The sequence below is a fragment of the Pinus tabuliformis genome, chromosome 1_2 (assembly GCF_031772625.1).
Source record: "Pinus tabuliformis cultivar Carrire ecotype Pingquan chromosome 1_2, CPIR1, whole genome shotgun sequence".
NCBI classification, from domain to species: Eukaryota; Viridiplantae; Streptophyta; class Pinopsida; order Pinales; family Pinaceae; genus Pinus; species Pinus tabuliformis.
In genome coordinates, this window is record NC_142298.1 from 817,311,938 (window position 1) to 817,381,227 (window position 69,290).

Below are 69,290 nucleotides of genomic sequence, written 5' to 3' on the forward strand. Positions count from 1 at the left end.
TGGCGTTCTCCCCCCAGTTGGACCCACATTTCTGGATTAGCTCCTGAAATTGGTGTAGATCCAGATTCCACAATTGGACTTAATGGTGGTGTACTTCCAACTGCTCTCTTCATTGTGCTTCCTCTATGAACATACATGTACATACGTTATTCAGTTTCCCAATAGACCACAATTTTGCAACCTAGGCTCTGATACCACCTGTCACATGCTCCACAACTACAATAAAAAAAGACACAATCACATAATTTTATAGCCCCATTATTAAGTTAATTTCTTTGCAAATTTTATGTTAAATTTCCAAATTGTTCGAACTTATGACTTGGGTGTGAACATGATTACTTGTTATAATAATCCAACATCCCTAATGTATGTAATAAGTTATAAAATATACCAAGGAATTTCAATATAATGTCTCGTTCAGAGGTAGGCATACATTTTAATATAATGTCTCTTTCTGGGCCCGGATCTGTGGTTGTGGTACTGCCAAGTGTCACCAGATCGACGGATGAGATGTGGGTGTGTTGCCAGGGATTGACAGATCCACGATTGAGATGTGGGGCTCTCGTGTCGCCAAGTGTTGCCAGATCATGGCCCATATATGTGGTTGTCGTGCTGCCAAATGTCACCTGATCCACAAAACAGATCTGCCGTCGTGGCGCTGCCAAGCGTCACCATATCCTCGACCGCTGTAACCACTGTACAGGTATTTAAACTTAAAACCTTATTGGCTTATCCGCTCACAAGCTTATCAGTTTATATGCGTATCTGCCCATAAGTTTATACTCAGATGGGTTTATCGGCTAATAACTAGATAAGTTTATTGGTTTATAAGCATCAAAGCTTATAATATTATAAGTCCTGAAGGCTATCTTTCTATAAGCACCTGGCCGTATCAGCGTATAAGTCCAAGAGATTATCAGCCTATAATAACTTATTAATTTATAAGTGTTTCGGCTTATGAGTTTATAAGCAGATGTCCTTATAGTCTTATAACCTGATAAGCTTAAAGTTTATAAGCAGTAAGCTTATCAAATTATAAGACCAAGAGCTTATCAATTTATAAACACCTATGCTTATAATATTATAAGCCAAAAGCCTTACTAGTTTATAAGCTTATCATCTTATAAGCCGTGAGCCTATCAATTTATAATCAGACGAACTTATCCATTTATACGCATATTGGCTTATCAATATATAATCAGAGTAACGTCTCCGTTTATAAGTGGATAAGTTATCAATTTATAATCAGATGTACTTATCTGTTTGTAATCAGATCTACTTATCCGTTTATACGCTGATAACTTAGCATTTATAATCCGACATACTTATCCATTTATAAATAGTAAACTTATAATTTTATAAGCCCCTGTTCTTATTAGTTAAAAAGCTATCAGGTAATAAGCAGAAAGGCTTATTAATTTTTAATCGGATATACTTATCAGTTTATAGCGTATTAAATTATAAGCCTATAAATCCATTGGCAAATATCCTCTTCTGTTATCGGCTTATCTGCTTAAGCACACAAAGCATGTCTGACTGAAGCGCTGCGGCGGGAGACAGCGACCGAAGCCCAAATATTTCACCCTTTGTCTACCCATTGCAGTCACCAAGATCTGCGGCTGTGGAGTTGCCACATGTCATCGAGATCAAGGGTTGTGGAAATGCCACGTGTCGGTGACATCTGCGGCTATGGCGCTATCAAGTGTCTCCGAGATCAAGGGCTGAGGAGCTGCCACGTGTTGAAGTGATCTACGGCTGTGGTGCTGCCAGGTTTCGCTGAGATCTGCCGCTGTGGTGCTACCAGGTGTCATTAGATCCACGGCAGAGATGTAGGGTTGTGTTGCTGCTAGGTGTCACAAGATCCATGGCCTAGATGTATGGCGCTGCCAGGTGTCACAAGATCCACGGTTGAGATCTACGGCTCTGGTGCTGCCAAGTGTGGCAAGATCTGGCCCTGTTATCCATGTAATCTGTCGTTCAAACAAAGAGCGGAGCATTATGGACTATTAGGTATTCTGCAGAAGCAACTATAGGGAGTATGGGCAGGTGACCAGGTAACAGTGAAGTAAGGAGCAAGCAAAGGATACCAGTGCGGAGGGACGCGAAGTCGGTAGATGGGATGAGTGTTTGTTTCGATTAAAAATGACCTCAATCACTCTCGGCAGTCTCAAGATCTTTATGGGAAGGGACCTTTCGCTCTCACAAGATGTTGTTGACCAAATTCTGGACGACTTGTGCCCAGAAATCGTACATTCTTGCCATCTACCTGTTATTTAACTCGCCAATTTATATACGCTTTGGACGGTCCAGTGCACTATGTGATTTATTTGCGCCTTTGTAGTGCTTTTTCTGCGGCAAGACTAACAGGTTTTCCAATCGGAGTAACAATAGAAATTGATAAGTAAACCATTAGTGCTTCTTTGTATTGTTTGTGTGGTGATTGCTTTTTCAGTGAGGTATTTGTTGAAATTGGTTGAAAAAGACAAATAGATTCCCTTTGTTTGAGGCAGAGTAGATGGCGATTTCATAATTGGGAATTCAAAAGGATCATTGAATGCGAAATCGCCAATTATCTGGTATTAGTTACAGGTAATGGTAAACTCAATTCATTTCTGGACACCGGCAATTGTGGTCCAACGTTGAAGACGTAAATATCAGATGTTAAATTGTGATGGTATCTGTGTTTATTATGGCTCTGTGTTTAGTTAGATAATTGAAAATCTTTGTTTCAGCCAATTTAATGTGTTTAATATACTAAATACATGAGTTGGATCTATGTCCTGTGTAAGATCTGGGCCCTTTTTTTGGGAATGGATGGAAAACAATTGCGGAAGTGTAGCATATAATCCAGTTGGGATTCATGCCAATGAAATCGTCATTGTAATGTGAATCGTATTCTTAATTTTTAAATTAGTTTGATTTCAAAAAGGAATTGCGCTTCAAAATATGTGTAGTTTTCCCTTCATAAACTTGATGTCCATTGCCCAGATTTTTAGTCAATGGAAATTCAAATTCATTGAAGATAGGTTGAAACATATCCAGGGAAAGTCATGAAAAGAGGAGAGATACCGAGTGGATTTTATTTTATTTTAGATTATTTGATTTACCATTATAAATTTGCTTTATATAAATGAGTGAAACCATTCATTCTGATGTTTATGAATTGTGGAAAGAATCAAGCATGAGTTGGAACGTGAATGCACCAGATTGGCCATGCAAGGAAAGTGTAAGTGATACCAGGCTGAAAATGGTGCCATCAAAATATTATTTTTTAAATTATTAAGTATATGTAATATAAAAAATTTACAATGTGTAAATATTATTTGATATTTATGGTATATGATTAAGAAAGTATATTTGTAAGAAAAATAGATAGAAAATTCTTTTACAATTTCATATTTTTATTTTTATTATTAAGCAGATCAAGATTTTTCTTATATGGCTTTAAGATGTTATGGGCAATCATGCACTGTAATGAGAGCTTTGATTGTGTTGGTAGCAAGGTGAATGCAAAGTATTTTCATGGTTCATTTATGTTCCTTGAAAGGCCATCACTGCTTGATGGTCACATTGATGTTAAGATGGAATATCATGATGAGAAGTGAGTTTTCCAAACTTATAACCAATACTAATAGCTCACAAGAAATTATGCTAGTGGAGTGGGTGAACAATTCAACTCATTAATAATCAATTTCAAACCTCAATTTGGTAACTAGTAATGGATGGCAACGATCCTAGTACAACCAACTCAGTGTTAAACAATTTCAAACCTCAATTTGGGATGAACAATTCAACTCATTATTAATCAATTTCAAACCTCAATTTGGTAACTAGTAGTGGATGGCAACAATCCTAGTACAACCAACTCACTGTTAAACAATTTCAAACCTCAATTTGGGAACTAGTAGTAGATGGCGACAATCCTAGTACTTGAGCTTTTTAATTTGTTGGATTTGTTTGTTGTAGCCTATGTTTTAAGATGATTGGTCTATTGGTGATTTAGTTTCTCTGGTTAAAATAGTCAAGGTTCAAATTAAATTAAACTAAATTAAAATTAAAGTGCCAACATAATTCATCTCTAAATATCTTAATTTTATGTATTTTATTATAGTGATTTGGATTTATTTTTTTAATTGGAATGAGAATTTCACTAAATTAAAATTAAAGTGCCAACATAATTCATCTCTAAATATCTTAATTTTATGTATTTTATTATAGTGATTTGGATTTATTTTTTTAATTGGAATGAGAATTTTAGGGGAATCCATAACTTTGAAATATCAGTTGCCACTATTACACCCAGATACAACTATTTCATAAATGGTTTTTGGAGAGTTCACCAACCCACTAGAGCAGATTTGACTATAGTGATTGTGAAAGTCGTGAAGTCATGTTAGAAATTACAAGGTCACATTGCAAAAGCCAAAAATGAAATATCCCTCATCAATGTTTTACTTCACCTTTATTACCTAAACCCAATTACCGTCTCCCTTTCAAAAAAACATTAATATGTAAAATTATTTTTTTACTTAATAGAAAGAAAAATCACAATGATGTCTTAGTATGTGAAATTCCTTTTTAATTCTTTTTTTACTTAATAAAAGGCAAAATCACAATGATCTCTTAGTATGTGAAATTCCTTTTTAATTCTTTTTTTACTTAATAAAAGGCAAAATCACAATGATCTCTTAGTACTTTTGCTAACATTTTGATCTTTGCAATACATATAATTGATTTTTTTAACTTACTAAATAGAGAAATCTTGTAACATAATGAGATGTTTATACTTTGGTCAAGATCTTGATATTTGCAATAAATATAGTTGAAACAATATCTAATTGATTATAAATCTGATGAATTAATGTAAATGAAAGTTTATTTATATTTCATTTTATATGTTAATTAATTCATAGTGATTAAAAAAAGAGAGTTCATTTATATATCTTGAATTAATGTAAATGAAAGTTTATTTATATTTCATTCCATATGTTAATTAATTCATAGTGATTAAGAAAAGAGGTTTTTTTATATTCCATAAGTTAATTAATTCATAATGGAAAGTTAGCTTATATTTCTTTTTATATTCCATATGTTAATTAATTTTTAGTGATTAAAACACAAAAAGTTCATTTATATTTTTTTATATTTCGTTTGTTAATTAATTAATTTATAATGATTTACAAAGAAAAAAAATGGAAAATTTATTAAAATTGATAGAGATTTTGGAAAAAAAATAATTTATGATTTATAAAAATAAGACTTCTATAATCTATTCATAAGTTTATTAAAATGCAACATATTTTTAAGAACAACACACTACCTTAATTTATTTTATGTATTCGAAAGTTTTTCTATCTACCACTACCATTAAGAGAGGGTAAAATTAATGTATTCGAAAGTTTTTCTATCTACCACTACCATTAAGAGAGGGTAAAATTAATGTATTCGAAAGTTTCTCTATCTACCACTACCATTAAGAGACTAAAATATCAAGATAAAAGATACCATTGAGAGGGAAACTCCTATTTCCACCACTATAGGAAAGTTAATGCACCCTGACATGCAAGGGGAATAGTGGATGCCTTGCTGCTAACATGCCAAAGTCAATTTTGGCAGAAATATAGCAGCAAGGCATCCACTATTCCCCTTGCAGGTCAGGGTGCATTAACTTTCCTATAGAGGTGGAAATAGGAATTTCCCCATTGAGAGAAGGTAAAATATTAAGAAACTAAATAACTACATGCATATTGCTTTTTAAAATTATCTTTAAAATATATTTGTCTTATTTTTGAATGAACTAAGCATGCGTATTGCTTTCTAGGATTATTTTAATAAAATTATCTTTCATATTTCCATAAATGGAGTATTTTTATCTTATATTTTAATAAAAGAAGCATATAATATCTTTAAAACCACCCAATGACCATAACCATAGATGCTCAAATTGGAAAAGAATAAAATCTCATTAAAAAAAATGAAATAATACTGATGACGTGTGTAAACCAATGCTACCTAGACTGGATAAATCTTCTGCAAAGTACTTTGACATGTAATCCGCAAAGAATACACAGATTATTTACACGGATATTTACAAACGCCGTAGTCTTTAACGCGACTTTTTGAAAGCTTTTCCGGCGAAAATCCGGCAATAATTTATTGAAATCGAAGTTTGATAACTAGTTTCTGCACAATGAAACCGTCCAAGGGGTTTTTCAGGGTGCTGAATCCGAATATGCAGTTAAAAAACCATTTTAACTGCAACAAATCATGATTTCATCTCAATTTCTTCCGCCGGATTCCGTCACCGGAATCTCAAAAAGTCGCATTATAGACAACTCCTTTACAAACAAAAACCATTTTCAAATAAAAAATCAACAATAAAAACCATTTTCAAATAAAAAATCAACAATAATATGTGTATGCATATATAGATATAGAATCACAGAAATAATATGTCATGCACAGAGATACACGAACCAAAAGAGTATGAGTGATAGATATTTAATTTTTTTGAATGATAGATATTTAAGAATCCTCTTCAAGGGTGGGGATTGCACTGAGATCTGCAACCTTCAGTATCATAGAGCTTCCACAGAGATTGCATTGAACTCTGCAGGATTTAGGGCACGTCTCAATATATCCAACTCGACTACCCAACTCCATTACCAGTTCTCTGGATTACCCAACTCCATTACCAGTTCTCAGAGTCTTAAGACTAAATGCTTTATAATATATTTATAATATTGATAGTCTGGACCATTCAAATTCCACCCACAGAGATTGCATTGAACTCTGCAGGATTTGGGGCACGTCTCAATATATCCAACTTGACTACCCAACTCCATTACCAGTTCTCTGGATTACCCAACTCCATTACCAGTTCTCAGAGTTTTAAGACTAAATGTTTTATAATATTGATAGTCTGGACAATTCAAATTCCATCCAACTGTTGTATATGCATTGCTGAATTAAATTACATCCAATTACTGACTGCAGTATATACATTAAAATATCTTACAGAGTGTTAAAATATATACATTCTTGAACTGAATTAAATTATTTCCCATGCCTGTAATTATTCAGGGGAGTTGTGTCCAACCACAGACTCCCACTCGGCGCCCCGGGCCCGCGAGAGGACGATCGGCTGGTCATCCAGGAAGAGAGAGAGCTCATCGTGGGCATCGTCCCACGTGGCAACCTTGTTGGCGCCCAGGTAGAGCTTGTGGGAATCGAACTGCATACCGATGGACTGCACCCAGGTGAATCGCGCTTCAGACCCTCTTTCTTGCTCTTGCCAATGAAATGCCCATTGATATGTAAATTGGTCTCAGAGACAAGGCAGAAATCCCGGTCCTTCTTGCCATGAAAGAACAAGATAATGCCGTCCCCGTCAAGGGAGCAGAGCATTTTTCATTGTAAAGGCTCATTGTAGAGGCAGAAAAGGAGGAAACGGTTCGAATGCTTCCAAACAGCATCATTTGCAACCTGACTGGCTTCCTCATACAAAACCTGGAATATGATCCCTTTCTATAGGAATAACATCCCAAAATGTTTAAAGCTCTTTAGGAAGAGGAGAAACCTCCTGGTCTACAGTTGAAAGTCCGATTTGTATTAAACCATGAATCCCAATTGAAAAAATTGTCCAATTATACATATTCTAATATGATTTATAAACCATGTCTAGCAATATGCAGTCTGTGTACACTCTTTTCAGGGCCAATGACATTCCTAACCTTTGCATCAGCAGAAAAACCCTACAAGAACTTCACTGGAACTCAACCTTAAAGACCTAGCAGATGCAGGAGAGCTAATATCAAAAGTGCCAACTTCTAGTTTGCTGAAAAAGCTATAACAATACCAGCAGTGATTGTTGAAATATTCTGAACACCATCTTCCACTATACTACGCACTGTCGCAGCATCTGTTGATAATCTTGCACCTATTGCACAAATTTGGAGTTTGGATAATCACCAATAGGATATATCTAACGTCTGCCCAAGGCGAATACAAATTTAGTGTTTACTCTTTGGAGTGTTTTTCCTCCCATTAACAAAACGGTAAAAGGTTTGTCATCAATCAAACCATCACTATCATCAAACCATCCAATCTCCTGGTAAACAATCTGTTAAATTGTTGAATTTAAGTTTCTGTGATCCATGGTAAACAATCTGTTAAATAACTTCATCACCAATATGAAATTGGTTGATATGGAAACAAGCAATGGAATCTACACTTGGAATAACAAAAGAGGGGGCCATACCCAAATAGCCTCAAAATTGGACAGATTCATTGTTTCAGAGGAACTTCTTCTCATGGGAAACAACATTACTGCGCACATACTGCGTTTTGGAGGTTCAGATCACTGGCCTATCCAATTGGAAGCTTCTTTTTTTGTAAACCAAGGAACTCCCCCTTCAGATTTGAGAATGCTTGGCTCACACACTCAGATTTCCTCACAAACATTGAAAAATGGTGGAAGGAAGAGCTTCAAGGTACAAAGATGTTCCTTCTACACTGCAGGCTCAAACACATTAAAGGCAGACTCAAAGAGTGGAACAAAAAGGAATTTGGTAATATCTTCAAAGCTAAAGGAGATGTGGAAAAGAAACTAAAGGAAATAAACCATATTCTTATCACAGAAGGTTACACAGATGAAAGGAAAGGGATGATAGAGTCACTCCAGCAAGAATGGGATAACAAATATCTTCAAGAGGAAATATTCTGGAGACAGAAATCCAGAGTTCAATGGATTAAAGAAGGGGAGAGAAACACCAAATTCTTTCACAGATCCACCATAACTCACAGAAACACCAATATAATTGTGAAACTTAAAGATCAACATGGAATAGAAAGAAACACTCATGAAGAGATGGAGAAGGTTCTAGTCCAGCATTTTCAGAAAATTGCTGAGGAAACCTTGGAAGAAAGAACCCAGTTTACCGAAAAATTTGCTCAGTACATTCCTAAATTGGTTACTAGAGAAGACAATTACAATCTCAACAGACCAGTTACAGAGGAAGAAATTGAGGAAGTCGTTAAAGAGACGAGGTAGTGGAAAACTCTCGATGTTTTAAGACAGTCTTAAAGGCGTTTAATGAATTGTTCATAGCCTTAAACCCCAAATAGGAAAAGGCCACCTCTCCAGACAGATTTAGACCTATAGCACTATGCAATGTGGTATACAAAATAATATCCAAAGTAATTGCTAACCATCTCAAACCACTCCTCCCAACCCTAATGTCAAAGGAGCAAACAAACTATGTGGAAGGGAGACAAATTCTAGATAACATAATTCAAGCACATGAAATGGTTCATTCACTCAACACTAATAAATAGGCAGGAATGATTATGCAGCTGGAAATAGCAAAGGCCTATGACAAACTGAGCTGGTCGTACATAACAACAATATTAAAAGCCTATGGCTTTGATTACAACTGGATTAAATGGGTTATGGCACTAGTCACCACCGCCAGTTGTTCAATTCTTCTCAATGGCTTTCCCTCTGAAACCTTCAAGCCTTCTAGAGGTCTTAGGCAAGGAGATCCTCTTTCTCCCTTCCTTTTCATTCTAATGATGGAAGGGTTAGGGAGAGAAATCAAAGCTGCTAAGGAGGAAGGGAGAATTTAGGGTCTGAGACTCACTCAAGGTGGGGACACAGTGACACATCAGCAATTTGTGGCAGTGTCATGGATTGTTGATCTTTGTCTCCTTCTTCTTTCTTCTTTTGACTATGTATAGAAATTATTGATTACATTCATAATATTTGGCTCTACATAATAAATACCCTCCAACATCATTGAAAGATTCTCATCAAATCTTATCAAAGAAGATACAATATGTCAACGATCAATCATTTATATAAAAAATGATGGTCCTTACAATAATGCATAACACATCAATATAAATAACCATACTTATAATGTTATTTAAAATGTTGGATGTAATTTCTTCACACAATGGTGTAGATTCTTCATATGTTCCATACTTGACCTTTGAGAGACTATATCTAACATTTTCATGTGACTTGGGAAATTTCACAAGAACATAAATAGCGTTTGTATTCGACACCAAACATGTCTCGTACTTTGCCTATCACCTCATATGGTTTACCAAAGTTAATCATACCACATTATAGATAGATATGTGTACTATCATCAGATTCAACATCTTTAACATGTCCTGTAAATTTTGTATTATTTATTTCTCGTGAATTATTCTATTTAAAAATAATATTTGGTGTACTTGATGGGCCAGTTGTTTGACTTTTACGTTGTTTTTCAGTACGGGTATGTTCAACAGTATTCACAGCACATCCACCTAGAATTTTAGATGATGAAATTGTTTTCCTTGTTCCAAACATATTCACAGAGACCTTTTCTGATGTCATCTTCCTAAATATATACATATATATATATGTTAATTAAAAACGCTATAATTGTTATTTAAAAAAATATAAATTTAAAAATAAGTTAAATTATTTGTAAATTTTAAAAATGGTTTAAAATTTACATATATAGATTTATAAAAAAATTATTATATAAAATATTTATATATAAGTTTAAAATTATTAAAATAAATGTTATATATATATATATATATATATATATATATATATTATTAAAGAATCTTTAAAAAAATATTATTATATATAAAATATTAATTTAGAATAATGTTAAAATTATATATATATAACAACATTTTTCTATAAAAAAATTTATATATGAATATTTTTATTAATCTTTACGATATTAAAAAAATGATGTATTTTTTTATTATTTTTAATATAATGTTTTTTTTATTTTATTTTATTATTGGCCCTGCTAGCCCAGGCTCCCGACCAACGGCGAAAGGGTCAAAATCGGCCTACGGCCTTTGGCAACTGGTCGGGCAGGCGGGACGGTGAAGGGTAGGCGCTGTGTATAACCACCCCCGGCCTGCCCGAGCCCCTTGTTGGCAGCCAAAAAGCCGCGGGCTGATTCCCAGAATTAACCTATAACCCTTTGGCTATCGGTCGGGGGCCCAACTGGGCAAGGGGGATTGCGTGCAGTCACCACCCACTTGCTTGAGCCAATGGCCAACGACCCTTTGGCCATTGGTCGAGGGCCCAGGGTGGGCAATAGACTAATATATATATATATATGTTTTTAAAAACTAAAGTTTAATTTAAAAAATAAAATAAAATTCAATTTAAAAAATTATTTTGATTTTTTTTAAAATTTTATTAACACATTGTTCTAAAAAAAATTTAAAAAGACTAACATAAATTATTTCAAAAAAATAATTCAATTTTTGTTTGCATGTTTGGAAATAAACAAAAACAATAAATCAATTTTTTTTTTCTAATTGAACATATTTTTTTTCCTTTCCATGCGAAAATTTTAATGCTCACCAAACGAAATTTAAAAAAAAAAATAAATATAAAAAATAAAAAATAAATATAAATAAATAAAAAATTACTCCCTGTTTTTCATTTCGAATGGCTATATATATATATATATATATATATATATATTCCTTAAAAACCTACAAAAGTGAGTTTTTTTGTATTCTTCACTATAAAAATATAGTTTTATGTGGTTTTTCCTGTAAAACAACAAATTTTCCCCAAATTCCTCTTTAAATAATCAAAATAGAAAGAAAACTAACCATTCAAATGTGAAATCGATGACAATACAACTCCTCTGCAAAATCGCTCCAAACATTTTAATAAGACCAAGAAGACTTGATGTGATGTGATGAATAAAAACAATGAATGTTATTTTATAGCAATGATTGTGGGATTGCTTTAGCATTTCTCGAATGTGGCACTAAACTTAAAATTAAAAAATTTAATTTATAATTAATATTATAGGTTTAGGTTAGTTTTCATTTATTGTAGGATAAAAAAAATTTAATTTAGTTACATAGTCAATGTTAAATAATTTAAATAGAAAATTTATTTTAATTTCGATGAAATGCATAAAATGAAAATTTCTATCGATATTTTGAATAGAAAGTAGGGTGAATTTTTTCAAGACCAAAAGTTTAGTAATATGTTTTCAAGTAAATTTTAGATGAAAATTTTGGAAGGAAATATTTCAAAACAAAATTTTTGGAGGGAAAATTTTCAGCGAAAAATTTGGGGGGGAAACGAGGGAAATTTTCAATCTCAAAGCTATAAATTGTCATTGGGAGAGAGTGCATTTGTATCATTCAACATCTTCTGATTGAAGGTCATGGATTCTTCTAATAGTGAAGTTTTTCTTTCTTTAGCATCAACATCTTTGTCATGCAACAACTCTATTAATTTTGATGAATGTAACATGAATTCTTTCACTATGAATAGAGAAACAAATTTTCCACTTGGTCTTAATCATGAGGATGATGAGAGAAACATTGATGAAGGGCAGCAAAAAGAATTTCTTGTGAATAGAGAATCAATTTTTCCACTTAGTCCTAATCCTAAGGATTACAAGAGCGCCACTAACCAAGGGTAGGATGAAGAATTTACAATAAATAGAGAGTCAAATGTTCCACTTATTCCTAATCCTAAGGATTATGAGAGCACCATTGATGAAGGAGGGGATGAAGAATTTCCAGATTCAAATTTTCCACATAGTCCTAATCCTAAAGATTATGAGAGCAGCACTGATGAAGGGGGGGGATGAAGAATTTCCAGAGTCAAAGTTTCCACATATTCATAATCCTAAGGATTATGAGAGCACCACTGATGAAGGGGGGATGAATAATTTCCAGAGTCAAATTTTCCACATAGTCCTAATCCTAAATATTATGAGAGAACCATTGATGAATGGGAGGATGAATAATTTTCAGAGTCAAAGTTTCCACATTGTCCTAATCCTAAGGATTATGAGAGCATCACTGATGAAGGTGGGGATGAAGAATTTCCAGAGTCAAAGTTTCCACAGTCCTAATCCTAAGGACTATGAGAGCAACACTAAGGAAGGGGAGGACGAGGATGAACAATTTCCAGTAAATAGATATTCAAGGTTTCCACTTAGTCCTAATCCTAAGGATTATGAGAGCGCCATTGACGAAGGGGAGGATGAAGAATTTCCATTAAATATAAATTCAAAGTTTCCACTTATTCCTAATCCCAAGGATTATGAGGCCACCATTAATGAAGGGGAGGATGAACAATTTCCTGCAAATGATAATTTGACTATGAATAAAGAGTCATATTTTCCACTTGCTCATAATCCTAAGGATTATGTGAGCACCAATTATGAAGAAGAGGATGAAGATTTTCTTGCAAATGATCATTTTAGAGGCACAGATGTGAATAATGCATTTTCTCTAAGTGAGTATTTCAAAGGCACTCATGGTGATGACGAATTGAATCCTCCAAGGGAGGTTTTCAAGAGTAGGATGCATATGGTGAAGAATTTTGTTTGAGTCTGGATTTCAAAAGCGCAGATTTTGGTAGTGAAGAATTTCCTTCAAGTTAGGATGGTAATGAATATTTTCCAAGCAATGATGGTGATGAATTTTCTAACTATGTTCAGAATGATCATAGTAAGTATAATATTCCTCCCAATGATGATGAAAATGCTTCTACAGGAAATAATGAAATGATGGAGACGTTGCAAGCAAATATTGTATCTAGGAGTAGTAGACCTTTTCATATCAATCCAAAATATTCGAGTTATACAATGTTTAAGACAGAATATCTCACAAGTAGAATTTTTATTGATGATCTGATTTCAAGTCAATGTTGTCGAAAGGATTGTTTGAAACATATGGATTTCAAGTTTGCTTTGGAGTAAAGGAAGATATATTTGTCACTGAATAAAAGAATCCTAAATTCATTTTTAGTAGATTGCATGCAATCTACACTAGCAGGTTATGATTATCATATTGAGAATGTATTGATCTGTAGAAAGACTTTCAAAATGTTGCATTCAATTGGTAATTGTCGTTTGTCAAGAATCCAAGAAAGACCGGAAAAATATCCTACATATTATTCAGAAGTACATTATAAAAGAGAGGTTGGACCATCATCAATTACTGCAATATCATGGATGAAATACTTCTTTTCACAGCATGGAGAGTGTATGCCAAATAAATACACAATACATATTCTAGATAATTTCTCAATACGAGAAATCTACAGCTTATACAAAGAATATGCAGAAGGTGTTGAAGGCGATGGTAATTTTAATACATACTCATATTTTACAAGGATATGGAAGAACGAATTCAACAATGTTCCTATTCCTAAGAAGACAGGGATGGGGGTTTGCAGTACATGTCCTTCTCTTAAATAAAAAAGGGATAAATGTCAAAGGGCAGAAAGAGGTATGCTTTCATAATATTATTTTAAAAAAATGGATAGCTATCAACTAAGAAAATTTATTTATCAATAGATTTTTATTTTTTTATTTTATGTGCACATTCCATTGTCAAAGCACTTCAAGAGCATCGCAATCAGCAAACAAGTGAAAGACAAAAATTGTATAAGCATCAAAAGAAGTGTTATGATAATCCAAATAAATATTTAGGTTTGATAATTAATGGTATGGACCAAACGAAAACACTTCTGCCACATTTTTTCCACACACCAAAAAAATTACAGGAAGAAAATTTTATTCAGTTTCACTTAGTTGGTTGTATGGTCTTTAATGGGAAGATGTTGCCAAGGGTTTACTTCACAACTCCAAGTATTCATAATGATGAAAATCTTGCCATAACTATAATCCATGATGTGCTTTCTCATTGGTCTGGTATTCTTCCTGAAGTTTTGTATCTGCAATTAGACAACACAAGCCGTGAAAACAAAAATCAAGTTCTATTTGGATATCTAAACATGCTTGTTCAATTGGGAATTTTTAAAAAGGTAAAGGTCGGTTTCCTTCTTGTTGGCCACACTCATGACCATATTGATCAGATGTTTAGTCATTTTTCAGTAACATTGAGGAGGAAGGATGTTGGGAGGTTGTCATCATTAATTGAATGTATTAAGAAATCATACATTCCAGAGCTTGTTTTTCATGTGGTGAAAGAAACTCTTGACATGCGAAAGTTTATTGGGATCACATGATGAGGATAAATGCATTGAAAAACTTAATTACATTTTCTTCCAGCATCAATTTTGTATCAAAACAACTGATGGCAAAACACTTATATGGGGCAAGAAGTATTCAACTGTTGCAGAATGGGGGTTGTCATCAGGTTTAGCATTTTTGAATTTCATTCCAGATCATCCAATATTTGCATCAAAGATAATATTATTACAATCAATTGTTGAGCTCCATAATGCACAGAGACGTAATTGAGAGATAAATTATTTTGAATGGCTGGATGAAATAAAAAGATGTATTAGAGATACATATGAGTACTTTGATGTTGTTGATTCAGTTTGGTGGGAGTCTTTTTTCAATGATCAAAGTGATATCATTTCAAGATCAGGAAATGAAGATACACTTTTGAAGACTGCATTATTTGGCCGCAAAATATACCGAATGAACAGGAGGAAAGACACATTGTTGAACAACAACAATCTCAAAGCATTATTAATTCTCAATAGGAAGAGGAAAGAGAAATATATATTGGTTCTCGAAGATCACGTGGACAACGTGAAGCCATGGAAGACCTTTGCAGGGGTTCTGTGCAGGATGTTAAGGAGGGTTGCATGATAGTAGTATTAGAGGATGGAGATCCACTTGGCTATCAATTTTGGTTTTCCAAGTTTTTAAAGTTCATTAAATAAATATATTACATCTATTGAGGTACATTGGTATCCCACAAATACCGACCCATTCAATGGTGTGTACAAGCCAGAGATAATAGTTGATAAAAAATTCGCAGAAAGAGAAAAAGAAAGGGTACAAATGTAAATCGTCGCTGCAGAGACCTCTTAAGCATGTTGACATACGTTTCTATGACTTAAATTTAACAAAGAGAGGAACTCTTTGCTTCAAGACCATAGAGATTTTGAAGACGTTGCTCCTAGAAGAAACAATGTTGAGATGGGAGTCTGCTGAACCTAGTCATAGATCTAGAAGACTTTTGAAACCTGAAATGGTGGGCATGCATGTTGGCTTAGATGGGGCTCTAGTTGATGAAAGAGAAGAATATGGGTCATGTTCATCTACATCCAGTCATTCATTTGAAGATGTAGATTCTTATGGTGTACCAGAACCTATGGATGATTTTGAATAAATGTCTAAGACATTTTATGTAAATGATGTTTGCATGGTAACTTGAAATAAATATTTTGACTTCCATATGATCTTACATGAAGTTATGAGTCATTTCTATGTTTGTTAGATTATATGTTTTAATTATGAAGAATGCATCTCTTTAAAGATGTTTGCATGGTAACTTGAAATAAATATTTTGACTTCCATATGATCTGACATGAAGTTATGAGTCATTCTATCTTTGTTGGATTATATGTTTTTATAATGAAGAATACATATCTTTAGACATGTTTACATGGTAACTTGCCAATTAAAAATTCTAACTTCCATATGATCTTACATGAAATTATGAGTCATTTCGATGTTTGTTGGATTGTATGTTTTAATTAAAAGGAATTCATATCTTTAGAGATGTTTGCATGGTAACTTCAAATAAATATTTTGGCTTCCATATGATCTTACATGAAGTTATGGGTCATTTCTATGTTTGTTGGATTATATGTTTTAACTATGAAGAATTCATCTCTTTAGAATATCCATAATGAAATCAGGGGGGCTTCACTCGGGGAGCAATATCATACCACATGGGTTGATATTGGGAGATATATATTGAAGAAAAAATGACAAAATATATTGGAGGATATATGATCCGAATTGGATCCATAAAGATTGATTAACAGAGCCATGGTTGTACCAGGTCGGAATAGACTTCAAAGAATTTAAAACAACGATCAAAAACACCTCTAAACCAGTGACAGTGGTAGCCAGCGTGGAATGACGAGGACCTCGGTCAAAGCACACTAACTGAGGCCCATGGAGACTGCGCGGGAGGTGAAATTAGCCCCTGGGAGGCACGGATTGGGAAACAGAGGCAGTTTTTGAGGCGTGATTAGCGATCGCGCATCGCTGGGTGAAAAACCTCAAAATGGAGAAGCCCCGAGCACTCAGTCGCGTGGGAGCAGGAAAACCGTGGGACAAAAGGCTAAGCGCTAAAGGCGGGACCCGCTCCAAAAAAACCGGCGGTATTGATCGGGGGCATCCATGGGTGGTAAGTAGTTTTGATGAAAAAGGAGCGATTCCACTCAACGCCCGACACGTGGGAAGCGGGGGAGAGAGAAAACCGCCGCTCATTGCGCGTTAACAGTGGAGCTAGTCCACCACGCGGGACGAGCGAACTGCATCGAATCTGGGGGCTCCAGATCTAATGGATGAGATCGTGCCCGATGGAGAAGCTAGATTTAACGAGGGAATAAGCTGCGACTTAGAAGAATTTGAAGTCTGAATTGACCGCCACGGTGGCAAAAGACTCATTCCCCGACGTAAACGAAGAATTGAACTGACGAAAGGCTGACGTAGTTTGCAGGAGGACAAGTAGCCACTCCCCGCGAGTCTGATGATGACGCCGAGAACAGGGAACTCCAAGCGCAGCTGCAAGCAGGCGAATCGATGGAGGTGGAAGAGGAACCGAACCGCCATGAGCCCGAATGGCTTTAAAGCCATGAACAGAGAACAGAAAGCAGACACCTGGAGAGGAAGATAGAAGACATAAAAGCAAAGAACTAGTGAAGCAAAAAGCAGAAAGAAGACAGAAGGGCCGAGCTGACCAAAGGCAGCGTCGAGCACCATAGAGCTTAAAAGACTCAAGCCATCCTTGAGAGGATCTGTCAGACCAGAGAGGTCAGAGAGCTGGCAAAGAAAAGAGTCTATGTACTCTAGTGGCTTGGGGAATCCAAGAACCACCCTGCCAAGCCAATCTGTTTAAGCAGGCTCATATTGAGCTCCTTCATTGTAATTATGTGCTTCAAGACACAATAAAAGAAGGCCACCACTGAGAGCTGGACCGGAGACGTAGCCCTGGAGGATAGGGTGAACTCCTTATTAATTTCTTGTGTTCTTGTATTTGCTTACTGTGTTTCTCTGCTGTTTTCCATTTTCAAGTGTCTGTGTAATTGCAATCTGATCGATCCGTTGCTTAAATAACATAGACACACACACACCAACATATGAGTCTATAATACCTTCATTTAATAAATCTTTGACTGAGGTCACTCATTGAGTGATTATCAGATCAAGTGGTATCAGAGCTTTAGGTTGTAAGGTTAAACAAGCTTGTGTTGGTTTTGCTGTTGAATGCTCACTAGATCAGAGCTCAAATTAGGAGAAGGAGAGTTGGTAGAAACTAATCCTGAAATTGGGAGAGTCTATCCTTGGAAGACAATGTCAGAGGAAGGTTCTGTGGGGCCAAACCCTCAATTCATAGGAAGTTTCCTAGCTATAAAGTCTATGGTAGAAGAAATGTATACGGACTTTAGAAAGCATAAGGATGAAGATTCATCAGGTTCTAAACAAGACAAAGAAGAAGATGAGTCTCATTCCCATGACCACTCAAAAGGAAAAGGGAAAGAGGAAATCTTCCTCACACCTCCTAATAGCCCTGTGCATAATAAGAAAGCATCTTTGATCAAGCTAGATGTTAAATTTGACTTGCCTATATATGATGGAGAGCTAAATGCTGAAAATTAGGACAATTGGATTAGACAAATTGATGTGTATTGCAGGGTACAGAACATCGACTCAGACAAGAGAAAAATTCAGCTGGAAATCCTATGCCTAGGAGGAACTGCCTTGGTTTAGTGGGAAGGCAGGACCCAAGTTGACATAAAAAGACATGGTAAGACTATCTCTGTCTGGAGTGACTTTGTTTCTGCCATCAAGAAGTCGTTCTATCCATTGGCCTACATGAAACAAGCCATGATGAGTTGGCAAACTCTTCGGCAGTTGAAAGGGCAAAGTGTGCAAGGGTACACTCAAGAATTTAGAAAGAAAGCATTGATTCGAGGGATCTCATTAGACTCACCAGAGACTCTTTTGAAGTACATTGGTGGTCTACATAGCTACATGAGGCATACCATCCTCATGTTTAATCCCACTAGTATAGATGAGGTATCTGTACAAGCTACTCATCTAGAGGCTAGAGGAAAGAATGGAAATCCAGAAGTTGGGGGACCATCCCAACCCACTGCAAGCAAGAGAAAGGAGAAATATATGTCAATTTGAAAGTCACAAAACCTCATTCATGGTCATCGAATCTCTAAATAAATTTCTTGATCCCATAGAGGAAAGGTTTGCATGGCACAAAGCACAAGTTGCAGATATAAATTGTAACGTGAACCTCCTCATAGCGGCCCTGAGAAATAGGCTAGGGCTATTTGGAGAAGATGGGGGTTCTAACACAGAGGTTCAATTACAGGGGAGATCAATAGATCAAGAAGAAACAGAGAAGGAGCCAAAGAAAGTGTAACAACCCCGGGTTGATTTTCCATGTAATTGGAAGGACATTATAAAGGGAAAAATAAGACCAAGGTCATGGGACATGCATTCCAAGTTGAATGGAGGGAAAAACATCAAAGTGGGTATCACTTGTGGTTAATTAATGGCTATGGAAATTGGCATTGGCATTGGCAAAGGCAAGACACAATAAATGGAAATGTAATATAACGAATAAATGAAAATAGGAGAAAAGGAAGATGAAGGGGCAAGAATTGCATGCAAGGGAAATTAGAGAGAAAATAAAAGAAAAGGAAAGAAAAGAGGAAAATAAAAGGAAGAGATATCATACATCAATGATAAAAAGGCATCTGAGAAATAGTTGACAACATTTGATCAGTTTCAGAAATCGAACTCCAAGAAAGAGAGAGAGAAGGAAGAACACAAGAAAGCAAGCAAGCAAAGGAAAGAAAGGAAGCACGAGGTGAAGATTGGAAGAGCAGCTACAACAGGAATATTTTGCAGGTAACAGGTTGTATGTGTGATTTCCTTACTGGGATTTGAATGCATGGTGCATGCATTTGGTTTACATGATTGTTTTACTGCCATTGGCATGGAATTTGACTGGATTGGCAGTGGTTTCATCCTTGCCTTGTCATTTCTTGGATAGCCATTTGTGTGATGGGATTCATTCTTGGTTGAGCTTTGGATTTCCATAATATTTTGTATTTGAGTGAGGTGGTCTCAGGAAAATCCCAAGGGTTGGGAGTGGAGATGGTTTTCTCCAGGAAGCCCTTGACAGGTGGGTGGAGATAAGAAATTTCCTTTGGGTATGGTGAATAAATTCTGAGGCATCCAAGCTTGTGTTGGTTTGATGATTTCTGGACCGGTTTAGGTGAAATCACTATGGTTTAGGGTTGAGGTGGTTTATCCTTTGGATGCCTTGGTTGGTTTTGTTTTGGTTTATCCCATGAGATCCCACATTCATGCTTGGAATATGGTACGGGGGTGATTGGCTTAAAGATAGATTTGGTTCAATCCAATCTATAGTTAGGTGGTCTGTGGAAGTCGTTGACTTAGTTGGAATTTGCATATGTTATTATGTGTTGATTCTTAGTGAGATTAATGAGCACAGGTTTTGACTTTATATGTGTTCTTATGACTAGTTTTGCGTGGTTCTAATCTGGTTAAATGCATAGTATATTTCTCATAATATGATGTGCTCTAATTATGGATCCATTTCATGGTTTGATGGGCTCTTAGTTATCTTGTATGAATGTATGAGATAATGTGTGTTATTGTAGCCAGTAATAGAGGGTATTAATCCTTCTTGATGATTCTCCGATGAACTTAATGAATTCATGCATTCATGACCTATAGGTACCTTGTCTACTAAGTGTTTATTTAAATGATTTTCATGCACTTGATAAGTCTAAGTAGGAATAAGGCCAAAAACAGTAAATGAATACTCCTACAGGTTAATGATAGAGTTTTGGAAGATTCTAGGGAGTTTTGGGTAGTTGACTTGGAGCTAGGCCCGAAAATCTAGAACAGGTCTTCTAGCCGCAGCCTATTAACTAAGAAATTTTGGTTGTAGTTGCACAGAGGACGACCTATGTGTGCAGCTGGAGCCTTCTGGCTGCATGGAAGGCTTGGCATGTGTGCAGCTAGGTTTTGAAGTGAGTCAAATAGGTAGTTCCAGTCCAAGAAAATATGAGCAATGGATGTTGTCTAACATCTGGGTGATCAGGTGTTCCTGGAGGTTGCAGTAAAGATTAAAGGTAGTAGGCCCCACTTCCATTACTAGAACTTGGATGTCGGGTCACTATCATAGTAACTCTCAACTCATGTTTACCCCGGAGATCTTGTAAAAACAGGTAAATGTAGGGGGGTGTCACTAGAAAGAACCCTAAAAATATCAACCTAGTTTGAGTGTCATGAACCATTCATAGTCCCCATTCAATGTTGAAGAGAAATTTGACATCAAGCCATATCAAGGTGAGGTTGACAATCTGAAACTAAATCACTAGTTGCAGAAATTAGAAGTTTATTTCAGTGTCCATCATATAGAAGAAGAACAAAAAATTTCTTTCACTCAGTTGAAATTAGAGGGCCATGTCTTGACCTAGTGGAAAATCCACATGGAGACCTTGAGGTTGGAGGGAGACCCTCCAATGACTATGTGGGAGGATTTCAAAACCCTCATAAAGTAAAAATTTTACCCTATTAGGAATGTATAGGACCAATGAATCTAATGAGATTACTTCAGGAAGAAGCAGAGGTTGAGTGTACAAGAGTACACCACAAAGTTTAGAAAGATGACCTAATGTTGGGTATCTCAAAAAAGAACTCAGATGTACTCCTTAGGTATTTGGATGCTCTACACAGGCATCTGCAGAACCAAATGATGTTTTTCAAGTTCATATTAGTGGACGAGACTTGTGTACAAGCAAAATACCTGGAGAAAATAGGCCAGAATAAGGTGAAATCAAGTGGGTTGAAGTACAAGGAGCATCAATATGCTTCTAAGTAGGGAAAGAAGATGTGTAAAGGGGAAAAATACAAAAATAATGTAGCCACAACACACCAATGCAAGGACCCCAACAACCACTTTAACCACTATAACATTGATGCTCATACAGAGGATAAGTGTTGGAAGTTACATCGAGAGCTTAACGCAGAGAACAAAAAGAAAGATAAGAAGAAGAATAATTTCATGCCCATTAATTTGAGCAACTATGTTAAAAGAAACTAGAATGTGGATGAGAAGATTGTTTGTACATTAGTGCAGAAAGAGGTGAATTTGAGTAGCCTTGAGCAATAGGAAGAGAATGAAAATACTATACTCTTACATATAAATATATAGGTAAAGAAGACAAATATATATGTTCTGTTTGACTCGGGATTACAGGAAGATATCATTGTTGTAGAGTTGGTAAAGAAAGTGGGATTAGAATTTCATGGTCTTCCAAGCCCATGTCCATTGATATGGGTAAATAAGGATGCGAAAATAAAGGTAACCAAACAATGAAAAATTAGATTTTCTACCAGTGATGATATTATTAATGAAGTAGAATTATATGTGGTTCTCCTTAATGTATGTGTAGTGGTAGTCACTATTTGTACATGTAGGATGCAATCTTCATTCAGAGAGCCAACCAATATCACCTCATCAAGGATGACAAATCCTTCACCATCAACGTGCACAAAGGAAAGTCCAAAATGTTGCTAGTAAGTGTCGATCAAGCCAAGAAATTGATCAATTCTAGCAAGAAGTATGTTTTATTTCTTTTAAGGGAAAACCAGTCTATAGAAGAGTCAATAAGAGAAAAGGGATCCCTAGAGGGGTGTACTAAGAAGTAGAAACATCATTTGGAAGATTTTTTACAAGCATACAAGGATGTGTTCCAAGATCCTAAAGGGATACCACCCAAGAGGGAAGTGGAGCATGAGATCCAGCTATTGTTGGACACCCCATCACCAAACATTGGGCTCTACAAACCTTTTGTTATAGAATAAAGTGGGGTGACAAAAAAGTTGCAACAACTACTAGAATATGGTGTCATTCAACTGAGTACACCACAATGTGGGTCACCCATAATTATTGTGCCAATGAAGGATGGGACTTTGAAAATGTGTACATATTACATAGCATTAAACAAGATTACACTCATGAATAGGTACCCTCTGCCTAGCATAGATGATATACTGGATCAGTTGTAGCAAGAAAAATACTTCACCAAGATGGGCTTAAAGTCTGGATATCACCAGGTTCAAATCAAAGAAGAAGATACCTGGGAGAACCCTTTCACAACCAAACGAGGTTTCTATGAGTACTTAGTCATGTCATTTGGACTATGCAATGCACTACCTTCGTTTATGAGGTTAATGAATGATATATTGTGCCACTTTGTAGATTAATTTGTTATTACCTATTTGGGTGATATATTAGTATATAGTGTTTCCTGGGAGGAACACATCTCATATTTAACACACTAGAAAATATAAGAAGTGTGAGTTTGCACAAGAGTCTTTGATGTATCTAGGGTGTGTGATGGGAGGAGGAGAGTTGAATATAGACCTTGCCAAGATGAAGGCCATCATGAAGTGGTTGGTTCCCACTAATTATTTTACGGCTAGGAGTTTCGTTTCGGCAACATAATACCTGAGTAAATCCATAGCTTCATTTTTCAATAGTAACAACACCACTCCACACCATAATAGCAGGTGGAAATAGTTTCCAATGGGGAAAGGGTCAAAAGAGGTACTTCAAGGAGTTAAATAACAAGATCAATCAAGCACTAGTTCTGGCATTACCGAACTTGCAGTAGCCTTTCGAAGTGGAGACAAATTCGAGTGAGTATGTTATGGGAGTGACCTTGGTGTAAGGAGAAAGGCATGTATGCTATCATTTTGAAGTATTTCATGGGGCAGTTCTTTAATACCCTACCTACGACAAGGATATCTATGTCATGGTGTAAGTTATGAAGAAGTGGAAGCACTATTTAATGGGAAAGGAGAGAATAATCCACACAAATAATTTGTCATTATACTATCTGCAGGCCCATAGTAAGTCATAACAAACCAGGCATTACAAATGGATGGGTTTTTACAACAGTTTCATTTAGTGATCAAGTATAAGAATGGAAACACAAACAAGTTGGCCAACATGCTTTCAAGGCCACCCACATCAGATATTATAGCTTTGGGAACTTTGATGCACATGGAACCATTCATCCATTATGCATATAAAGAGTCATATTCAGAGGATGAGGAATTCAAGGAGGTGTTTCAATAGTTATAGAGCCAGAGTCATGCATGATGGTGACAACACAATTAATTTACATCGCCAGGATGGGTTACTCTATAGGCTGGATAAATTATGTTTTCTTAAATGTGAGTGATTGTAGTTGATTAGATAGGCTCACACATCCAAGGTTGCAAGACACTTTGGTGTAGGGAAGATAGTGGAAAACTTGTAGAGGTATGTGTATTGGCCCAAGATGAAAGAACATGTAGCTAGGTTCATAAGAGGATGCATACTTTTTTTTTCCAGCAAGCCTAGTAACAGGAAAGGGGATCTATATCATCACTTACCTATAACCACTCATTCATGGGAAGAATTTCCATGGACTTTGTGGGAGTTTTACCAACATCCAGGAAGGGACATGAATACCTATTTGTGGTAGTTGATAAGTTCAACAAGATGTGAGTATGATACCCTTTAAAAGACCATCAGTGGTCAAGAGGTAATAAACTTATTCTTTGGATAGGTCTAAGTTCACTTTGGGATACTCAGGATCATTGTTTCATACATGGACACAAGATTTCTCAGTGCATTTTGGACTACATTGTGAGAGAATATGGACATGAAGTTAAAGATATTTGTAGTATTCCATCCACAGAGAGATGGGTAAACAAAAGTAGTCAATGGGACTTTGGTGCAGCTTTTGAGGGGTTACAATTGGAAGCATCCAAAGACTTGGGATGAAAATATGGTATATATACATCACTCTTATAATAGTGAAGTCCACACTTTTATTGTTAAGTCCTCATGTGAAACTTTTTTTTGGATATTTTCCACTTTCACCTTTGGATATTGCGTATGGGAAGCAAGGAGGAGTGAGGGAGGATCTTATAGAGGATGCCTTGAGGGAAGAACATTTGTGGAAAAGACCAAGGAAATCCATATATAGGTATAGGAGCCACTACATAAGTCATATGAAAAATACAAGGCTATGCTTAATCAACACAAAAGAGAGAAGATGTTCAAGGTGGAAGACAGAGTATGGTTATAATTGAACAAGGAGAGGCTACAAGGTCTTGGTAAGAATATAAAGGTTATGTGATATGCCCCTATGAGATACTGAAAAAGGTGGGAGATATTTCATATAGACTCAATATACTCCCATACATGTGGATTTACTCAATGGTGAATTATCTAGATAATCTGAAACTCTATAAGATTTCCATGTTAGATTTGTAAGAGGAACATGTCCTACCTTCCACAGAGGATTTGGAACTAGATGCTCAGGCTAAGTCATTAGAAGTTACATGTTTGAATAATAGGTATAGAACTATGATACGTGGTTAGAATGACCTTTGGAAGATTGGCTTGAAAGGAAAATTTCTAGGAAAAGCTAAATGGTATACTCGAGAGAAGGTGAAGGAACAATTTCCTCACCTCATTCACTAGAAGATTTTTAGGACCAAAATCCTCCCAAAATGGGGACGTGTGATCTGTATTGGATCGTTATATTATTTTTCATCCATATAAATTCTTTTAGAGTGGAAAATGTGGAGGAATAAGCTCACAAGACCATTTTTACATACGGGACCCAATTTGGCAAATTGGGGTCTGAAACCTTCTAGGAGTGGTTTGAGGCATCAAATGGCATTTTTTGGGGGTATTTTTTTTTTCTTTAGTGTGGCACCTTCTTCTCCTATTCTACACATAGATACCTTTCCAATGGCACAATAATCGCCTCAATCAAAGTCCATATGCAAATGTTATGCCACTTAGAAATTGACCTTATTGTTTTAACCACCATAATTTGAGAGGATCCCACATCAGCCCCCATTATTCATGGAAAAGAGGCTAGCCACATTATCATAACGAAAAAGGATCTATAATAGTCAATATTGTAACACTAGTTAAGAGTTAAAGGAGTCAAACATAACCACTAGTAGGCTATTGGATTGTGTTATAACTAGGCCACTAGGAGGAAAAGGGGTTTCATTCTCTTCAAGTGAATTTTGTTCCATAAATGAGAAGAGTAGCTGAGAAGGATAGGGAGATAGCACATAGAAATAATTTGTGCACTATATTATCCCACGAGACATAGACCTTACTTCTTCTATTTAGAGAAAGAGAGCAAAGTGACCTCACCTTCTAGTTAGGTTTTCTCTTGAAGGGATTCTTCAAGATATATCTTGTGTTAATTGTGGTTTGTGAGTTTTTGTTTCGTTGTTCTATACTTTCTGCATAATTATAACTTGCATCCATATGAAATAAATAGTAATTTCCATATCTAAAAATTTAAAAATAAATAAACCCTCATAGTGTAGTTTTCGTATTTTTAAGTATAATTTTTTTAGATCTATTATGATGAATTCTCTAATGGAATATTCATGGAAATTTAAATATAATATTGGTGCCATATTAGGTTCCTTTGGGTATATTGTGGGGATTTTTAGTGGATCCATATTAGTTAAGCCAAAATTCACAAACCCCTAGTCTTGGTCGAGGAATTTGTGAATAACCCTCTCCATGCAACAGAGGAGAGGTTTTTACATCTAGAAGCACAAGTTGCAGATATAAATCGTAATGTGAGCCTCCTCATGGTGGCCCTGACTAATAATTTTTGGTTATTGAGGAAATATAATGGTTCTAATGCAAAGGTTCATTCAAAGGGGAGATCAGGAGATCAGGAAGAAACAAAAAAGGAATTGAAGAAAGAACTTGAAAAGGATCAACCCAATTTAAGTGTCATGAACCATTCATAGTCCTTTTTCAAAATGGAAGTGAATGTTGACATTAAGTCGTATCAAGGTGAGATTGATTCTTTGAAGCTAACTCATTGGTTACATCAGTTAGAAGTTTATTTTAGTGTCCATCATATAGAATAAGAACAAAATATTTTGTTTGCTTATTTGAACTTAAAGGGCCATGCCCTAACCTTGTGGGAAATACACATGGAGACCTTGAGGTTGGAGGGAGATCCTCAAGTGACTAAGAATATGTGAATTTTGGGTGAAATGGCTTTATGACTGGTTAAGTATGACTAGCATGCTTTTCCTAGTCAGTTTCCACGCATTTACAATTTCTATCCTTGAAAATTGCGCAAAATTGTGCTTTGTCTTCCACTATTGTCCGCGCACATAACTCAAAGAAAATTAAAAATAAAAAGTGAATTCCATAAGCATAGTTGGGTGAATATATCCCAACTGAAAGCTTCTGAGGTCATATCTATTCGAGCCATACCCCTCAGATCATGGAGCTAATTCCCTTTTATCAAGGAACCCTAATCCCCCAATTAGAGGATCTCATCCTTCTCATTTGGATATGAAACTTCTTCCTCTTGTTCTATAAATTGGCTATAGGTTAGAGGGATTAGAGAGTTCAGAGAAGATAGACTTATGTTGTTGGATTTAGATTGGAAGGCTTATGATCTAAGGAGAGGGTTGGAGGCATTTGGGAGGAACCTCATGACATCAAGGCAGAGGTTGTAAGGCTCTTCTTTATCCTTGAATTAATACAAATGAATCCTTTTTTCCATTGTAGTGTCTTACTGAAATGATGAATGATTTATGTCTCTTTTGATATTCATTAAGATGATTTCAATTTCTAATATCCTTGATCATTAGATTAAGCTTGTTTGAATTGTTATGTTGCATATGCCTTTGATCTTTCTTATGTTTGTGGTTGCAGTTCTGTTCAAGCATTGATAAGCTACATCGAGACAGAGAAAGGATCTTCATCAAGCATTTCACAAATAGGTAAGAGGCTTATTCTCCTTCTCTTGTATTTACAATTCAAACGAAGTAAGCTTAGGAAAAGAGTTATTCAATTGTTTGTTTGCTTCTAGTTTCCTTTAGGATCTAGGGAGATCACTCTTGTCAGCAAGAGGGATTTATCCACCTAACATCGACTCCAATCAAAGGAAGTGACCATGCTACTTGGAGGGGGTGTCATAGGAATGGGAGAACTACCCCCTTGCGCTATGGGAATAGTATAACTACTCCTCTGTGTCGTTGGAATGCGAGGATTCCCCCCTAGTTCGTTGGAATCTGAAGAAGCAAGAAGAACTTGAGCAGTATGAGGCTCACTCTCTATGGGAAAGGTATGATCGACTGAAGGAAGAATCGAGTCAACCATTTTATCAACCAATGGTTGGTCATGAACATACTCATGGGATTCACGTTCAGAGAGAGTGGGATTGATTAGATTTAGATTCTAATCAATCACTTCATCAACTAGCAGAGGATTGGGAGAAAGCTTCAGGTAACCAACTGGAAGTCGTGGTTGAGAAGCTATAAGGTTTTCCAACACTTTTGAGGCTTCATCCATATAAGTAAAAAGGTGAATAGGATGATTCATTTCACATAAATTACAGGTAAATTTGACTTTACCCTTTTTCCCATGGACCTTAATATCACTAGTTGAGGGTTTGTCACTAGCATGATCTCTAGAAGCTGACGACAAAGGTCGATGTGAGCCTTTGGACCACACTTCTAATACCAAGGGAACACTAGGACAATCTCTAAGAAGGTGGTCACTCTTACATAACATGCACGTGAATTTAACTTTACAATGTTGATTGGAAGGTTTCTCAATGTCATTCACATTGGTAGCAATGGTTGCTTGGTTTTTCCCCTGCTTATTTTTCTTCTTCTTAATCTTCCTTTTCTTCTTCTTCTTATCCACTTGATTACTAACTTGCAGGCTTTCACCAGATGAAGAGGAAGAAGACCGAACAGGAGAAGAAGGCAAAGGGTCAACTTTAGGATCAACTTGAGGTTGATATTGTTCAGGTGGAGGAGAACTTCGTTGAGAAGCAGCTTGGATATTCAGAACCATATGGGTCGAAAAAAAAAAAAAAAAAAAACTAGCAAACCAATGGTGAATCCAGGAAGGGACAACATTGCCATATAAGGAGCACCAATATTTCCAAAAGAAGGAAAAGGGTCAGGATTCTTGTCAAACAGATTCCTTTGATTGGTAGACTCCAGAACTGTTGCCATTAGTCTCAACCTAAGATCCACTAAGGATTTTTTTCACGAAGAGGATGTTGTTCTGTGGTCAATTAATCGATTTTAGAAATTAAAGACACAAACAAAACAAAGGGGTAACTAGGCATAAAGGTTTACCAAGCAATCGTGAATTGCAATATACACCTTGGCGAACCAAGGACTTAACGTATGTGCATGAAATCTCCTTGAATGTTGTGTTCATTGTATCATGGTATACAAGGCGACTGACTCGGTTACCTATGGATGGATATAAACCTATAAGGGTCTCCCAAAATATACTTGACGATACGTGGGAGTGTAGTCCGTAGTAGTGTTTTCTAATGCGTAATCGTTCGATGAGAGCATTCCCATATACTTTTCATGCGTGGAGTTCCATCTGATATACCCGAAGGTACTTGGAGAACGATCCAATACACTTACGTACGTGGAACGAGATTTCACCCCCAGGATGAAAAGATGGAAAACAACAACAACTCCTACGTTTAATGACATTGGAAAATGTCTGTAGCCTAGACCTCTATGTGTTTCGTTAAGTTTCAAATGTTTCTTAGGTTAATTGAGATGAATTTTAATGTTTATCTTCAATTAAGTTTCAATTTTAATGCTCAAAATTTGATGTTGCCTGAATAAACATATGATGCAACTAATATGACAAAAATAACTCTTTTCATTTTCCTTTTAATAATGAAAGGCCTAACTAAGTAGGGGAAGAAGAAATCAATCAACAATTCAACAAACAAGTGATGCAATAGTCGATCTCTACAATTTCACTTTTCCAATCAGAATCAAAGTCCTATATGCAATGCATGATGCATAAGATTTTCTTTTGGATTCTACTTAATTTTCAAATGTTAACTAAGATATTTTTCTAAGCATTTATAAAATAAAACTATTCATAACGATGACTAAAACACCAATTCTTTCGAGCACTCAATGGCTAAACAATTTAGTTTGTTAATGACCTAATGACAAGAACAAAGGAAAATCTAAACAAATTCCTATCAAATCCACTTAAAAACAAAAGAAAACCAAATTGAGGCTTATGAGAGACCAAGCCACACTCAGGGACACAAGGAGGACCAACTGGGACAAATTTAATCAGAGAGAAAATCACAAAAAGGAATTGTTTTGCATCAAACTGGGACCATAGAAGGTGCTGAAAGGGCCAGGGTGCACTGCAACGTAGGAGAAGAGAAGGCTAGGGTGCACTGCAACGCACTATTTCTAGAAAACAGGGTGTGGTGATCAAGGAAAGACAAGTTCCGACATAAAAAATGCAACTAAATCTCAATGAAAGGTCTTCCTAGGTCTGATCAAGATCCAGGAGGAGAAGGGGGTTCCAGTATTTACCACTGTATCTTGTTCGTAGATGATAAAAAACAAATAGGAGTGGTATTTTGTGATCATAACATAGGAGGAGGAGGGTTTTATACTAACCATTTAGGTCACGATGTGAAAATATTACTCCATGGTGAGTTACAATTCCTTTGTATCTACATTTTTATAATTGAAGCAACAAAAGAATATTATAGGCCTCACCATATAGCTATATTTTCTTGTATATTGGGTTTCCCAAGATAAATATTGTTGTTCATTTATGTGGATGGTGTATTTGAGTTTCTATTGTTTCCATTTATTATTTCAATTATTTCACATATTTGAGTAAAGCTAATAGTTAATTAATATGTTATCTAAGGAAAATTAATTTGCATCATCTAATATTTCAAAATATTATAAGATTTGTTATGATGAATTGTTCAAGAAAAATATCCATGATAGAATATAGATCAAATTTCTACTATACAAAACCTACTCATAGCATATGTATCCTACTTGGATGCTAAAGAACCCCAACCATAACCTTGAGGACTATTCTTGGTGTGGGCTTAAGAATTTTTTTTATTTGGGACTAGTGTTTTTGTTTAATCATGGTGCTTGTATCCCTCTAGTAAGCTAGATATGTTCTATAAGGTCCCTGAGTGGTGATCAACAACATGTTCATGGCACTATACGCTGACAAACCTCATGGGTTGTAGGTGTCGTTCATGGTGCTTAACTCCAATAAGCTTCATTTATAGAACATGAAGCTTATTTTGTTGCCTTGACCTTGGTTATACCTGAAGACCCATTCTTGGTTCACAACTAAGCTAGTCATGGCATCCACATCCACTTGGAGGTAGATGACACCCTATAGAGGTCACATATGGTGTTTAAGGATTATTTCATAGCACTTAATCCTGAGAAGTAAGGTTTGGGTCTAGAGGCTCTTATTTCCTTCTCTCAATTATGGTTAAGGACCTAAGATCCATCTATGATGCCCAAGACCTCATAATGGCGCCCCTATTAAACTCATATGCTAAATACTCCTTGGGAAGAGCTCATATCACAATTTTTTGGTGTTGTTAGTGGTGTTTGAGGTTAGAAGTTATAATTTGGTGCTTAAGGCTCTCATTTCCCCACTTAATCATGTTTAGGGCCTGAAACCCATTTCTAGTGCATAAATCCTAATAATGGCACATGTATCCCACTCCAAGGGTTGCAAATAATCCATTCAAAGAAACCATGTGTTGGTTCAAGGACTTGTTTAAATCTCTTGAGCCTGAGAAGATTCAAAAATATCTTAGACATTTTTTTTGCTTCCTAAACCATGGTCAAGGACTTGTGACCCATCCTTAATACATAAAACCGCCTAATTGCATCCATATCCAACTATGATGCCAAAGACTCTTAAGAGAGTTCCTTGGTTGTGGTTTGCAAGAATTGTTCATGGAAATTGATCCTAAGAAGCTAATTTAGGACCCAAGGCCAAAGTGTTTTCCTCCCCTAAACTTGGTGTTTAATCTCAAGAAGTTTCATTTAGGGTTTAAGCCCTTTGTTCTCCCCATTTATATTTATGTCTTTAAACCCTTTCTCATTGCACAAAACCTACTCATGGTGTTGATATCCCACTCGAATTTTAATGAACCTCAACGATGACCTCAAAAAACATTCTTGGTGTGGGTAAAAGACACAATCCTATTTATGTTTTGTGTGGTGATTTAATCATGGTGCTTATATCCCTTTAGTAGGCTAGATGTACCCTATATGGGTTTTGTATGGTGGTTTGAGGATTTGATCATGACATTATATAGCTTGAGAAACTTTATGGGTTGTAGGTGTTTTTCATGGTGCTTGGACCCAAAGAAGCATCATTTAGGGTACACGACTCTTATGATTCTCCCTGAACTATGGTCGAACCTTGAGACTTATTATTGGTTTATAGCTAACTTGTTCATGGTAACCATATCTCGCTCGAAGTTGAACAATACCCTTTAGAGGTCATATATGATGGTTTGAGGACTCATCCATGGTGCTTGAGTTTGATAAGCAAGTATTAACACTAGGAACTCTTCTTCCCTCCATTAAATATAGTCAAGAACTCAAGACCCAACAATAAGATGTGCATTAGACATGCATAAAGATTAATAAAAATGTGTATACATTTCTATACTATATGCACATTCTTAAAAATTTCAACAACCGTGTACTTTCATTGCAACATATTAAAGAATCAACTTTTTGCACTTCGCTATGAATAATTATAAAAATTATAATGTTAAATTTATTAAGGTGTACTTGCCACATAATTGTCAAAAAAAAATTGCTTTAAATTTAAATTTATAAATGAATATAAAATTTTAGTAATATGGCATAAACAATATTAATTTAGTAAATAAAATAAAATATTTATATAATAATAATTGAATAAATAAAACATAATTATAAAATATTTTCCTTTGAAATTTTTTTTTTTGTGAATATAGAAATTCGTGATAGCATTGCTTTAACATGGGTATAGTCATCGATCATTTTTGTGGACTCTTGGTTAAGAATCCTTATTTATTTGAGAAACATATAAAAATTGTCAAACATTTATGCTTGGAATACTAAGATATTTGAAAATTGATAAGATTAAGAATATGGTTATTAATTCTATAAAAATTATTTGTTTTGATTTTAGTTATTATTAATAGAAAATGGAAAACTTATTTTTACTAATATTTAGAACAATATTTCTTATCACTTTTTCTTTTTAAATATTTTTTATCACTTTTTCTTTTTGGAAGAAGGTTTTTATTTATTGAGAATATATGATTTTGAATATGATTGATATGATCATTAGTACGAAGGATAAAAGGTTTCTTAACATTGTTTTTTATTTTAGTAAAGTTCTTTTGGGAATTAGGAGGAAGTCTTTCCAAAATATTGATAGTATTTTAAGTAATATGGTGATTAAATTTGTTTTAAAAGAGATCATTGATTTCAAGTAAGAAGTTCAAAATTGTTATTTTTCTATTGGTATTTTAAAGAAGAAAATCTATCTGGATAAATTTATAAAACAAGTTTCATAACAAAATTACAGAATTGGATAATGTCATGACAAAATAAATTTATAATCTTTGTGATTTTAAAACAATGATAAACAATAAAGCAAATTAATTTTGTAGAAAAATTACCCTTTTTCTAATTAAAAATTTAATAGAAATCATACAAAAATTTAAAACATAACTAGAATTTATCATAACTCAGAGTCTGTGTCTTGTCCTCCTTGTTTTTTTGGGGATTTATTTTGTTTGTTTATTTATCTATGTAGGTATTGGTGTCATTTTTATAGTATTTGTTGTTGGTTTATTCTTCTTTAGAATTTATATTCTTGATCCTTTGTGTTTTCTTAAGTATTTTATCATCCTATTAGTTTTTAACTCCTTTTAGTATTTTTGTTATTTGTTTAATGGGTCTCAACCCGTATTTTATTGTTGACCCTGTTTTATTTATTGATTACTTTTCTTTGAATATATATATCTTTTGAGTCATGTATATTTTTGTTGGGCCTCAACCCATATTTTATTGTTGACTCTGTTTTATTTATTGATTACTTTTCTTTGTATATATATATTTCTTTTGACTTGTGTATATTTTGTTTTATTTTATTTATTTTCCATTAATTATTTTTATTTTAATTTATTTTATTTCCATTAAGTAGTCTTGACTCATTTTTATAAGTTTTGACTTCCATCCTTGTTTGGAGTTTGACTTTGATTTTTTTTATTCTTGTTAGTTTGGAGTTTGACTTCAAAAAAATTTCAGTAATAGAATTTTTTAATAATATTTAATTTTAAAAAATTAATTTAAATATTATTTTTCAAAAACTAATTATGTAATATAGCCGTTAATAATTGTTTTTAATAAATTAATAAATTAATATCATAATTTAAATATTATTGTCTAAATATAGCCATTACTTAAAATTATGATCTTTATATTACTTTATATTTAAGTCTTGGCCATAATTTACCATCTTATATAATTTCTACCAAAAAATACTTTTTTAACTCATAATCTATTTATAATAAAATAATGTTTTAAAATATTTTTTTGCTTCCAAATTAATCTAAATAATGAAATTAAAATCCTAAATTGAAACAACTAAACTCAGAAAAGACTATGAATACATTGAAATTTAATTATACAATATTAATATCACTAACAAATTATATAAAATACTAATTTAATAAATAAAATAAACTTTTGTAAGTAAAAAACTTTATGAAATATTGATATGTGATAATAAATATAATGTCAGTTAATAAATTCGAAATCAATAATATCATATAAAATCTGCGTCTAGCCCCATGGAGTTTGGTTTTAGATGGAGAACCCATGCTGAGCTGCTTAGCTATGAATCGATATTGGATATACAAACCACGTGGTTTGTGAGGTATGAATCAATGTGATCTATAAAATATAAACTCTACGTACACCTTCCAGAGAGTTGTACTGGGCCGAAAGCCTGACTTGAATTTTGGGATATAACCTCTATTACCTGCGCCATGACATGAATTATTGTCCTTGACATGGGGAGACAGAAAAGGCACGCGTGCCTTAAAACACGACGCTTCATCAAACCCCACACTGTAACGTGTATTCTGATTGATTCCCAAAGTTATCGAATCGGGAAATGACCAGCCTTCATGCCCACAATCATGTTTTTGGCTCCCTGGAGAGGTAGCCGGTTGGAATTTCCCCAACATAGTGCACTCCCACCTTTTCCAATGCTACCCTTTCCTCGTGCGTATCACAAGGTCCAAATTTTCATCTCAGGTTGAATCACTGTGAGGTGAGGTGATAGTTGCTGAATCAGTGTTGGAGTTTTGTAAATTTGGTGAAAATTTGATGATACTATTATAGAGTAATTAGTTCAGTTGGGTTGAATTGGCTGGATTGATAAATGTTTTTATGGTAAGTCCATGGATTTTTGGTATCAAATCTTTTTCAATCCTTAGCGGTTATCAACTAGCTATGCCTATAAGGTTGGCCTTCACAGATAATGCGCTATCCACAAAGATTGCTGACTGTAAAGTGATTAATGGATCTTCTTGCTTCTCATTATAAAATTCCTGCCGGCCTTCCTCCCAACACAACCTGCACAGAGAGTACTGAGAAGCAAGTTTGAAGTTATTTTATGTCTCTTATACAACTTCAATTTTTTTCTTATTATACTGTCAAGACTGGTTTTGATCTGCTTGGAAGGCTATATATGTTGTATTACTGGGGCGATTTTTTGGGTGGGTTTGTTGTTGCCAAGTTTGCAGGCAAGGATCCGGTGTGAAAGGCAGGATTGCTTTCAGGTGAAGGGCTTCTTCAGAAAGTAGCTCGTTCATTTCTATTGAAAACTATCAAAGTTCTGAGTTTTTTTGATAAATAAAATCTTGGTATGGTTATATCTTTTTTTACAGGATGCAGACTTAGTCAATCGGTTTAACTATATTTTCGTACATATCTCTTTCTGACCTGGGTAAACTCATTGTTTTATCACTGGGTGCAACTCAACAACAGGGTTCTTATCTTTTTGTAACTGTCATTTTTCTTGCATGTATGTGTCTTGATTGTTATGTTTTTTCTTATTATTTTGTGACTATCATATATTTTGCACTGTCTGTCCAGATTGTTAAATAGGTCATGAATGCTTTGAAACAGAAATGACAGAGTGATATCCAGATCAAGAATGATTAGAATTAAGGGAGTGGTATTCCTATAAAGTTGGGTGGTGGTTGTGGGATAAGTATGGTTTTATAAAGTTGGGTGGTGGTTGTGGGATAAGTATGGTTTTATAAAGTTGGGTGGTGGTTGTGGGATAAGTATGGTTTTGTGATTCTAATTTATTTCATTTATTTAAATGTGGTATTATTTCTTATTTTCTTATTATTTTGTAATATTTTTTAAGTTAATTATTTGGATGTTATATTTTCAATATTTAAAATTTAAATAATTTGCATTTTTGTTTAAGGTAGATTTAAGAAACCAAAGTATATTTTGCCTTGTATCCATTAGATACAAAAAAAATTTTAAAATCCACAACAATATAACATTAATTCATATGTATAAAGTTCATTGGTTATAGTATCATACAAGGGTTTTACAATCCTCATTAAAAAATTCAAAAATGTGAAAATAAGTTTAAATTATTTAAAATTTAAAAATTAAGAAAAAGGTATCCTTAAAGTTCAAAAATGTGAAAACTGGTTTAAATTATTTAAAATGAAAAAAATAATAAAAAACAGTATCTGTAAAGTTGATTGGTTATAAGATAAATATATTTTATAAAAAATTTAATTATATAATATTAATTTTTTATTTTTAAAAATTTAAAAATACTTTTTGATTAGTAATATTTGCTTATACAATTTTTAATAAAATATTTTTAATATTTTGTATTTTATAACTTATTAAAAATATTTTTAATATTTTGTATTTTATAACTTAAAGGGGATAAGTTAGATTGGCAAGGAAAAACTCCTTGAAATGCTTAAATCTTTTTCTTATATTAAATTTAGAGTGGATAGGTTAAATAAATGAAAAGGTATTTTTTAATATTTCTATCACCCATTATGCTAATTTTACTTTTCACATTAATTTAATGTGGGATGATTATGTGAGAGTAACATATTTACCTTCATTGAAAAATATATATCATATTCTCAACTTACTTTCATAGTCTATGTTTAAAAAAATACAATCTTTTATGTGATATTTGTTTATGATAATTGATAAACTAATTATTTTAATTTTTAATTTTAATGTTTTTTTTTTTTTTTTTTTTATAACATGAAATATTTATATATTAAAATTTAGCTTTATGATTTCATATTTAATTAATATTAATAAAATTATTAATTAGTTTTATTTGTTTTTCAGAACGAAAAAGCATCATGTAAATTATATTGAGAGAATATAAGTTCCAGATTGTACATATAAATGTTTGGGATTTGGAATTTAGATGACTTTTTTTTATAGTAGTTTAAAGAGGAATTTTGGTATGATTTAAAAAAAATTGGCAGAATTTTTTGTAAATCCAGGTTACAGTTATCAAGTTTCAACATTTTTGGTGCTCCAGAATTTTGATGGTGCTAAATCCATTTCCAACCTCAAAAAATGATTCAAACGTTTTCCAGCCAATTTTTTTTAAAATTACTAAATTCCAATAATCCAAACAAATTTACCACATCAACTTATAAAAATCATGTAAACCAATATACTGGTTATTCACTTATAATACTAGCGTTTTTTCACACAAAAAAAATCGACAATCTCAATTGTAAAATCCAACGGATTTATAGTGAAAAAGCGAAGAGTTTTGTTTTCTAGCAATAATCAAACAGCTAATCTAACATTAAAATGACATTTAAAGATGGCTCACCACTTCGGTATATTGTCTTTGCAGACTAATCCCTTTTTTTTGTAGGAGCGGCGCCCACATCATGCAACTGTTAGCATCATGGAGAAACAGAAGACTGGGACAGGGTATTCATCATGGATGTTCCCTGCCTGCATTCGTTGGTTCGAAGAAGAGAAATTCCATGTCATCATGGCGCCCCGCCGACTCACCTGCCAGCTTGGACAATGACAGGGACAACAGCAAGGCATCTCCGATTCCTCCACGCGGACACCTTGTGGTGTGCGTGGGGAAGGAACGCCAGCGCTTCGTGATTAAAACAGAGTATGTTAATCACCCCCTGTTTAAAGTACTGCTGGAGGAGGCAGAGAAAGAGTATGGATTCCAGAATGAAGGGCCTCTCGCATTGCCATGTCAAGTGGCGTTTTTCCACAGGATTCTGTTGATGCTGCAGGGTCATTAGAATCAGAAATGAATTCCTGCTATGGAATCCCCAGTTGATCTTACATACATAGCTTTCTAAGTTGTTCTAATGCAGTTAGAGCATGTAATTTTTTCAATTATGTGATAGATATTAAAGACAATTATATTTAGGGTTTGTAAATTTCTGTGGGGCTGATCTTGTATGTGAAATGTTGGAAATTGTTTCACAGTTGTATTTTTATTCACAGAATCCTCAATTCAGAAATGTAGTATTTCTTTTTTTTTTAATATATGGTATTTTTATGATTGTAAATTTTGAGAATATTTTTAAGTTTAGAAAAGTGGTTATATGTTTGATGTCTCTTCTCCCCACTATCAGATTCCAAGATATTCCCAAAATCTGCAACCAAAATAATGTTAATAAATTAAAAATGACACTGTCCATTAATGTAAATAGCTTTTTTAATATGCTTTTTACAAGTTTAACCCATTCCAAGATATTCCCAAAATCTGCAACTGAAATAAGTTTAATATAGTAGAAATGACTCCGTCCATTAATGTAAACAATTTTTTTAATCTGCTCTTTACAAGTTTAACCCAAAAGATTCATTGTAATGCAGAAACAATAAGTCATGGGGTTGTGGTCCAACAGCCAGGTGGGGAGGTTTGGTCCCACAGGTCTCACGGTCTGATTCCAAGCAAGACTATGTGAGCCTGAGAGCTGTTCCAGAGGCTATTTCTTCAGTTGAAAAAAAATCCAGAAATAGTAACAAAATAACAAATAATACTAGAACAGTAAATAATGTGTCAGATATAATTGATTATAAGTTTGATATAATGAAAAAATCAACATAATAAAATATTATTGAACTTAATTGAAATCCAATTTCAATAAATATGAAGCAAAATAAATAGTCTATATTTATTAAAATTTATTAAAAATATAAATACTTAGTATTTTTTTAATTTTATATTTATTAAAAGTATAAAAATGATTTATATCTTTTAAATTCTATATTTATTATAACTTATAAAAAATATGTACATCATAAAACTTATTAAAAATATGAAAATGCTTCACACTTTGTGAATTGACATACATATATATATATATACAATTTACAATCTAAAAATATATTCTATATTCATTAAAACTCAGAAATGCTCTACATCTATCAAATTCACATAAAATAAATACAATAATATATATATATAAATAAAAACACAAAATAAACGAAATAGTCATAGCTCTCCTCCTCTCTCCCTATAGTAGGCTCCAGATAGTGAGTGCCTTCTTATATGGCCTGGTACGCATTCTTTCCCCTTTATAAGGGAGGGGAATAGGTGTGCTAGCTGCCCTGCCCACCTTCCTGCTTTTCTGCGCAGTGAAAAAAGAAATATCGGGTCTAATAGATGGAATACGAGGTCCTGTACGATCTTATGTTTGCAATATGCTTTTTTATAATATGGGATGAGGTGCGCTCCCCGTTGTGGGAAGGTATTCTATATTAATTGAAACTTAAAAATGCCTCACTCAAATCCATACCAAATAAATACAAATAATATCACATTTACATCAAATGAATACACAAAATTTACAAATACTTAAATTTAAACCAAATTATTATAAAATTAACCAAAGACTGAATAGGTGTTGACAATACTTTGTAAATACATTTGCAATACTTTGTTCCACAAAAATTATTCCTTGACATAACTTTGACCATCACATTTGAATATGGATTGTATTTGAGGATGTTTTTCATCATCCTCAAACATCTTTTTTCTAACAAATTCTGACTCTACAATTAAATGAGATAGTGTTGGTTGCGATTAACTCGCATTAAGTCATATCTCTTTCTACCATTATAATATGTAAGTTTAATTCTAATTGGTAAATGATGCGCATGCGAACTATATGTAAGTTTAAATCTAATTGTGGTTAAGAGTGATTTGTTACCAACATGAATCTAGATATATTAATCTATTTGCTTTAGGTTTGTTTTATATTTTTTTACTTAATCATTAAGTTAAGAGGTTTAATTTATAGTTTAAGGAAAGTTTGTCTATTTTTTTGTCTTTTTAAAATTAAAAATTATGTTTAAAATAAAAAATTAATGTCTGTTTAAATCTTATACTTTTCAAAAATATTTCAACAAGAGATTTAAATAAACTATTTGAAGATCTATGTTAACTAATTTATGTCCATATCAACTTCATATATATCTATATATAGAAAAAAATAAGTTTTTATGGTTAAATTTTTTGTTTGGTCTTATATATACTTTATTTAGCATTTAAAAATACAATTTAAACAATGAAAAATAACACATTGCATTTTGTACTCTAAAAAAGTTTACACGTGAAGAAATTTGATCCCTCTCGACTCATGTTAGATTCGTACATAAGATGGATCTATGCTTGTTTATATCCAATGCAAATATGATTATTTTGCCAAAGGATGTGAGTAGATTTATGGATTTTAGTTAAAAAGGGGGGTCTCCATAGTATGAGGTTCTCTCTTTTTGGTTATTTAGCGTAGTTGCCAAAGAATGCACTGTAGACATAGAAAATATCTTTATCCTTAGCAATTATTGACCATAAGACCTGATTTAGCTTTTTGGTTGAACATCCATATGTATTTGCACTCGTGACACTTGTGTCTGAAGTATTTGCCTACTTGAATAGTTGGAATTTATCCACACTCTATTTGTATTTTCCTACTTGAATGGTTGGAATTTATCCACACCCTATTTATATATGCCAACCTTATTTGGGATTAAAGATTTCTTGCAATTGATATAGCTCTCTTGCGTTTCATTCAAATCCATTTACATTGTTCCCCCAATTCAAACTCTAGGGATAAATTATAAGAAGATCAAGTTGAATTCAAGCCTTCTAAAATAGATGCCAAAGTTAGATAAAGAGATACAGTTTGAACACATTCAACATGTGGACTATTTTTCTCATAAATAATTAATATGCTTCAGTCAAATGTTCAACCTTGGAAGAAAATCACATCAAGGCTCCAGGTAGGTGCATATCGCTAGTAGCTACATTTTCTAAATAACATAGTTGAAATTTCATGGACCATCCAAAACAGGTGTGAAATCTTCCTATGGAAACTTAGAAATAACGTGAAATGGTTTTCAATGCCCTGAGATACGTGATTACCATGAATAAATGGTTTTCAATGCCCTGAGATATGTGATTACCATGAATTGAGGCAACAAACAACCTAATGATTTGTACCACTGCCATTTTTCATCGTACAACTAGAGTGTACATTCATTTGAACCGTAACTGGAGTGAGTACAGTTGATCATGTGATGTCACACCAATGTTGGTGGTCAATACAAGTCTTTGGAAGTGAAAGGCACAACAAAATATGGGGAAATATATCTCGCCAATCTATATTAAAAGGGCTTAACCCATCAAAATACATGAGTAAAATTTAGCCAAGCTAACAATAGATCTCACATGTAAGGGAGAGATAAGTGAGGACTATACAATTTTGGAGTCTTTCACTAATGAAAATATTTTTTTTCCAAATCGTGGTATTTATTATTTAAAATGTGTTTTTAACTACATGTATGGATTCAACAACATGAAAAACCCTTGGAGAACTCTAACTTGTGATTGAAACAAATACTTTTCGATTTTGGGCAAATTAGATCGAAAAATACATTAAAAAACCCTTTGAAACATGTGACATAAATATCACTCTTATTGACCAAAAAATTAGTTTTTGAGTTATGAATATAAATGCATAACCACTCCAGTATAATATTTCTATTCAAATTCTAGATGCAAAGAATTTACATTCTCTTAATAAACATTTTATTCCATTGTTGAACCCTTTGCAATGGAGTCTACGCAAATTTGGTCGTTTTCTCTATAAGAAATTTACACTTCACATGAAATAATAAGTCCACATTATTGGGGTCATACATAGAGTAGCTAACAAATGTTTCGTCTTTTGTTTGCATATGCACAATGTGGGGCTTCTAATGGATGGTGAGCCTACATATGAAATCTTATAAATGGCTCTGCATGCTGAAAAAGGTGAAGAGGGTACCAAAACAAACAAAAAGTTAAAACAAACCCTATGCAACATTTATCGTCAACAATCCATATTCTCAGTCAATTAATAATTCTCAAGACTTATGAGGAAACAATAAATTTCAAACTAAAACCCAACACAAAACCCTAGTTATTCATGCCATGTTATTAAAGGGAAATCATGAATAGTACCTATCGGCATGGATAAGCATGGTGTAAATTTAGAAAAAATTTGGATAGTGATCGCATTATGATTATACCAAACACGAATAGGTTAAATGGTTTGTTTAACCACAAGCTAGCACTCCTTTGTTATTATTGGTCAGAGGAGAATAGATCGACGTCGATGTCATTGTTGAACTCTTTGCAATAGATTCTGCACAAGTTTTGGCATTTTGTCTATAACCAATTTACAATTCAAGGAAATAAAAAGGCCACATTATTGGGGTCATACATGGAGTAGCTAATATACATTCCTACTTATGTTTTCATATGCACAATGCAGGGCTTCTAATGGATGGTGAGCCTACATATGAAATATCATGATGTCCACAATCTTCTAAATGGCTCTGCATGTTGATAAAGGCGAAGAGGTTACGAAAACAAACAAAAAGTTAAAACAAACCCTACGTAATATTTATCTCCAACAATCCATATTCTTAATCGATTGATAATTCTTAGGACTTTTAAGGTAGCAATGTGGCCTTAATCCTTGGTTTCCATGCTATGTAAGGACTATAATATTCTTCTTGTTATCCTGGGCAGCATTTCAAGCAAGTTCCAAAACCTCAGAGGTAATATATTAAAAAACAATAGCGAGGTACACCAGAACACCAACCCTGACACACTCTGCATACTTTTGTCCAGAAGGAAAATAGAAATTCTTCCTACCGAGAATTGCAAGCCACCTTCTGCGACCTAGACAAAAACTTTGTAGACTTGGCCTTCCCACGACTACCTTTTGCAACAAAAGAACTAATTTTTGGAGGGATTTAGACTCAAAAACCAAACCTCATATTTTGTGTTTCCTTATTGGATTGGCACTAATCTCTATTTTCTTCCATCGCCTGTTTGATATCCTAAAATAGTGAAAAGTTGTTTCATTAAAGCTACATTCACATCACCTTATGCCTCATTAGTAATCCTACTAAGGATAACCTTATTGAGCCATAGGAGAGTTAGTCAGTGAAGATATATTTCTTAAGTGACAATGGTGATTGTCATAGTATTTCCCTATGGGGTTGTGCCTTGTGAATTAGAGCTTTTATCATCCAATACAATTTGAAGTGTAATAGGCTTGAATCAAGATGAAGAATGCATAACACATGGAGAAATAACCTATGCGTAATAGTTTGACATTGTAATAAAATACCAAAAAGGAACCACAAAACAATTTATGGATTGCTTAGGATACCTTGCAAGAAAATGATTTAGCATGGTAGGCTATGTAATTCTTCTTAGATAGAGTTTTGCATCCAATTTGATCCTCCAAAAATCATTTATAACCAAAACGATAATTTTCTCTACTACTTTTGGTAATTGTTTGGAATTAGTTTATACCAAACAAAGGGAAGTATTTCTGTCCATTCAAATGATATTGATTCAATTGAGGTAGAAAATTGCACTATGATTCAATCATTATGTATATTCAATTAGAAACATTCAAAAATATAGAACGTCAATATCACATGTCTACAACATAATTACAATCATGAAATACACGATGTGATAAGCACTTCACCTTTTGAAGCATGTCTTGGATTCTTATTCAGTAATGCATTATATATTTTGGATCTTTGGGTTCATATTGGAGGTGATAAGGATGAAAGAGGTCATTGAAAAAAAATATGTAATAAAGTTCCTTACCCACATCTAAAATATTCATAATCAAATTCAGAAGCCTTAATATAATAACATTCATTAAATTTAAACAAAAAAATGAACTACTCATCTCTTGAACTCATTTTTTCAGAGATTTAGATTGAGGAACCAAACCTCATATTTTGAGTTTCCTTGTTGGATTGGCACTAATATCTATTGCCTTCCATCACCTCTTTGATATCCTAAAATAGTAAAAAGGTTGTTTCACTAAAGCTACATTCACATCACCTTATGCCTCATTATAAATCCTACTAAGGATAACCTTATTGAGCCATAGGAGAGTTAGTCAATGAAGATATGTTTCTTAAGTGAAAAAGGTGATTGTGATAGTAATTCCCTATGGGGTTGTGCCTTGTGGCTTAGAGTTTTTATCATCCAATACAATTTGAAGTGTAATAGGCTTGAATCAAGATGAAGAATGCATACCACATGGAACAATAATCTATGTGTAATAGATTGACATTGTGATAAAATATCAAAAGGAACCACAAAACAATTTATGGATTTCTTAGGATTCCTTACAAGAAAATGATTTAGCATGGTAGGCTATGTAATTCTTCCTAGATATAGTTTTGCATCCAATTTGATCCTCAAAAAATCATCTATAACCAAAACAATAAATTCTCTACTACTTTTGGCAATTGTTATGGAATTGGTTTATACCAAACAAAGGGAAGTATTTCCTTCCATTCACATGATAATGACTCAATTGAGGTAGAAAATTGCATTATGATTCAATCATTGTGTATATTCAATTAGAACCATTCAAAAATATAGAACTTCAACATCCCATGTCTACAACATAATTACAATCATTAAATACACGATGTGATAAACACTTCACCTTTTGAAGCATGTCTTGGATTCTTGTCCAATAATGCATTATCTATTTTGGATCTCTAGGTTCATATTGGAGGTAATAAGGAGGAAAGAGGTCATTGAAAAATAATATGTAATAAAGTTCCTTACCCACATCTAAAAGATTTCTAATCAAATTCAAAAGCCTTAATATAATAACATTCATTAAATTTACCCAAAAAATGAGCTACTCATCTCTTGAACTCATTTTTGCAGAGATTTAGACTCAGGAACCAAACCTCATATTTTGAGTTTCCTTGTTGGATTGGCACTAATATCTATTGCCTTCCATCACCTCTTTGATAATATCCTAAAATAGTAAAAAAATCGTTTCACTAAAGCTACATTCACATCACCTTATGCCTCATTAGTAATCCTACTAAGGATAACTTTATTGAGCCACAGGAGAGATAGTTAATGAAGATATGTTTCTTAAGTGAAAATGGTGATTGTCATAGTAGTTCCCTATGGGGTTGTGCCTTGTGGATTAGAGTTTTTATCATCCAATACAATTCAAAGTGTAATAGGCTTGAATCAAGATGAAGAATGCATACCACATGGAACAATAATCTATGTGTAATAGATTGACATTGTGATAAAATATCAAAAGGAACCACAAAACAATTTATGGATTTCTTAGGATTCCTTACAAGAAAATGATTTAGTATGGTAGGCTATGTAATTCTTCCTAGATATAGTTTTGCATCCAATTTGATCCTCAAAAAATCATCTATAACCAAAACAATAAATTTCTCTACTACTTTTGGCAATTGTTATGGAATTGGTTTATACCAAACAAAGGGAAGTATTTCCTTCCATTCACATGATAATGAAAGGGAAGTATTTCCTTCCATTCACATGATAATGAAAGGGAAGTATTTCCTTCCATTCACATGATAATGAATTAATTGAGGTAGCAAATTGCACTATGATTCAATCATTATGTATATTCAATTAGAAACAAAATTCAAAAATATAGAACATCAACATCCCATGTCTACAACATAGTTACAATCATGAAATACACAATGATATACATGAAGTGATAAGCACTTCATCCTTTAAAGCGTGTCTTGGATTCTTGTTCAATAATGCATTATCTATGTTGGAACTTTGGGTTCATATTGGAGATAATAAGGATGAAAGATGTCATTTCAAAACAATATATAATAAAGTTCCTTGCCCGCATCTAAAAGATTCATAATCAAATTCAAAAAGCTTAATATAATAACATTCATTAAATTTATCCAAAAAAATGAACTACTCATCTCCTCAACTAAGAGTTACATTAAAAATGAATACAATAATAACCCATGATGATGTAATGATTCTCCCTATGATCTCCTTAAATGATGAATCACTTTTATAACCTACTCATATTATTTATATAATTATGATTATATACACTTATTATTACAATATCATATATTTTTTTAAAGAAAATTTCACTTTAAAAACAAAACAAAAGCATGAGCATAAATCAAGTCAAAGCAACCTAACCCTATGGATTTTAATAACTTTTCCATTAGTTTACTTGTACTTTTCATGCATGCAAAGTCCAATATATCTAATAAATGTAAATACATGAAGTTGTTGTTGTGGGAATTTTATACAGAGAATAGTGCTAAGATGCTTAAAGGAGAGGGGCCTGTACCTGGGCTACAAAGGATAAAGTGTTTATTTCATTTTTCCTTGTGCACATTTCGATAATAGAATTCTATGGAAGTCATGGCATGTTGGAAAAAATCGGAGAAATTTTCAACTCCAATCAATTATGTAAGGTGTCGCTTTCACGTTATTTGTCATTCTGATAGTGTGCATTCTCTAAAAGTTCTCATTAAGTCATATGAGAGTTGTCCAATCTATTTGATCATGGAAAAAGCACCAGGGCCAAGTCTCTTTATCCTTTCAATGTGACACTCGCAGGACATGATATGCTTTTGGGATCTCCTCCTTCCACAAATAGAATCATTCAGCACTCCAAAATGCTAAAAATAGAAAAGCACATAGGGAAGATTAGACATATCTACCTATTTCCCACCCAATAGAAGCTTTCATGGCCACATATGTTTGTTGTCATAATGCTAGCTTCTGCATTTGGGAAAAGCACATCTAGTTTTGAATCTTCAAAACAATTCAATTGATCTCTGAAATTTTTGGGCTCCACAGTGTTTATAAGAAAACATTAGTCTGGGAGTTTGATAAGATGGCAGTGAGCTTAGCTCTCAAATTACCTGGAATAGAGAGGATCTCTCAGATGGGTTTGGAAACCAACAAGCATATGATTGATGGCCTTTCCTTCATGACACCATATTAAGTGTCAATAATTGATCAAACCCGAACTGCAACACTGAAGCCAACTCTACATTTTTGGTTCCGAAAATGATAACAATGGGTGGCGTCGGAGCAACCCCAAGATTTTGTAATTGATCACTTACATTTTGCAGACTGGAGAGAAAGACAATGATTCATAGATGTAATTTCAAGAATGAGAAAATCAATCATATACACGATCAGAGGGATCAAAGAGATTCATTTCATCAACGATCAGAAATAAATTCAATGAATCCATTATTCACCCCACAAAATATAGGCTACTAATACAATGCAATTGTGCAGTTATTAGCAGAGGCATTCATGTGTGGGCATAATTACTACTTACATAACACATGAGGAGATACATTGGTTCCCTTTCAACAAGGGGCTCAGATCTGGCGTCTACTTTGTCGGAGCTTGACAGAGCAACCTTGAAGTATTTATGAATAGATAGATCTTTATCATGTGAATCGGGGACTAAGAAGACTTCCCAACACCCCAGGAAGGATGCTAGTATAGCAACAGTCACAGTTGTAAAGTGTGATCTTATTGGCTAAAATCTAGACGCAACAATCGAAAGAAACAACTGACCTTGGCAAGACTGTAACAATAATCTCTTGAAAGGGATTCCCTTATGCGGTGCATGGTCACATTCATCCTCTCTCTACAACCGAGCACCTTGAATAATAATAGCTCCTTTTTTAATTTCTCTCTGGGCATAGATGATATGGTAAAATAGAATATATCCATGGGCACATATGATGAAGCTCGAGGAGCCGATTCCAAGCATGTCTGAACCATCGGTTAAAGAAAAAGTGGAAACCCCAATGGTTGAAGAAGTTGAAAAGCCAAAGGAGCATGAAGTCGGTTGATAACAGACGAACACAAGAAGTCAATTCACATTTCAATTAGGATTTGGTGTTGGAATCCAATGGCTAACCTTTTTTCAATCATTTAACACTCAATCTAACGCTACAGATGAGTACAGAGTGGAAAATGGGGGATTTCTTCTCAGAGGGGAACGCCTTACAACGTAATTATATTCCATACACCGTAGTTCCATACATCACTTTTATTATAATTATCATCATCGTATTTTCCAAGATTTGATATAGAATAAATTTAATGTAACCTTAAATTACTTTGAAAGCCGCACTTATGAAAGAATTTTCTAAATATGAAATTGCTTAGAAGAAAGATTGAGAACCTATTGATGTTGTTGTTCTGGATATCTAGTGTTATAATCGTGACCAAGAAATCCGCACCCCACTACCCCACTAAATACTTAACCTAGGAAGAAATTCACACCCTATTAAATACAAGATTTAACCCAGAAAAAAATGAACACCCAAAAAGAAGGGTGGAACCTTTACCATCATACCAGGGAGTGAACCCCTACCCTATGCTACTTATACTTTGACCACCTCATGTCATGCACCTCATATTGTACTACATAATCCACAATTAGTTGTGCCTTCTTCCCATTGACCACTTCAACCAAAACTTTTTTCTCTTCCTTATATACTTGAATGGATTGCTTTTGTGCTTTTGTGTGTTTGCCTCCTAATTGAAATATTCTTTTTGGTTCAAGGTTTCCACCTGCATGATCCAGAGGTTAAAATGTTTAGAATGCAAAGACAATGTTCCATGCACAATAGGATGCCTTAATTCTAAGACAATTATTTTTAGGATTTCCTTAGAGGGCTAATTCACTTTCACACCAAGAAAAATTATCTTTTAGAGCTATCGATGTTGGGCTACAGAACAAGAAAAATGGGCAGATGATTTTTTGTTGCACCTTTGCAAATAGTGTTGAAAAATATTGATGTCCTCCAATCAAAATGGAGACCATGAACATAAGTTTCTACCTAGAAGTTAGAATAGTCTGTGGGAACCAGAAAAGAATAAATTATGAGGAGGTTTCTAGGTGTTTGACATACTACTTTATAACCTCTGCGAAATTCATGTTCCTAGACTAAACACCTCAAATAAAAATTCTACAATATGTGAGTGAGATGAAAAAATTATGGAATTAGAAATAGGTTCTTGAGAGGGAGTGGTGGCCTTGGATGATTTTAGTGGCTCTACTTATCACACCAAGTGAAAACTTGATATGCATAAATCCTCATCAACCCGAAATTCAATACCCAGATTCCTAAGAATCCAAATCTCTAAGAGGAATGTCATACCTAGATACCAAAACCAGAAATGTCATACCTAGATACAAAAATTCAATCTACTAGGGGGAATGTCAACATCCAAGAAAAAATTCAATACCATAAATTCCATGCGCCAAGAGCAATGTCAATGTCCAAGCATCAAACCACTGCCCATAAATTATTAGTCAAAAACACGTGAAGAAATTTGATCCCCTCTCGGCTCATGTTAGATTCGTACATAAGATGGACCTATGATCGTTTATATCCAATGCAAATATGATTATGTTGCCAAAGGATGTGAGTAGATTTTTGGATTTTAGTTAAAAAGAAGGGTCTCCATAGTATGACGTTCTCTCTTTTTGGTTATTTAGGGTAGTTGCCAAAGAATGCACTGTAGACATAGAAAATATCTTTATCCTTAGCAATTATAGCAAAGATCTTTATCCTTAGCAATTATTGACCATAAGACCCTGATTTAGTTTTTTGGTTGAACATCCATATGTATTTGCAGTCGTGACACTTGTGTCTGAAGTATTTGCCTACTTGAATAGTTGGAATGTATCCACACCCTATTTGTATTTTCCTACTTGAATGGTTGGAATTTATCCACACCCTATTTTTAAATATTTCTTGCCATTGATATAGCTCTCTTGCGTTTCATTCAAATCCATTTACATTGTTCCCCCAATTCAAACTCTAGGGATAAATTATAAGAAGATCAAGTTGAATTCAAGCCTTCTAAAATAGATGCCAAAGGTTAGATAAAGAGATACAGTTTGAGCACATTCAACATGTGGACTATTTTTCTCATAAATAATTAATATGCTTCAGTCAAATGTTCAACCTTGGAAGAAAATCACATCAAGGCTCCAGGTAGGTGCATATCACTAGTAGCTACGGTTTCTAAATAACATAGTTGAAATTTCATGGGCCATCCAAAACAGGTGTGAAATCTTCCGATGGAAACTTAGAAATAACATGAAATGGTTTTCAATGCCCTGAGATATGTGATTACCATGAATTGAGGCAACAAACAGCCTAATGATTTGTACCACTGCCATTTTTCATTGTACAACTAGAGTGTACATTCATCTGAACCGTAACTGGAGTGAGTACAGTTGATCATGTGATGTCACACCAATGTTGGTGGTCAATACAAGTCTCTGGAAGTGAAAGGCACAACAAAATACGGGGAAATATATCTCGCCAATCTATATTAAAAGGGCTTAACCCATCAAAATACATGAGTAAAATTTAGCCAAGCTGACAATAGATCTCACATGTAAGGGAGAGATAAGTGAGGACTATACAATTTTGGAGTCTTTCACTAATGAAAATATTTTTTTTCCAAATCGTGGTATTTATTATTTAAAATGTGTATGGATTCAACAACATGAAAAACCCTTGGAGAACTCTAAGTTGTGATTGAAACAAATACTTTTCGATTTTGAGCAAATTAGATCGAAAAATACATTAAAAAACCCTCTGAAACATGTGACATAAATATCACTCTTATTGACCAAAAAATTAGTTTTCAAGTTATGAATATAAATGCATAACCACTCGAGTACAATATTTCTATTCAAATTCTAGATGCAAAGAATTTACATTCTCTTAATAAACATTTTATGCCATTGTTGAACCCTTTGCAATGGAGTCTATACAAATTTGGTCATTTTCTCTATAAGAAATTTACACTTCACATGAAATAATAAGTCCACATTATTGGGGTCATACATAGAGTAGCTAACAAATGTTTCGTCTTTTGTTTGCATATGCACAATGTGGGGCTTCTAATGGATGGTGAGCCTACATATGAAATCTTATAAATGGCTCTACATGCTGAAAAAGGTGAAGAGGGTACCAAAACAAACAAAAAGTTAAAACAAACCCTATGCAACATTTATCATCAACAATCCATATTCTCAGTCAATTAATAATTCTCAAGACATATGAGGAAACAATAAATTTCAAACTAAAACCCAACACAAAACCCTAGTTATTCATGCCGTGTTATTAAAGGGAAATCATGAACAGTACCTATCGGCATGGATAAGCATGATGTAAATCTGGAAAAAATTTGGATAGTGATTGCATTATGATTATACCAAACAAGAATAGGTTAAATGGTTTGTTTAACCACAAGCTAGCACTACTTTGTTATTATTGGTCGGAGGAGAATAGATCGACGTCGATGTCATTATTGAACTCTTTGCAATAGATTTTGCACAAGTTTTGGCATTTTATCTATAACCAATTTACAATTCACAGGAAATAAAAAGGCCACATTATTGGGGTCACACATGGAGTAGCTACAATACATTCCTACTTATGTTTTCATATCCACAATGCAGGGCTTCTAATGGATGGTGAGCCTACATGTGAAATATCATGGTGTCTACAATCTTCTAAATGGCTCTGCATGTTGATAAAGGCGAAGAGGGTATGAAAACAAACAAAAAGCTAAAACAAACCCTACGCAATATTTATCTCCAACAATCCATATTCTTAATCGATTGATAATTCTCAGGACTTTTGAGGCAGCAATGTGGCCTTAATCCTTGGTTTCCATGCTATATAAGGACTATAATATTCTTCTCGTTATCCTGGGCAACATTACAAGCAAGTTCCAAAACCTCAGAGGTAATATATTAAAAAACAATAGCAAGGTGCACCAGAACACCAACCCTGACACGCTCTGCATACTTTCATCCAGAAGGAACCTGGAAATTCTTCCTACTGAGAATTGCAAGCCACCTTTTGTGACTTGGACACAAAATTTGTAGACTTGGCCTTCCCACGACTACCTTTTGCAACAAAAGAACTAATTTTTGGAGGGATTTAGACTCAAAAACCAAACCTCATATTTTGTGTTTCCTTATTGGATTGGCACTAATCTCTATTTTCTTCCATCACCTCTTTGATATCCTAAAATAGTGAAAAAGTTGTTTCACTAAAGCTACATTCACATCACCTTATGCCTCATTAGTAATCCTACTAAGGATAACCTCATTGAGCCATAGGAGAGTTAGTTAGTGAAGATATATTTCTTAAGTGACAATGGTGATTGTCATAGTATTTCCCTATGGGGTTGTGCCTTGTGAATTAGAGCTTTTATCATCCAATACAATTTGAAGTGTAATAGGCTTGAATTAAGATGAAGAATGCATACCACATGGAGAAATAACCTATGTGTAATAGTTTGACATTGTAATAAAATACCAAAAAGGAACCACAAAACAATTTATGGATTGCTTAGGATACCTTGCAAGAAAATGATTTAGCATGGTAGGCTATGTAATTCTTCTTAGATAGAGTTTTGCATCCAATTTTATCCTCCAAAAATCATTTATAACCAAAACAATAAGTTTCTCTACTACTTTTGGCAATTTTTTGGAATTAGTTTATACCAAACAAAGGGAAGTATTTCCGTCCATTCAAATGATATTGACTCAATTGAGGTAGAAAATTGCACTATGATTCAATCATTATGTATATTCAATTAGAAACATTCAAAAATATAGAACGTCAATATCACATGTCTACAACATAATTACAATCATTAAATACACGATGTGATAAACAATTCACCTTTTGAATCATGTCTTGGATTCTTGTTCAATAATGCATTATCTATTTTGGATCTCTGGGTTCATATTGGACGTAGTAAGGAGGAAAGAGGTGTTAGGATATTCCGACACATAGGAAATAGTTAAGTTCAACTTGGTCTAGTATAGAGTTAGGTATAGAGTTAGGTAAAGTGTGTTTCTTTACCGTTGTACATTTTGTAACTTACAATCCGACGGTCACGATATGTAGTGATCCGACGGTTCACTCTCTCCTCGGTATTACCGACACTTGAACCGTGGCTTGACACCCGATTGGTCCATGAGTTCTATTTAAAGCGCATGGAGGGTCATTGTTCGGGTAATCCTTCTATGAGAGAAAGCTTATGTAAATTTTCATTCTTTGATTAATAAATTGCCTGAAGTGGCCACGTTGGCTCAGGCCGTGGACTGTTTCCCTCTTTGAGGGTTTTAACCACGTCAAAAATACTGGTGTATTGATTTGAGATCTGGTTGTGAGCGGTGTCCTTTTGGTGTTCTTTCTGAGGAACTTTCCCTGTAAATTCCTACATGGTATCAGAGCTATTTGAGGGCCACGTCCGTTGGTGATCCAAATCTGAAGCCGGTAGAACTGCATGCAGCTGTCGTTTCCTAGATCTACTGTTTCTGACTGCTTTCGGGCCGAGAGGACTGCTCTGTTGTGTTCGGAGCATCTGTTCCAGTGAGGAACCAGAAAGGAAGTTTTTTTTCTCATGCGTATGCTCTTTTCCCTGCACCTTAGTGTGATCTTGGAAAATCAGAAACATTGAGAAAAATATTTAGTTTCCGGCTAAAGCTAACTTCGAGCCGTAAAGTTCGTTTTTCTATGCATATTCGTGTTGGGTTTTGTGTTTTTGTTTTGTAGGAAAAAAGAGCTTTCTCAAGGCAAGCACGCAACCCAAGGCGTTTTGGCACGCGGTGGTCTAGTATAGAGTTAGGTAAAGTGTGTTTCTTTACCGTTGTACATTTTGTAACTTACAATCCGACGGTCACGATATGTAGTGATCCGACGGTTCACTCTCTCCTCGGTATTACCGACACTTGATCCGTGGCTTGACACCCGATTGGTCCATGAGTTCTATTTAAAGCGCATGGAGGGTGATTGTTCGGGTAATCCGTCTATGAGAGAAAGCTTATGTAAATTTTCATTCTTTGATTAATAAATTGCCTGAAGTGGCCACGTTGGCTCAGGCCGTGGACTGTTTCCCTCTTTGAGGGTTTTAACCACGTCAAAAATACTGGTGTATTGATTTGAGATCTGGTTGTGAGCGGTGTCCTTTTGGTGTTCTTTCTGAGGAACTTACCCTGTAAATTCCTACAAGAGGTCATTGAAAAAGAATATGTACTAAAGTTTCTTACCCACATGTAAAAGATTCCTAATCAAATTCAAAATCCTTAATATAATAACATTCATTAAATTTACCCAAAAAATGAGCTACTCATCTCCTGAACTCATTTTTGCAGAGATTTAGACTCAGGAACCAAACCTCATATTTTGAGTTTCCTTGTTGGATTGGCACTAATATCTATTGCCTTCCATCACCTCTTTGATATCCTAAAATAGTAAAAAATCGTTTCACTAAAGCTACATTCACATCACCTTATGCCTCATTAGCAATCCTACTAAGGATAACTTTATTGAGCCATAGGAGAGTTAGTCAATGAAGATATGTTTCTTAAGTGAAAAAGGTGATTGTGATAGTAATTCCCTATGGGGTTGTGCCTTGTGGCTTAGAGTTTTTATCATCCAATACAATTTGAAGTGTAATAGGCTTGAATCAAGATGAAGAATGCATACCACATAGAGCAATAACCTATGTGTAATAGTTTGACATTGTGATAGAATATCAAAAAGGAACCTCAAAACAATTTATGGATTGCTTAGGATTCCTTGCAAGAAAATGATTTAGCATGGTAGGCTATGTAATTCTTCTTAGATATAGTTTTGTGTCCAAATTGATCCTTCGAAAATCATCTATAACCAAAACAATAAATTTCTCTACTACTTTTGGCAATTGTTATGGAATTGGTTTATACCAAACAAAGGGAAGTATTTCCTTCCATTCACATGATAATGACTCAATTGAGGTAGAAAATTGCATTATGATTCAATCATTGTGTATATTCAATTAGAAACATTCAAAAATATAAAAGTTCAACATCCCATGTCTACAACATAATTACAATCATTAAATACACGATGTGATAAACACTTCACCTTTTGAATCATGTCTTGGATTCTTGTTCAATAATGCATTATCTATTTTGGATCTCTGGGTTCATATTGGAGGTAGTAAGGAGGAAAGAGGTCATTGAAAAATAATATGTACTAAAGTTCCTTACCCACATCTAAAAGATTCCTAATCAAATTCAAAAGCCTTAATATAATAACATTCATTAAATTTACCCAAAAAAATGAGCTACTCATCTCCTGAACTCATTTTTGCAGAGATTTAGACTCAGGAACCAAACCTCATATTTTGAGTTTCCTTGTTGGATTGGCACTAATATCTATTGCTTCCATCACCTCTTTGATATCCTAAAATAGTAAAAAAATCGTTTCACTAAAGCTACATTCACATCACCTTATGCCTCATTAGCAATCCTACTAAGGATAACCTTATTGAGCCATAGGAGAGTTAGTTAATGAAGATATGTTTCTTAAGTGAAAATGGTGATTTTCATAGTAGTTCCCTATGGGGTTGTGCCTTGTGGATTAGAGTTTTTATCATCCAATACAATTCAAAGTGTAATAGGCTTGAATCAAGATGAAGAATGCATACCACATGGAACAATAATCTATGTGTAATAGGTTGACATTGTGATAAAATATCAAAAGGAACCACAAAACAATTTATGGATTTCTTAGGATTCCTTACAAGAAAATGATTTAGCATGGTAGGCTATGTAATTCTTCTTAGATATAGTTTTGCATCCAATTTGATCCTCAAAAAATCATCTATAACAAAAACAATAAATTTCTCTACTACTTTTGGCAATTGTTATGGAATTGGTTTATACCAAACAAAGGCAAGTATTTCCTTCCATTCACATGATAATGAAAGGGAAGTATTTCCTTCCATTCACATGATAATGAATTAATTTAGGTAGCAAATTGCACTATGATTCAATCATTATGTATATTCAATTAGAAACAAAATTCAAAAATATAGAACATCAACATCCCATGTCTACAACATAATTACAATCATGAAATACACAATGATATACATGAAGTGATAAGCACTTCATCCTTTAAAGCGTGTCTTGGATTCTTATTCAATAATGCATTATCTATTTTGGAACTTTGGGTTCATATTGGAGGTAATAAGGATGAAAGATGTCATTGCAAAACAATATATAATAAAGTTCCTTGCCCACATCTAAAAGATTCATAATCAAATTCAAAAAGCTTAATATAATAACATTCATTAAATTTATCCAAAAAAATGAACTACTCATCTCCTCAACTAAGAGTTACATTAAAAATGAATACAATAATAACCCATGATGATGTAATGATTCTCCCTATGATCTCCTTAAATGATGAATCACTTTTCTAACCTACTCATATTATTTATATAATTATGATTATATACACTTATTATTACAATATCATATATTTTTTTAAAGAAAATTTCACTTTAAAAACAAAACAAAAGCATGAGCATAAATCAGGGCAAAGCAACCTAACCCTATGGATTTTAATAACTTTTCCATTAGTTTGCTTGTACTTTTCATGCATGCAAAGTCCAATATATCTGATAAATGTAAATACATGAATTTGTTGTTGTGGGAATTTTATACAGAGAATAGTGCTAAGATGCTTAAAGGAGAGGGGCCCATACCTGGGCTAAAAAGGATAAAGTGTTTATTTCATTTTTCCTCGTGCACATTTTGATAATAGAATTCTATGGAAGTCATGGCATGTTGGAAAAAATTGGAGAAATTTTCAACTCCAATCGATTATGTAAGGTGCCACTTTCATATTATTTGTCATTCTGATAGTGTGCGTTCTCTAAAAGTTCTCATTAAGTCATATGAGAGTTGGCCAATCTATTTGATCATGGAAAAAGCACCAGGGCCGAGTCTCTTTATCCTTTCAATGTGACACTCGCAGGACATGATATGCTTTTGGGATCTCCTCCTTCCACAAATAGAATCATTCAGCATTCCAAAATGCTAAAAGTAGAAAAGCACATAGGGAAGATTAGACATATCTGCCTATTTCCCACCCAATAGAAGCTTTCATGGCCACATATGTTTGTTGTAATAATGCCAGCTTCTGAATTTGGGAAAAGCACATCTAGTTTTGAATCTTCAAAAAAATTCAATTGATCTCTGAAATTTTTGGGCTCCACAGTGTTTACAAGAAAACATTAGTCCGAGAGTTTGATAAGATGGCAGTGAGGTTAGCTCTCAAATTACCTGGAACAGAGAGGATCTCTCAGATGGGTTTGGAAACCAGCAAGCATATGATTGATGGCCTTTCCTTCATGACACCATATTAGGTGTCAATAATTGATCGAACCCGAACTGCAACACTGGAGCCAACTCTACATTTTTGCTTCCGAAAATGACAACAATGGGTGGCGTCGGAGCAACCCCAGGATTTTGTAATTGATCACTTACATTTTGCAGACCGGAGAGAAAGACAATGATTCATAGATGTAATTTCAAGAATGAGAAAATCAATCATATACATGATCAGAGGGATCAAAGAGATTCATTTCATCAACGATCAGAAATAAATTCAATGAATCCTTTATTCACCCCACAAAAGATAGGCTACTAAGACAATGCAATTGTGCAGTTATTAATAAAGGCATTCACGTGCGGGCATAATTACTACTTACATAGCACATGAGGAGATCCATTGGTTCCCTTTCAATGAGGGGCTCAGATCTGGCGTCTACTTTGTCGGAGCTTGACAGAGCAACCTTGAAGTATTTATGAATAGATAGATCTTTATCATGTGAATCGGGGACTAAGAAGACTTCCCAGCACCCCAGGAAGGATGCTAGTATAGGGACAGTCACAGTTGTAAAGCGTGATCCCATCAGCTAAAATCTAGACACAACAATCGAAAGAAACAACTGGCCTTGGCAATACTGTAACATTAATCTCTTGAAAGGGATCCCCTTATGCGGTGCATGGTCACATTCATCCTCTCTCTACAACCGAGCACCTTGAATAACAACAGCTCCTTTTTTAATTTCTCTCTGGGCATAGATGATATGGTAAAATAGAATATATCCATGGGCACATATGATGAAGCCTGAGGAGCTAGTTCCAAGCATGTCTGAACCATCGGTTGAAGAAAAAGTGGAAACCCCAATGGTTGAAGAAGTTGAAAATCCAAAGGAGCATGAAGTCGGTTGATAACAGCCGAACATAAGCAGTCAGTTCACATTTCAATTAGGATTTGGTGCTGGAATCCAATGGCTAACCTTTTTTCAGTCGTTTAACACTCAATCTAACGCTACAGATGAGTACAGAGTGGCAATTGGGGGATTTCTTCTCAGAGGGGAATGCCTTATAGTGTAATTATATTCCATACACCATAGTTCCATACATCACTTTTATTATAATTATCATCATAGTATTTTCCAAGATTTGATATAGAATAAATTTAATGAAAGCTTAAATTACTTTGAAAGCCGCATTTATGAAAGAATTTTCTAAATATGAAATTTCTTAGAAGAAAGATTGAGAACCTATTGATGTTGTTGTTCTAGATATCCAGTGTTATAATCATGACCAAGAAATCTGCACCCCACTGCCCCACTAAATACTTAACCTAGGAAGAAATTCACACCCTATTAAATACAAGATTTAAACTAGAAAAAATGAACACCCAAAAAGAAGGGTGGAACCTTTACCATCATACCAGGGAGTGAACCCCTACCCTATGCTACTTATACTTTGACCACCTCATGTCATGCACCTCATATTGTACTACATAATCCACAATTAGTTGTGCCTTCTTCCCATTGACCACTTCAACCAAAACTTTTATCTCTTCCTTATATACTTGAATGGATTGCCTTTGTGCTTTTGTGTGTTTGCCTCCTAATTGAAATATCCTTTTTGGTTCAAGATTTCCTCCTGCATGATCCAGAGGTTAAAATGTTTAGATTGCAAAGACAATGTTCCATGCACAATAGGATGCCTTAATTCTAAGACAATTATTTTTAGGATTTCCTTAGAGGGCTAATTCATTTTCACACCAAGAAAAATTATCTTTCAGAGCTATCGATGTTGGGCTACAAAACAAGAAAAATGGGCAGATGATTTTTTGTTGCACCTCTGCAAATAGTGTTGAAAAATATTGATGTCCTCCAATCAAAATGGAGACCATGAACATAAGTTTCTACCTAGAAGTTAGAATAGTCTGTGGGAACCAGAAAAGAATAAATTATGAGGAGGTTTGAACATAATACTTTATAACCTCCACGAAATTCATGTTCCTAGACTAAACACCTCAAATAAAAATTCTACAATATGTGAGTGAGACGCAAAAATTATGGAATTAGAAATAGGTTCTTGAGAGGGAGTGGTGGCCTTGGATGATTTTCGTGGCTCTACTTATCACACCAAGTGAAAACTTGATATGCATAAATCCTCATCAACCTGAAATTCAATACCCAGATCCCTAAGAATCCAAATCTCTAAGAGGAATGTCATACCTAGATACAAAAACCAGAAATGTCATACCTAGATAAAAAAATTCAATCTACTAGGGGGAATGTCAACATCCAAGAAAAAATTCAATACCATAAATTCCATGCGCCAAGAGCAATGTCAATGTCCAGGCATCAAATCAATGCCCATAAATTATTTCCAACCATAAAATTAGGTAGAGCTATCTATTTGTTTTGTTTCTATACGTCCACTTTAACACTTTAAAATGTTTCTTATGTTGGTGGTATTCTTCTCTCCAAACCCTAGTGGTTGACTAGCCATTGCTTCCTCCAAATACAATGAGACTTTGACTTTAGCATCTCTGTTGAAAAAATGCAATATATTAGGATATTTGTGTTCTATATCTTTTGTGAAAGTGATGGCCATTCATAAAAACCATACAATAATTTCTCTGTCAGTGTCTCATCTCTTTAGATGTGATAATCTAATCACCAATGACACTACAGGGTGATTAGACATCACAATTGAAGTGCACATTGTTTTATTTTTGTGCCTCTTTATTATCATCATTATCAATTTTTGTGCCACTAATTTAAATATTTTATGTTAATATGGAATTATTATGTGAGTGGCTTTACTTCATGTCAGTGGTTTTAAGAATATATTAAAGGAAAAGTAAATGAATAATTTTGAAATCATAAAAAATGATAAATTCAATGAAGATATTATTTGCATGCATATTTAATTGTCTATCTGTATGGAATTTGCCAATTTAGTGATTAAATGGTTTAATATGTGTTGTAATACAATAAAATAAAATAAAAAAATTGTAACTTTGAATAATTAATCATTTAAATTGTATTTTTAATATTTTTTAGGTTCAAAAATTTAAATATTTTTATAGTTTTAGATTTAAATCAATGAAATTATAATATGTGATGATAAACTTGTAAAATTTATTTTTTTAATAATAAAAAATAATGTCATATATGCAATAAAATAATAAAAAAATGTACAAAAATGAAAATAACCATATAAATAATAAATAAAAAAACTGCAATACAATTCAACCAAAAAAATTGGAAAATATTGCTCCAAACCTTTTAATCTTTCCTTTTGCTTTGCATAAAACAATATGTAAGGTTGCAAACTATTGATTACATGTAACTAATTCATCGTTTGTCTCTTACATATACCCAATTTTGTTTATATGATTTTATAGCCATATACTTCCTTGATAGTTTTGCACTCTCATGCGACCAGTCATTCGTCATATTTTTCAAGACTTGCAAGTAGAAACTTTGATTAAAAAATAAATAAATTTTAATAACTATACGACGGTTAGTCTTATTTTTACTGAGTAAGCCTATTTATATTATAAATTGCAGGAGGTACAATTTTCAAAATACTGAGCGAAATGTAACAAAACAAGAAAATGGTTAAATTTTAGTAATTATATTGCAGCTAAGTCTATTTATATCGTATATAGGAATTTTTTTATTTTCAACAATATACCATCTGCCATATAAAATTATTAAAAATGTGTTCACATGCATTCTCAATCCTTTGATTTATTAAAATTTACATTTTTCAAACATATAAATCTATCACTATTAAATATCACCATTTTGAAATTAGAAAGTTATCACCAATGCTCAAACAACATAACTCTAATTACATTATCATTATTCTGAGAGTTTGATAAGATGGTAGTGAGGTTAGCTCTCAGAATTACCCAGAGCAGAGAGGATCTCCTAGATGAGTTTGACAACTAACAACCATATGAGTGGTGGTATTTCCTTCATGACACCATATTAGGCGTCAATAATTGATCTAACTCAAGCTGCTACACTGGAGCCAACTCTACACTTTTCGCTTCCAAAAATGACAACAATGGGTGGCGTTGGAGCGACCTCAGGATTTTGCAATTTATCACTTACATTTTGCAGACCGAAGAGCAAAACAGTGATTTATAGATGTAATTTCAAGAATGAGCAAATCAATCCTATACATGATCAGAGGGATCAAAGAGATTCATTTCGTCAGCGATCAAAAATAAATTTAGCGAATCCATTATTCACCCCACAAAAGATAGGCTGCTAAGACAATACATTTGTGTAGTTATTAACAGAGGAATTCACCTGTGGGCACAATTACAACTTACATAGCACATGAGGATCTCCATTGGTTCCCTTTCAACGAGGGACTCAGATCTGACATTTTCCTTATCAAAGCTTGATGGAGCAACCTTGAAGGATTTACGAATAGATAAATCTTTATCATGTGAACTAGGGACTAAGTAGACTTCTCGGCAGCCCTGGGCTAAAATCTAGACGCAACAATCAAAAGAAACAATTGGCCTTAGCAAGACTGTAACATTACCTTCTTGAAAGGGATCCCCTTTCATGGTGCGTGGTTACTTTCATTCTCTCTCTACAACTGAGTACCTTGAATAACAACAGATCCTTTTTTAAACATCTCTTTGGGCACAAATGATGAAGCCCGAGGAGTCGGTTCCAAGCATGCCTGAATCGCTGGCTGAAGAAAAAGTAGAAAACCTGACAGTTGAAGAAGTTGAAAAGCCAGAGGAGCACGAAGTCGGTTGATAACTACCAAACACAAGTAGTCACAATTTAATTAGGAGTTGGTGGTAGAATCCAATTGCTAACATTTTTCAATCATCTAACACTCAATCCAATGTTGCAGACGAGTACAGAGTGGCAGCTGGGGGAGTTCTTCTCAGAGGGGAACGACTTACGGCGTAAATATAGATTTTTTTCATAGTCAAATTAAATCAACTTAGAGTATCAGGTTAGTAAGTAATGTCTTATAAATTATTTATTTAAAGTTTTAGTTTTAGATTAATTTATAAAATAAATTATTTGTAGATCTTTTAGTATCCAACATGATTGAGCGTAGGAAACTCATACATCACAATAAGTGCAAAACTATTGAAGCTTTGTAAAAAATGGCGTCAAAACTTTTAAAACTTTGTCTATACTTTAATAGATGAAACTTATTTTAAAAAAGAACCCCCTTATGGATGTATCAAACCCTAAAAGGAATCATAATAATTCCATACCAAGGTTACACCACATTACAATATTAAATCAAGGAAAGTAGATAATTTTTTATGAGACCACTTTAGAAAAACATGCTTTAATGTAACCATGTTATAAAACATAAAGAAGAAAGATCAAACAATATTATAATCTCTTATAATCATACATCATTAACACACTAAAATTTAGACAAGAAAATAGAAGAGATAAGAATTTTAAAGTTTACATTATTAAAAAAATTGTAATGGATATAGAGAAAACTTCGATCCACTATAATAGATGAGTCATTACATTATAGGACACTTGTCCTAATTCATATGTTGGATACTAAAAGATCACAGTGCAAGTATACGGGGCTTCTGCGGTCAACTCTTTCTACATACGGGGCTTCTGCGATCGACTTTTTCTTCTATGGGGCTTCTGCGGTCGACTCTTTCTACATACGGGGCTTCTGCGATCGACTTTTTCTTCTACGGGGCTTCTGCGGTCGACTCTTTCTTCTTCGGGGCTTCCATTGTATGCGTTTCTCCCTCTCTATTGCCATTTTTTTCTCCAAAGCTCTTAGCTCCCACAATTTCATTGCGAACATATAACGATGCACTCATCTCAAGCTTTCTGGTGGTCTTATTCTCAAGCTTTATTATAACGACGCGCTTAGACCATCTGCTTTTTTGCTTTGCGGATTTTTTGGACGGTCGTTGTTGTTTCTGTTTTAAGTATTTTATATAGATCCGTGGCTCTTCGTGGTTCCGATCAACTACGCGTGATTGAGAAGAAACTCAGGACAAGCCTGCTGGCTGTTATATGAATAGTAGATTTTGGGGCTACCGTAGATCTGCAGATGAATAGTAGATCTTGGGGCTGTCGTAGATCTACGGCTTTTTGTAACCAAGTCGTGATATAGATCTGCGGCTCTTCACTTCTCTTCTCATCAATTGGGCCTTAGATCTGCAACTATTCTCTTTACTACGGTTTATAGATCTGCGGCTCTTCATTTCTCTTCGGCAATCTTCTGTGGCTTCTCTTTGGCAATATTTTATACTCAATAGGAGAGCATTCTTCAGATGGCTCCCAGCTTCGAAAAAATAACTGATGGCTCAGTTCCGTCTGCCTCTGGGGGGCAAGCTCTTGCCCATATCGCCAGTGAAGCCCCAGCTCCCACTGTCTAGGTGGTCCAGGCCTCACTCGATGAGGCTTTGAAGTTCTCTGAAAGTGCCCTAATCTGTCGATTCAATGGTTTTTGGCCGCGGCTGACAACTCTCCACAGTTGGATCTCAGAGGTATGGAAGCCTCTAATTCCTGATGCAATTAATATCTACCCCTGTGCTAGGGGTTTCTTTATAGTATATTTTGAAAATCTTGAAAGCAGACAATGTATTCTAGATTTCAGCCCTTAGTTTTGGGAAAAATCAGGCCTATTCATGAGGCCATGGAACCCATCATTCGATCCCTCAAGAACAGTCATAACCTCATCACCAGTTTGGGTGAGATTGCCAAACCTACCCTTGCATCTCTGGAATTTCTCTTCATTAAAAGCCATTGGAAATGCAATTGGGAAATTTTACTACAGGTGCCCAGAAACAGAGGAATATGCCAGAACCACCTATGCACGCATCTGTGTGGAAATGGACTTCAGCGCCAGATTCCCAGTTGAAATACACCTAACAAGTAGAGACTATGTGTGGAACCAGAAACTCGATTATGAAAGTGTCCTCTTCAGATGTTGATCCTGCTTTGAGATAGGCCACCTAGCCAAAAATTGCCCAAAAGCCGCCGAGAAAAACTCTGCTAGAAAAAATCACCACAAATCTACATGGTGGGAAGGAGCACAAAAGGAACACTACACTATCAACAAAGAAGAATACTCTCAAGAAAACTCTAAATCACAAGAAATCGGGCAAGAAAGAAACAACTCTTAAGACAAGTAGGGGAAAAGCCCTGCCCAACAACAAAAGAGTGAACTCGACAACCCCTCAAGCATCAATAGTTATGAGGTTTCGAATACCGCACAAAATAAATCTTCATTTAACAGTAAATTAGATCTCCTAGCCCAAACTTATTCTCCGACTATCTTCAAAAGGACGAACACAATATATCGCGAAGCTAAGACACCAATGTCCTAGGAACCAAAAGAGATGAAGGAGATGCAAGATAAAGAAAGTTGGAAGATCGTAGAGAAAAAAAAGAAAGCTACAACACCAATCTCGCCAAGAAAGATGAGGAGCCAAAAAATTAGAAACTAAGAAAGAAAATTATAGGTCCAATAGACCAATTCGGTCTCAGTGGACGTTAACCACCACCATCATCATAATAAAGTTTTATTTTGCACTACAAAAATTGTGCTAGCTTGAGTAAGGCTATTGTTTAAAATTTTACAAAATTGGGAATTTGAGTGTGGTTGAAGTTGCCTCTTGAAGATGAAATAAAAAATATTATTCTTTTTACAAATTATATCTACCACCCAAAAAAAAAATGGATATTGTAACATACGTTTTGTTGCACCCCATAATTATAGATATTTTTGTGTGAATTTTTGGGACATTTTTAAATTTGTGTGAAAACGAATTGATAGATGGTTAAAGAGAGGGACATCGATCCAGTGCTCTAGCAAGGGTGGTGTTTCTTTGATTGCTTGAATTGTTCGTGGTGCCATGAACAGGCCTGTGCCAACCTCATTTATTTTCATTAACTATCACCATGACCACTAGCGGTCTATTGTAATAGACTATGATGTTTTGGAATAGGAAACATGGGTGTACGACAGTGCCCCCTCCTCGTGGATCGAGATAAGGAACAATTGTCTTGGGAGGAAAAAGAGAGGGGAAAATGGTTGCTAAGAAGATATGGAATCAGAAAAAGAAGACAACACACAACAAGCAGAGATGGAGAGATGAGAGCACACAAATGAAAATAGAAGACACAAACAAGCACACACAACAAACAATTCCTTATAGAGAAGAAAGAGCTAGGAGAAATTGGAAAGGTTGAACTAGACTAGATTGTTCTTGAGCTTGTGCTTAGATATTTGGGGTGTTATCCCCTGTTTTGTTATTTGGAGGTCGTTGGACTATGATTCTAAGTCGGAATGGTCAATGGGAGGCTCAATGGATGACAAATCATTGTGGTGCTTGTTGTATAATTGATAAGCCACTTGGACAAGGCAATATGAACCATTGTGGGGCTTGTTGTATTGATGATAAACCACTTGGACAAGGAAATCTGAGCTCTTGTAGTGTTTTCTATGAAAACATAGTTTTGAAACCACCTAGATAGTGGATTACAGACCCCTTTATTTCTTGCTATAAAAAGATAATTTTTAAACCACCAAAACAATGGATTCAATCTCCTGGAACTAAGCATAAATACATCATGGCCTTGGGTGAAGCCTTGTGATTGAAATCAAAGTGTAAGTGGGTCATTGTAGTTCTTGTTGCATAGTTGTTAAACAACTTGGATAGGGAAATTTGAGCCATTGTGGTGCTTGTTGGAGAGTTGTTAAACCACCTAGATAGTGCATATAGACTCATGTATTTCTTCCTAAGAAAAGACGGTTGTTAAACCACCTAGAAAATGGACTTCATATCCTGAGTGTTTGACCAAGTGTTGGTGTGAAATGCCCCTATGCAAGCATCCCTTCAAACTCTACATCCAACTTGAGGGTGGTCAACTACAAGATAGATTGCAGTGTAGTTGGTCTGTGGTTGGATGGAGAGTTAAAGTTCCTCCTTCAATTGTCATCCATTTCAGTTTATTTAGATAAGTATAATGTTTTATGCATATTTGGATTATGAATTATGATAGTCTTTAATATATTAATGACCGATGTGTGGTTCTACATTACTCAAGTAAGAATGCCTGGAATCATTTCCATATTGATGGTTAACAAGCTATTTTATGTATCTATGGTGATAATAAATGTATGAATTGTGTGGTAGTTTCCATCTTCATGAATTGTAGGATATATTATATCTTTATGACCGGTGGTATGATGTTTACTCGAAATTAACCATCTATCGTGTAAGTTCTCAGTTATATTAAATGTTGGAATTGGGCAGGTCACCACCTTACTCATGATTGTGTTGGAAAGTTATTACCATGTGAAAGTTATTTTAAACCTTGAATCTCTACCAGCTTCTTCTTGTTTTTTTCGTATCATAACTCCAATATTCAGTCAAAAATTCACCATGTAAGGAAATGCATGATAACCTTCTTAAAAATTGAGTTGCAAACTTGTATTATCACTTGGAGGTCAAGGATTAGCCTCATACAACGCTTCTCAGAAATTTGGTGTTTAGGTTGTGCCACTTGCCTTAAGGACTTCCTCAAATTCCTATTATTTCCTTTTCACTTATCGTTCTACAGCAAATATAGTGATCTAGGGTCTAGGGCCGGTAAGGAGTGGTTATAATGTAAGTAGGTTGGATGTCATCTCAACTAGAGATCTCCTTTCAAGCACCTTTCTCATAAGAGATCTTAGAATCTAGAGGTCAGTGGGGTCAACACCATACGCACATGATCCGATGGGCAGTGGCTAGATTACCTTTACATAGAATTTTGGATTTGTAGATCTGAGGATTTGGGGTGGTAAGGATTTCCACTCCACTGAAAGGGTTGGATGCCTACAGGGCGAATACAAGAGGAAAACATTGAAAAATGCCAAGGCATGGGGATTGGTGGACCCTACTTCAAGTTGGCGCGGTGATGCCACAAAGACCACCATGTGGATGTCACTTGATATATGGTGGCCCTTGCACCATATTTTCCCTCAAGTGTAGATGGATATGGAGATGCATCCATTCGAGAGTGTGAAGTGGCAACATAACATTCGTAGGATGGATAAGTTGTGGGTTGAATATAATGGTGATTTGCCACAAAACACCATGGGTGAGGACTCGATGGGCCTTGTGCCCATGCTGATGTGGCAGTACCACGTGGTCCATGTAGGGACCATGTGGATTCCATATGGAAATTCAATGTTGACATGGCCTAATATGATTTGCTAAACTTCTGATGGGCATAAGTCTCAATCTGGGAATCGGATTGAGGTAAAATTTATATCGTTGGAAAGCTCTTAATGAGTTGTATGTGATGGTGTTGTTTATTTTTAGATTTGAATATTTAGAGAAAATAATAATAATAATAATAATAATAATAAATTGTAGCCCCAACTCTATAACAGACCTTGGGGGTCGGGTAAAGAAAACAAGTAACACCTCCCATAGCTCGAGACACTTGAGGGGGTGGGAGGGAGTGTTACAAATACCTCATATGAATTCCACAAAACAGGATAAGGAATAGGTCTATGTAGTGCATTTTTTTATATTTAGTGGATTTTGTCTCTATGTTTTTAGTTCAAACTTTTCATTTTTCGAAAGTTTATTTTTCTATTCCCTCCACCTTAATACCTCCAAGTAAAGAGTGGGTTATCCTCCCATTTTTTAGATTCAAAATCAAGCTTCAAACTACCTTACCCATTACCTCTAGGGACTCACCCTCAATGAATTAAATAATCATGCTTAAGCATGTAAATCCTAAATTTAGATTTTAATCACCAAGTTCATTATGATAGTTGTTATGAATGGTCTGATTACCCAAGTATGGAGTCTTAAAAGTGTGAAGGATATATAGGCTCATTGAAATTCTCATATTCAACTTGATAAACACTCGATACAAACACAACCCTCTTGTATTCATATTCTTTCTCTATTTATTGTTGTATTGGAGGTAAATAAATGGAAGAGGCAACAAGATTTTTGCTATAATTGAAACTGGAATTACTTGGTGCATATGTTGTTGCAAAATAGGGTATGATAGTTTTTTTATAATATTCTTAGACAACCATCTCTTTATCATGCATTTATTCGAATGTAGAACTTAATTCTTGCTCCCCAATAGGAGGGGAGGGACATTAAGGAGTAAAATAAGAAAAGTAGTAATGAAAAATACGACTACATGATATTGAACTTTTCTATTAGCAGAAGATGTTACATACTTCTCATTCTTGCTTTATTGAGATTGTTGTTATTTAATTTCTTATTCATGATACCCATGAGAAATGATGGTTTCCAACAACCATGTTGAACATCTACCACTCCTTGTATATGTTTCTACCACTCCTTGTATATGTTTCTCTTAATCTTTGATTCAAAATAATGAGCTTCTTCACAATAGGGTCAACAACAAAGACTTCTTTAGATTCTACACAACCGCTCTACAAATGTTAGGGTCCCACACAAATTCCCGTAGTTAAGAAAATAGGTTGTTACTTAATGTATGGTGACCATATTTATTAAATAAGGTCCATTATTCAGTAGAGTGTGTAACTAATAAATACAATATTGTCTTATTAAAGAATGTCCACAAGGTAGTTGATGTAACCTCATTAACGAAACTCCACTATGTGG

The 69,290-nt window shown here is 34.4% G+C and overlaps 1 protein-coding gene across 1 annotated transcript; it reads left to right on the plus strand.

Moving 5' to 3' along the window:
• Positions 1-37,960: 37,960 nt before the first annotated feature.
• On the plus strand, positions 37,961-38,338 carry LOC149208416 (auxin-induced protein X15-like). Its single transcript, XM_089398336.1, has one exon. The coding sequence runs from the start codon at positions 37,961-37,963 to the stop codon at positions 38,336-38,338; it is 378 nt and encodes a 125-aa protein (XP_089254462.1).
• The last annotated feature ends 30,952 nt before the right edge of the window (positions 38,339-69,290 follow it).

Bases quoted from the DNA above. Each gene is read 5' to 3' on its own strand.
- LOC149208416 (XM_089398336.1), top strand. From the start codon at position 37,961: ATGCAACTGTTAGCATCATGGAGAAACAGAAGACTGGGACAGGGTATT.